Here is a 68021-nt window from a genome sequence, read left to right on the forward strand (position 1 = left end):
CTGGAGGACCTAGAAGTTCCTATAGTAAACACCTCTCTAGGCATTTGTAGGTACTCCATCATGACTCCCCCATCATCCAGGAGCTCTTGGCTACAAGGAACAGAGAACATATTAATCAAATCCGCAAATAATCAGGTCCGGAAACGTCAAAGCCGCAAATGTAGGGGTCAGCCGTAGACGAAGCCTTAATGGGGGAGTGCTGCTTTGCTTAGGCACATGCACCGCTACTCGATCCACCCTCTTTCTGCTCTCCCATTCTGTGACCCAGGCCGGAAGCACATGCGCCAGTCCACCACCGAACACACCCGCCAGACCTTTCTGCGCCTCCAGGAGCGCCAGGTGCAGTCGAAGCGCAAGAAGGGGGCCGGCCCCATCTACGAACGGCCCTTGACTCAGGAAGAGCTGCTGAAAGAGGCCAAGATCACAGAGGAGCTCAACCTGCACTCGCTGGGTGAGTCTGGGGGCTCAGCCTCCCCTCTCCTCTCTTTTCATCGGCAAATAGATACCTTTTTTATTTCTGACTGTAGCACAGCCATTCACTCAGGTTCATTTCTTTCCTGCAGAGACGTACGAGCGCTTAGAGGCGGACAAGAAAAGGCAAGTGCAGAAGAAGCGCAAGTGCGTGGGGCCGACCATCCGCTACTACTCTGGGACCATGCCCCTCATCACCGACCTTGGCTACAAGGAAGAGAATGTGGATGTCGAGGGGTAAGTCCCACCTGTCTTGCCACTGGATGAAAGTAACATGTGCAATCTGTGTGTTTTGCTAGACCACAAGGATTTATTACCATTTATGCTCGACTATAAGTCAACCTCATGTATAAGCCAAGGGCAGGTTTTGGTGCCAAAATTATAGGTTTTGATATGACCCGTGAATAAGCCGAGGGTAAAACCCAGCAGCACGTAACAAAGGACGTAAAGTCTGAAGTAAAGGAAAACAGTACTAAAGAAGTTTAAAAGTTATGGCAGGCATAACTGTTTGTGGTCACCCTAAAATGGATGACATAGTAAAAGGGGTTGATGCTTCTTTTAGGTGGTCCAAGAAGGGATTCAGCTCTCACCTATCAACAGGGGATGGTTCCTTTTTTGATAAGAGTTAAAGTACAGTATTTACATTGACCCCTGGATGCGTCAACCCAGGTTTTTTTGGGTCAGTTTATTGAGTAAAATTTCTAGATGTATACATGAGTATATACAGTAATATCCAATGGAAAGGTAACTGTCTGTTTTGAGCATGACTCAGTGAAGCGTGAGCTGTTTGGCAGTGATATATGGACTGACTCAGAGGGTGATGGATTCTTCCCCTTTGAGGGGTCTTTAAACAGAGGTTGAATGGGCATCACTCAGGCTTTAGTAGTAGATGCCTTCATGGCAGAATGGGGCTGGATTAGATGTCCCTTGGAATGCCTCCCAACTCTGATTCCTTCTTTGCGGCTGAATGTTCTTGTGGATGGGAATATATTTTAAGATGAGGGGAATAAAGTGGGGAGGGGGGTATAAATTGTGTTGTTGTTTTGTCTTGTCTTCCCCTTACCCATCCTCTGCCTCGTTCTCAGTTTGGACCAGGAGATGCAGCCACCCGCTGCTCCAGAGGCCTCTTCTGCCACTTCCGCTCCAGCCGCCAAGTGTTCCCGCACCTTCATCACCTTCAGCGACGATGAGACTTTTGATCGCTTCTTCCCAAAATCCCGGGCCCCCAAGCTGCCCGTGAAGGAGATCTGCCCTGTCACCCACAAGGCCGCCATCTACCGCGACCCCATCACCGACATCCCCTATTCCAACATCCGGGCCTTCAAGATCATCCGCGAGGCCTACAAGAAGTACATCACGGCCCATGGGTTGCCGAATGCCGCTGCTGCGGCCGCCTCAGCTGCTTTGGGCACCGGTTTGCCCACCGCTGACTCCGGCGTCCGAGCCACAAGGCAGAAGATCATCATCAAGCAGAGCATCCCGGCTACCTAGGGCCCACCTTGGCCCCGTACCTCTTGTGACTTTCCCCCCGTCGTGCTGCGTTGATAGCTCCTTTCTTTTAACATTTGTTTACCACAAAACAGAACTGTTTCTAGTTATCATAAGTATAGCTGAGAAATAATCAGGACTTTAAGAAGATAAATTAGATAGAAAACAACTCTGTTTGGTGTTAGAAGTGCTTCTTGATTTTCTGTATTGTCTGGTTTGCACAAATTCTGAGTCGCACAGTGGCTAAAAGTTTCAGGCACAAACATCGTCGGGGCCAGAATGTCGTTCCAATTGTCTATGAAAGGAATCTGCCGCGCGTGCAGAGTTCCAGATCTCGTTTCGTTGGAGCCAAAAGGCTGGGATGGGATTTTGCTCTTCTCTGGTTTTTACTGTCCAAGAGACGTAGAATGCAAATGAATGGATGGGGGAGCGTTCTGCTCCAAATCTTGTGACGGAGATGATCTTACATTTGGTTTTTAGTAAATAATTTGTAAATGAGCTACCTACTGTTGAGAATTTCTTAAACCAGTAGTGGGCTACTGCAGTCGACCACGCTTGGATTTCAGTGTGCTCCGAAGCGATTGAAAACCAGAGAGGGCTCCTGTCTATTTAATGGTTGTGCAGAAGAGGGACATTTTGGCAGTGGTTGGTGGTTAGCCTAAAATTACAAGAGTTGTCAGTCTGGCAGCTCTATGTCGACCACTGTATCCCTCAAAGGAAGGAGATGTTTTGTTTTGGATTGCAGTTCCCAGAATCCCCAAGCTTGTCATGTTGCAGTTGTCCCCCATCTGCCCACAGAAGTAACTTTTGCACGCTCTCTGTCCTCAAGGGCTGAGACTATGTGGCTTCATGGCCTTATTGCTTCTTCTGCCCAGAAGAGGGCAGGGTAGCATTGGGGAGAATGGTGGCCAAAAACGTCTGCGTGACTCATAAGTGGCCGTTAGTAGCCTCAGTGTTTTGGGGGAGTTCCTTGCCTTTGAGCCCCCAGAGCATGGACAGAGTGGTTTCTCCCTCTCACAGGAGAAATTGCAACAATGAGTTGCAAGATTCGCTTTGTTCACAGCCACTTAATGTAGTGCAAAAGATATACATCTGGGGTAGCCATGCTGGGCTATGAAACAAAATGTTTAAAGACACACACACATTGTGGTGATATTCACTTATATGCCCAACCAAAAGACTAAAAATGCCTGATGTGGGTTTTAGAAGCTCAAAAGTCATATTTTCTTGTAATTGCAATGTCCTGAATCCATCAAGCAGCATGCCCACTTTTGTGTGAATTGTAACCCACCCTTCAAGTCAATCTGTCCAAGCTCTGCCATTGCTCAAGGGCACACATAGTCTTCCTAAATTGCTCCCACAGTTAATGTGGCTTTTGTTTTGGCAATTTTGGTAGTCCTCTGTGGCCCCCAAAGGGTCCCTGCGCTGCAAAATTGGCCCGTGGGACCTGCTGCTGTTGCCAACACTTGCTCTAAACCGGTATCTTTGGCTTGAAGTCATCACAAAGCAAGAGGTGCCCCAGGACGATAAACCATGGTGCTTGGTCAGGCCAAAGGCCTGTATTGTTTGGGTTCCTCAATTGCTACTTCAGTATCCTAAAGAAAAACCCACACATATGCCATGGAGGCAACCACATCCTCCCATTGGGACACACCTTCCAAATACTCCATTTTGCCAGGGACAATCCCGATTAATCCTCTACTTTCCCACTTTTCCAGCTGCCTTGAAAGTGTCCTGGTTTCTCTGTCCTGTTCCCCTTTTGTCCTCAGCTCACTACAGTTGCTGCAAACTTGATTTGACGGTGCAAAAAGTCATTCTCACTCAACTTTCCCAAGCCTTGCCCTTCCCAGTCAGCTGAGGCAAAAGCAAATGGCTGCCTCTTCTCTTCTTCTTCTTTTCATCATTCTCGCCCTCTTAGCCACACATGTCCTGGTTTGTCTTTGAAACGTTGGAGGACACGCTTGTGTGTCTCCCCAAAAGTAATATAACTGCTTCGTATATATCACCAACACGATTAACAGCCACTGATAAGGCCCATCGTCCACAGATTTACCTAATCTCCTTCCAAGCTGGCTACACTTGGTCCATCTTGTGCCGTTGGAGCGGTGAACCTCCTCCAAACTCTCATCCAAAGACCTTCCTAAGGGATGAACCCCTATTCCTGGATAGCTTCAGCACTTTGGAAAGCCCCCTTTAAGGCAACCAAAAGTGGTCACCATCCAACTGATATGGGGTCCATGTGGCAGACCCCAGCATTTCAATGATGCCCTGCAAAAGCCGACCCTCTTTATCTGCCCTGCGTGCATTTCCTAGGCGAGACTTTGCACGAAGGTGAAGGTCGGGATTTGATTTGATTTGATTTGAAGAGCCGCATCCTCTTTAATAAACCTGGTCCTGTTTCTTTGGCAGTTCTCGTCTGCGGCCGCTGGAGGTCTGATGGAGTCTGTGGAGTGATTGATAAGGCAAGCTGTATATGTGATATCTCCCTCCCTCTCCGACTGTCTGCCCGGCTGGGAAGCTAAAATAATAAAATGCTGATCTCACACCCTTCTCTGCCTCGGCGTCCGCCCTGCCGCCCTCTGGGTCCACACTCCGCTGGAGGAGAGGCCAAAGGCACAGGCCGCCAAAGGTAAGCCACCCCAAATCCCTCTTCCCTGGCTGGGCCTGTCTTAACACCTTTTGCAGGGGGGTGAGTCTGGGTGAGATGGCAAAAAACTGGGGCTGGACCTGCAATCTGGACTTATGCACTTCTGTCCAGGCAGATTAGTCTTTGGAGGGGAGACCGCCAAAGGGTACCACAGTTACCTATTGACTTGGGGCAACCCCATGGATTTTATCATAGGGCATTCTTGGGCGAGGAATCCTCAGGTACAACATTTAAATGGACTCTGAAATAGGGACAGAACCACCTCTGAGGATTCCCTTGCCTAAGAAAACCCTATGCAATAATTCATGGAGTTGTCATAAGTCAATAGAAGAAGGCACAAAGCAAGGCACCAGATTCTGTTTGGTCTTGGAAGCTAAGCATGGCCAGACCTGGTTAGTCCTTTGATAGGTGACCGCCAACAAATACCAGACACTGGAGGCTCTACTTCAGAGGAAGGAACCTGCAAAATCATCTCTGAGAATTCCTTGCCTGAGAAAACACTATAATAAAATTCAAATCCATAAGTTGGCAGGAGATGGAGGCACATATACAGAGATGCAAAGAAGGTGGTGGCAATTGTTACTGAAGGGAAGCAGACAGCAGAGAGAGAGATCGATAGCTGGTAGCCATCCAGACCCCAATTTAGTCTTTATTATGGGAGGCAGTTGCAATGTACTGCTTCCGAAGGCATCTTTTGCTCCCTGTTCTGTTAAAAAGAAGTTTCCCTGCAAATTGCAAACCAGGAGCCTCCCAGCCGACCAATGCTTGTTGGGATCTCCTTGAAAGGATTTGGCTTCCTTTGAGGACACAGCTTGGAATCTAGTGGCTGGATCTCCTCCACTGAGAAGACCCACTGGATCAATGGGTTTTATGGCAATGTCCAACTATGATTCAGCAGTGCTTTCAGTGCAGAGAAACAATTGGATTTAGGCCACTGAAGGGTTGGGATTCTTCCTTGGAAAGGTTAGGAAGTGGCTTGGTCTCAAACCCTCCATTCAGACCAGGAGATCTGTGGCCAAAGCAACACCAGAGTGGGATCAAGACATCAAAAGTTATTAATGCAAAAGAGAAGACCAGCTAAGAGAGGCTTTTGCAGTTTGCTTTTGCCTGAACTGATTAAGAAGGGAAAGATTCTGCCTCCTTCTCATCTCCATCCTTAATGAAGTTAAGATCCTCATTTCTTCTAATCCAGACTAACAGGGCTGAAGTGCAAACAACGCAGACTGCTTCATAATTGCAGTAAACATCAATATGTAGAGAGATCTTGTAGCACTTTTGAGAGTACCTAAAAGAAAGAAGTTGCCAGCATGAGCTTTCCTAGACTTAAGTCTCCTTCCTCAGATTCATTTAGATCCATTAATAATAATACCAAGAGCAATGCTTCCTTGCGAGTGGGTTGAACCTTTAGGTCTCTTTCTTTTTTAAAATGTACCCACTTACTCATTGGGTTGGCAACATAAAAATATAGATGCATGCTAACGTTAAGGATTTCTGACCTTCCTAGCGCATCTGGAAAAATAAACCCATTGCAAGCTGGGCAGCCATTCATCCGGTGTAGCTTTCTCACCCTGGTTGAATTTCCAACCCATTGATGGTCGGATGGATGCACAAGAAGGAGGATTGTGTGGCTTTGGCACCAGCTTGGCTCATTTTGGAAGTTGCATTTTTCTCCCCTGACTTTTGCTCCTTCTCAAGAAAAGGTTTGGCTGCGATCCCGTCCCTTATCTCTGTTCTCGCAACCCTCCTTTTCTGTGGCGAAAGTCTCCTTTACCAGTCAAACAGATCTTTTTTATCCCAGGGAAGGACAGAAAATAGAGGAGAAGAGCTTAAGATGAAACCTTGCGCTCAGGAAGCATTTTATATGTCTGGGACAAGGGAATTAAGTGCAAGGGGAAACTCAGGTATTAAACTTATTCAAAAGTTTCTGAAAAGTTGGAGCTAATGGGTGCAGAGATGCGTTGGTGCATATGTTTATGTGCCTTCAGGTTGCCCATTGACTTGTGTGCATTCTTTCCAATGTTGCACAGATGAAAACTGGGCTGAACGGGGATTTGAACCCGGATCTTAGGAGTTGAAGTTCAATGCTCAAAGCACGCCACCATGCAGGGTCTCAGCTAGATGCTGTCTGCTTTTGGAAGCTAGTGTCTGACTTATGGAGACCCTAAATTGGGGTTTTGTTGGCATGATTTGTTCAGAGAGAGGTTGCTTTTGCACTTCACCTTAGTGAGCTAGGTTTCTCTCTGCAGGGAGCTTTGGATTTGGGGCGGTGGGTTCGAAAGGGATCTTGCAGTTCCTTAGTGGTTAGAAGGATCCTTAGATGGATGGAGTGATCCCTTTTAGACCCATAGTATGAGCCCTTGAGAATCAGGCCCCAGCAATGCGCTGACCATCTGTTTTGGGTCTCTCCATCAACACCGTCGCCTGTTCTTCCCCAACCCGACCGGCATAATATCAGGGCTGCCCTTTTATGTTTGCACCATGGAAAAAATTAAGAGCGCATTGAAACGCTGCGTCCATTTCCAGCCAGAGGGAGCGGCTCAGGCCAACCAAGCGGCCGGTCAGCGTTGGTCAGCTGCATACATTGACTGGTCAAGGAATCAATTTAATCTGCATTGGCTAAAGACAGATGGGCAGATTAATATGGCTCTGAAGTGGCCATACATGCCACCTCTGACACGACAAAAGGGGGGATGATGGGCATTGTAGTCCCACACATTGGCACAGCAGCATCTCAGGGAAGTCTAAATATTATCAGTTTTTAAAGGTGGCTCCTTTTTGGCATGGATTCACACACACATCTGGAGTTACTCTCTGCATCTCTGTCTCTCTCTTTCTTCCAGAACCATTTTCAGTCCCCTTGGCCTACACCGCAGGGGCGGCGTCTCCCTCCATCAGCCATGACGACTTCCTACCAGAAAGAGCTGGAGAAATATCGAGATATCGATGAAGACAAGATCCTGAAGGAGCTCTCCCCAGAGGAGCTGGCGCAACTGGATCTGGAGCTGCAGGAAATGGATCCTGAAGTGAGATCAACATCTGGAAGGGAAAAGGGGGACAGACAGACAGATAGGCATTAGGGGCGACATCCAAACAACATGTCCTATGAGGAACGACTTAGGGAGCTGGAGATGTTTAGCCTGGAGAAGAGAGGGTTAAGAGGTGACATGAGAGCCCTGTTTAAGTATTTGAAAGGATGTCATATTCAGGAGAGAGCAAGCTTGTTTTCTGCTGCTCCAGAAACTAGGACCCAGTGGAGCAACAGATGCAAGCTCCAGGAAAAGAGGTTCCACCTAAACATTAGGAGGAACTTCCTGAGACTAAGGGCTGTTCGACAGTGGAACAATCTCCCTCGGAGCGTAGTGGAGTCTCCTTCCTTGGAGGTCTTCAAACAGAGGCTGGATGGCCATCTGTCAGGGATGCCTTGATTGTGATTTCCTGCATGGCAGGGGTGTTGGATTGGATGACCCTTACGGTCTCTTCCAACTCTACGATTCTATGATTCTATGATGCTTTTATCTTCCATTATTGCTTAAGTCATCCTATCATCACCGTTCTTTACATTATAAAAGATTCACAGTGGATCTGCCTATTAAGAATTGCAAAAGTTCAATGGGGGAAAAATGTGATAACGAAAGAAACAGCAAATAGAGAGTAAGATATTGTTCTTATACCAAGTTTGAAGTCATCTTATATATGGCCGTTTCCCGTTTCATTGCAAAGCACTATACTGTCAAACTTTGCCAATTCTTATTCCAATATAAGGAGCCCTGGTGGTGCAGTGGTTAAATGCCTGTACTGCAGCCATTCACTCAAAACCACAAGGTTGCGAGTTCAAGACCAGCAAAAGGGCCCAAGCTCGACTCAGGCTTGCATCCTTCCGAGGTCGCTAAAATGAGTACCCAGACTGTTGGGGGCAAATTAGCTTACTTGCTAATTAGCTTACTTGCTGTTCACCGATATGATCTGTGGAATAGCGGTATATAAATAAAACATATTATTATTATTATTATTATTATTATTTTATCATAATGAAATATTTTTACAGGGGTAAAATGGAGGAAAACAAAACAAAGGGTTCTTGGAGCTTGGGAGGAAAAAAGGGAAGCATCCCATAGGACTTACAGGGGCAACGCTTTCGCATTGTCACGATGGATCCAGTCTTCTGGGACATTTGGGGTCCTAGCTTTGTATATCTAGAGGAACGATGGTTTGCAAGCCCTCCTTCATCCCTGTTTCTTGTTTCCTAGAACATAATGCTCCCGGCGGGACTCAGACAGCGAGACCAGACCAAGAAAAGCCCCACAGGGCCACTGGACCGCGATGCCCTGATGCAGCACCTGGAGAAGCAGGCCTTGGAGGTCAAGGAGAGGGAAGACCTGGTGCCCTTCACCGGGGAGAAGAAAGGTCAGTGGGGCACAAGGACTTGGGGCTACTTTCTGCCATTGCTGCAAGGCCATGACTTCCACAGAGCCGTTGTGGCGGTGGCACCAAATCTGCTCCGATTTGGGCGTGTCAAATGTTAAAGGCAGAAGAGCAATCTGGTGGGTTAAATATTTGCTCTGTTGGCACAGCCTTGGCCAACTCAGCTTGCAAGCCATGGTTTACGATCGGATCTCAGAAATCATGGTGTCTCCAAAGGTTTTTTCAGTGCTGGATGTTGATACATGTTACTGCCATAAAATAGGCTTTATCCGTAGTAAATAATACAGTAGATGGGACACAGCGGAGAAGCATCCCCGACTTTTTACTGACAGGGCCCACCGTCCCTTCGCTCCCCTTTGGGAATGAGCCAGGGTTGACATCCGATGCGATGTGATGCTGAATAGACAAACCATTGCTTTGGAAACCATGGTTCTAGTGTGTCTGCAAGCCGTCATTCATACTAACCAAGTTCTGCCGTGATGTTTCAGTTGACATGGTTCGCAACCAGTCCCTGAAACCATGGTGGGTCTGTAAACCATGAATTAATAATAATGACATTTTATTATATCTGAACAGACAAACCACATTTGTTAGGGAGCAAGGCTCTGCAATTCTGACATTGAATCTAGTGTGCAAACCCTGGTTGGCGCTAACCATAATTTGGTGGACTGAGAGACTGAAGCAACAACTGTGCTTCTCCCACTTCACAATGTTGGGGAAGTTGGATTTTGAAAAGTGGGCAAGAGATGTCGGAGGCATGTGCAGAGAGACACACACAATGCACATTGAAACACACTGGTGGGAGAGATTATATCTCATTGGTTGTGATGGGGGAAATGTGCCCCTTTGTGTTGCACATAGTCCCACTGTGCGTGCAGACCAGGAATCGGGGTGAGACAGAGAGGAAGGTTTATATTTAGCTTGGAGAATTCAAAACAGCCCTCTGCGTAGCTCAGATGTCCTGACTTGTGCCGGGGGTCAAGGTTTGCAGCGTCCCCTCCGAGCGCAGCTCACCTCCCTCTTCCACCATCGACTTCCAAATCCAGTTTGCAAACCGATGAGATGCAGAATCTAGCAGGACTTCTGCACAAGGGTCTGAATATTTGCACCCTCCAGTCCTTTGTCCCTTTGGCACAGCCAAGAGTGGACGACTGACCCAAGATGGAGTGCAGAGGACCCCAAAAGACTCAGCGTCACCTTGGAGTCTTTATCCTAAATATGCATTTTGGTGCTCTGCATTGATAGAAGCGAAAGGTGATCACAGCATCCTCTTGCACCTTTCTCCATTGGCATCTTTTGCTTCAAGCCCTGGGAGTTAAAGGTCATGGAAGACAATTGTTAGTGATGCCTCAAACTTGAATTTTGTATTTCAGCATCTTAGAATTGGAAGGCACTCCAAGGGCCAGTCCAACCTAAAGTGGGACCCAAGGTGGCTAACAACATATATAAAACACATTAAAACAACAATTAAAGTTGGGCCTGTCATGTCACCACTCAGTCTTCTCTTTTCCAAGCTAAACACCTCCATCATCCCTCATGTGGTTTCCAGGCCTTTGACCCTCTTGGTCACTCTTCTCCAAACACTTTCCACCTTGACCACATCCCTCTTGCATTGTGGCGCCCAGAACCAGACACAGGGTTATTCCAAATGAGGTCCAACCAATGCAAAATAGAGTGGCGCTACATCATTTCTTGATATGGACACTACACTCCTGTTGATGCAGCCTAGAATTGCATGGGCTCTTTTGGCCGCTGTCTCTCCCACAGCGCAAAAGGATCTTGCAGCAACCTTTGAGACTAATCGAGTGAAAGATGTTGTAGCACAAAATGTTATGGTTACTTCGAAGGGGAAGCTCAGGAAAATGCCGGGCTCCCTGCATCGCTCGCACCCGGAGCTGGGTGGCCGATCTCAGGTCGCCTGAAAGATTCCAGGCGGTTGTGATGATGATAAGGAGCAACAGGTGGAGGTGGCTGGCTGATGCAAAGACGGGCACCGTCTCGTGTTCGCCCTTTCACTCCTCCTCCTCACGGCCGGCGTTTCCCACGCTAATTTACTTCTCTCTCTGCTAGAACAAACCAGAGGCTGCCCTATTCTAAAAACTGCCAGCCTTTCTTCTACCTTTCCCTGCCTTATCAAGGAAAGGGACGCAGCACATGCCTTCCAACATTTTGCAGATGAAAACCTGGACCTGTGGGGCTGAGAACTGTAAGAGTGTAGTCAAGGTGGCAAAAGTTATGGATGAGGATGGATACACAAAGAGGGGAGTTATTTGTTGCGATTGTGTGTTGTGCAAAAGAGACTGTGATCCGTCATTATAACCGAGCTGAATTGTCACATCGTCACCTTGGCTCAGACCAGTGCATCACCTCTCTTCCTCTTCCTAGGGAGATTTAGCAATTATGGTTCCTATTCTCACCCTTGTTGTGGGAAAACAAACCCATCTCCATTTCTAATCTCCCTCCCTTCCTCTAGATTTTTGCGAAACCAAGCTCCGCTGTTTTCGTTGTCATAGATGACACCTCTTTCTCCTTCCATGCACCAAGCAAGAGCACACGCACAAAGGCATCTGGGCGCTATTAATAAACCGGTGTAACTTCCTCGCTGTCCCCATGCTGACCGCTATAAACTAAGGCCGTTTTGGGAAGGGGGAGACGTGATAGAAGGGTGAGAAGATGCTGGGTTTGGGGTCCCAAAAACACTGATGTCGGATTTTACAAGGAGAAGGAAACTGGGCAGATTTCTAGACCTAGATGTGTTGGTGATGTCCTTCGCCCCTCTGTCCATCCTCTCTTAAGCCATGAGAAAATGGCTACTTTGCCTTGAGAAAGATGGGGTCACTTCTTTAATGAAAAATGCAATATGAATATACAGTAGGTCCTTGTTATCTGCTGGGGTTTGGTTCCAGGATCCTCCATGGATAACAAAATCCGTGGATGCTCAAGTCCCATTATAACGGCACAACAAAATGGTGTCCCTTATATAAAATAGAAAACCAAGGTTTGCGATTTGGAATGCATACTTTTTTGGAATATTTTCAAGCTGTGGATATTTAAATCCATGGATAAGGAGGGCCGACTGTACTCCTGTTAGCAAAGTCAAAGTTTTTCTGGGCATGACGTCTTCAACAGAAACTTTGGTACCCAAAGTGCAAATAACGTGGGACGAAGAGGGATAAGTTTCTGTTTTTGTCATTGTTGTTGTGTGCCTTCAAATCGTTTCCGACTTATGGTGGACCTAAGGTGAACCTATCCTGGGGTTTTCTTGGCAAAGTTTATTCAGAGGAGGCTTGCCTCAAAGCCTTGCATAAGTCGAAAAATGAGTGTGCGCCTTTTCTGGAGATTAGTTGAGTCCTTCTTCCATAATGCATCCAGGGATGTTTTTTTATTATTATTTTCACCACTTTTCTTATGATTTCCATTATGTATAGGGCTATGTCGTTACAAGGAGAGGTGTAGCTAGAGGAGATTCCCTGTTTCTTCCCCAGCTCAAATATTATTGTGTTGTTTACTGCTGCAAACCAACATGGAAAGTCTGTGTTTCTCCATCCCTCCTTCACCATTCTGGTCATGCTGATGCTACTAAAAAAAGGTTTCCAGCTAGACAAAGAGGAAAGTGCAGGTGGGAAGGAGACATAAAAAGGTCTTTGTCCTAGGCTTTTTTAATCCAATGTTCATTCTGTTTTTCTTTCTGCCTCAACCCCATCATGCCAGGGAAGCCTTTTATCCCAAAGAACCCCAAAAGAGAAATCCCCAAGGAGGAGCAGATCACGCTAGAACCCGAACTGGAAGAAGCCCTCAAAAATGCCACTGACGCCGAAATGTGCGACATTGCAGGTAAAAAGGGGAGTTTGGGAGACAGAGGAGTTGGGAGGAGATTTGGGAATATGGGCAATAATAGGGTACAACAGAGGAAGACATCTTTTGGAGATGGGGCTGGAAAAGCTTTGCCTTTTGATGCTTTTTATGAGCTTGTGCAACTCCCTCCAACAAGATGCAGTGATGGGCACTGGCTTGAGCAGAGGTCCTCCTTCCCAAAGGGCAGCCTTTCTTTTCCTCTTTCCAAATCTCTTGGCCCTCCCTCCCTCCCTCCCTCCCTCTTTCATTTCCCCTTCTCCTTATTCCTTTCTTCTTTCCAAATCTCTCAGCCCTTCCTTCCTTCTTTCTCTCTTAATCTCTCTCTCCTTCCTTCCTTCCTTCCTTCCTTCCTTCCTTCCTTCCTTCCGTCCGTCCGTCCGTCTGTCCGTCCTTCCTTCCTTCCTTTTTGCAAACCATTCATACAGTAAGCAAGCAAATTCAACAAATATAAGAGAAATGGTGACAGGAAAATGATATACTTGGCTATATCCGTGTAACCCTTTGCCGGTCAGTGGGGTCACACAGACCCCGGTGGTGGAAAGGGTCCTGGATGCCACGCCTTGCCCTGCCCTGCCCTTCTCCCTGCCCCCATAGATGCCCCACACATTTTTATTGCCTTGGCAGCTCCCTGGCAGGTGTAAGGCGATAGGGCCAACCGGCCTGAGGGTTTCTGATTTTAGTCTTTGCCTGGCACCAGGCCAGAGGGCCGCCGTCTCCGCGAGGTGCTGAGCTTTGGGAATTGGAGCTGAAGGTGGCACAGAGAGGCCGAGAGTAGAAAAGGATCACTTCCATCTTCCCCTCCAGCCAATGGCAGAATTGGGCCGGCCGAAAAACTAGCCCTGCAGATCAAGAGGGTCTTCTTTGAATAATTGTTAAAAGGCTAGAATGCTTTCTGACACACTACATTTCTACAGGCAAGGAATGGTTTTGCACTGAGGGCTGGAAAGCTCTGTGAGTTAGGGACAGGATCTTTGTTGTTCTGCACAAAACAAGAATGAAGAAACCAGATTAAAGAATATTGCAGACAAAGAAACAGAGCCTGGGTTGTTGTTGTTGTTGTTGCTTCATTCTCCCCATCTGTCTTGCCTTGCAGCCATCTTAGGCATGTACACCCTCATGAGCAACAAGCAGTACTACGATGCCATCTGCAGCGGCAACATCACGAACACAGAAGGCATAAACAGTGAGTGAGCTCCAGCCTGAGTTGCAAGGAGCATGGGAGGCAAGGACCAGAGGCGTCCCTTTTTCTCTTCCATTAATGTTTCATCATTCTGGCTCTCATGACTCTTGGGATCCTGGAGATGGAAGGGCCATCCTCCTGCTTAGTGCAGAAATCCAGAGCTAAAGCACTCCTGAGAGATGCCCACCCATCCTCTGTTTAAAGAAGGAGGGTCCACCATCCTCCAAGACAGTCCATATTCCGCTGTCAGACAATTTGTACACTAAAATCATTCCTCGCAAGGTTTACTGACATATCCATACTGCAGAAATAAAGCAGTTTGACACCACTTTAAGTGCCATGACTCTATCCTACAGGTTGCTGGGATTTGCGTTTGGCATATCACTTTCAGTCTTCTCATCTCCGAGCAAAGCATCCCCAGCTCCCTCAGCCATTCTTCCTAAGGCTTGGCTTCCAGACCTTTGACCAAATTGGTTGCTCTTTTCTGGGCATCATCCAGATTGTCCATGCCCTTCTTGAATGGTGCTGCCCAGAACTGGACACAGGATTCCTCCTGGTGAAGTCCAGCCAGGCAGAATAGAGGGTCACTACATCTTCCTTGATCAAATGCCACCAGACATGGAGAACCTCCCATGTTAACTAACTTGAGAGATTACAAGAGAGTGGCCCAAGGACTAGAGGCATCCAGGTTTCTCTTCTGCAAAACCCCTTTCCAGGTTTCTAGCTTTCATGATTCCGGTAGGGACACATTAGGAACCTGTTCAACCCCCTTCCATGAGCAAACTCTTTGTCTTCCTCATGGTTTTGTCTTCCAGGTGTAGTGCAGCCGGATAAATACAAGCCCGTCCCAGATGAGCCCCCGAACCCCACCAACGTGGAAGAGACCCTGGGCAAAATCCAAAGCAACGACAAAGATCTCGAGGAGGTGAACCTTAATAACATTAAGGTCAGTGCGCTAAGTCTCCAAAAGGAGGCAAAGGAATGGATCAACCTGGCTTCTGCATTTTGAACTAATTGAACTTTCTGAACTTGGTACGACTGTGTCTTTCTGACTTATGTTCTCTTCCTTTTGGTAGGACATTCCCATTCAAACGCTGAAAGAAATTTGTGAAGCCATGAAAGCCAACACTCATGTAAAGAGACTCAGCTTGGTGGCAACTCGGAGTAATGACCCGGTGGCACACGTAAGTTTTGGGGCTATGGGGCCAGATAAGGAAGTCCTATTGAACCTTGGTAAGGAGATATGCTGGGTAATAATAATAATAACGTTTATTGATAATGCCCTTTTTGCCGAAAGGCAGACAATACAGGTGAAGACCGATTTTAGGAAGATCCTCATAGTTATAGCTGTCTGCGATTGATGTGGAACGTTTTGGGTGAGGGTTAAATTTGAGTAGGGATGCAATTCTTCACTTCCTACCCACAATGGTTTCCCTGTTTTGATGTGTTTATCTCCAGGCTGTGGCTGAGATGCTGAAGGAGAACAAGACCCTCCAGACCCTCAACATCGAATCCAACTTCATCACCAGTGCAGGAATGATGGAAGTGATCAAAGCCATGAAGAATAACACCACGCTGTCTGAGCTTAAGGTGGACAACCAGGTGAGATGGCCACCATTTTGTTTATATGATCATGGTGTCTCCCCTGACAGGTAAGTAAACTTGTTGTTGTTGCTATTTATGTTGGCTGTTTGTGACGATATCCAGTGGCGTCACACTGCAAACACCAATTTAAGAGACCCACCGAAGAACCTGCGCAGCTTAGGTTTCATCACTGCAGACACTAGTCTAAGAGAGTTACCATTAGGAACCTGTGCAGCTTAGAACCTGCTCTTATTACACTCTCCATAATTGTTAACCCTCTTCCTTTCTCTTTCTCCTGACAGTGCCAGCGGTTAGGGGACTCCGTGGAGATGGAAATGGCTGCCATGTTGGAAAACTGTCCCTCCATTATCCGGTTCGGGTATCACTTCACGCAGCAGGGACCAAGGGCCAGAGCTTCCATTGCCATCACCAAGAACAACGAACTACGTGAGTATCATGTCACATGGACAGCCATTTTGTAGAGGCAAATGTACTAAAAGGATTGTTCTAAGGAATTTTGGAAGGAAATCAAAATGGCAGCTGAGTTGCAAGATGATGATGATGATGATGATGGCAATGAACAGTTTGCATTATACTGTTCGATTGTATAATGAATGTGTTTTTGCTTATGAGTCTATCTATGTTTTGAGATGCTCGGTGGAGGCTCTTCCTCATGGGTGCATCTGGTGGAAACATGGAAGATGGGACCTTTTCGCTGTTGGATCCATCTTCCAAATTCCCTTCCCAGCAATGTTAGTGTCTCCTTCCATGGTGTCCTTGCAGAGGCAAAGACCATATTCTTCCCCATATGAGCCTTCCCATGTTTTGAGATGTTCTGAGGAATCAGTTCTCTCCATCCCAACATACTCAAAGTCCAGGGAACATGGGAGATGGAGTCTTCTCAGTGGTCTCTCCTAGTATCTGGAATGCCTTCCCTAGAGAGACCATACACCTTGTTATCCCTCCGTCGACAAGTGAAGACCATCTTGTTTTGCTAAGTCTTTGGCTTCTTCTGACACCTTTCCCTTTTATCCTTACAGGTCGCAAGCAGAAGAAGACATAATGGTGTCTCTCCCACAACCGCATCCAAAACGCCCTTCGCTCCCCCGGCGTGCCTAAGAAACCATCCCTTGATCTTCCAAAGTTGGAGCCAGGAACAGCCGGGATCTTTTTAATTTTTAAAAGGATCTCTCCAAGGGAATCCCCTCGCTGTTGTCCTCTCCGACTGATGCTCTCGTCTCTCTGTTGCAATCTCAGGTTCTTCCTTCCTTCCTCCGAATTTAAGTGCCCCCCATCTTTCGATTTACCTCTGTAAATAAAGAGAAATCTCGGAGGAACCCTGCTCCCCTTTCCAGGGCCGAACTGGCTTTGTTCTTCGCGATGGACCAAAGGCAGTTGCAGTCGTCCCATCTTTTCCTAGATAAGCTATTATTGTTATATTGTTAGGCACTTGACTCCTTCAAATATATATATATTTCTTGAAATTTCTGGAAGAAATGTTCTGGCAGCCTGGTATTTTCCTATCTGTCCAGAAAGGTGTCAGTTGTTTCCCGACTCCCTGCAACTATAAATTCACCTAATTATTTTTTTCCAGACCTGAACTCATTACTATTAATATCATTAATATTAATATTCCTTAGCATCTTTAGAACATTCTTGGTGGACTTTAATTTCTCAGGAATGCTTACAACAACCCTGTAAAGTAGGTCGGTGCAATGCCCAATTTCCAAAGGGAGAAACTGAGGCAAAAAGCCAATGACTACTTTCAGGTTTCGAAGCTGATTGTAGCTCATTGTCTTAGTCATTTATCCTAGCTGTTAATTGCAATTAAAATGGAGCCGATCCCCTGCCATGCAATCCTCATGTTGGTATAATTGTTTTATTTATTTTAAAGCAGCAAAATTAAAAAGAGAAAAGAACAAAACGTGACTCCATGTTGAACCATAGCTTCTGTATTTGTGGCTGCCATCTTGAATAACTTGTTTCCTCAATAACTGCATGTGGACAATGACACCTCAGTGTTGAAGATGAGGCCTTGTCCTCAACTCTTTCCATCATAGTTTTTTGTGGGTTTTTCGGGCTATGTGGCCATGTTCTATAAGAGTTTATTCCTGACATTTTGCCAGTATCTGTGGCTGGCATCATCCTTGCAGTTTTTGGTACAGCCCAAAATGGCCGCCAGTCCCTTTGGGCGGCCGTTTTGCCTTCTTGACTCTTTAATGCTCACAGTCTCATAAACAAAATGGCAGCCATGTTTGCCTTTATATATTGCTACTCAAATAATTCTGGCCTAGAAGCACCAGAATGTTCTGGAAAGATAAACAGACAGTATTATCTGAGGCGTTGTTTCCTAATGGAAATATTTCTATCCCATCTTTTATCATGGGATCTTAGGATGCCATACCATATAAAACGCTTCCAGATTAAAAAGGCTTATTTAATCAATAAATATATATTTTAAAAAAGATTAAAACAAAAGAACAGGTGCTACAACTTTGAAAGCTACAACAATTTAAAGCCATGGATGTGTACACTTTGAAGTAAACTACATTAATCAAAAGCCATATTTTTGGATTGGTACCCAGAGAAAAAGTAAAGAATTCGCACCCTTGTCCCCCAAATGGAGATCTTCCATGAAAAATGGAGACTCAAGCCCTGGAATTGGGCAGCTCTTATGTTTTCTTGGACGCCATGTTTGGTGGAGAAACCAACTGGGAGACGCATCATCTCCTTTCTCCAAAATGTCATTGAAGATATTGGACACTGGGCAAAGCATTTTGTTGTTGTTGTTGGTCTCTTGTGTAAACAAACAAACCCAAAGTGCCAGAAAGGACTGGATTGAAATCTTTCCCCCTCACGGTTTTGTGTGGCATACGCATGAGGAGAAATATGGAAGATGAGGGAACCATTTTGGTTCTCAAGAGTCAACAAACATTCTTATTTTGACAACAAGTTGGCTCCTTCCCAGAGACTGTGACCGTATTATTTTTTATGGGTGTGGAGATGTGAGCCAGAAAGATATTTATTAGCGCCTCAGGGGGTCATAAACACGGTCTGTGAGGGGACAAGGCCTAACGCCGCGCAACAGAAAATGTTGCCTTGGCGACAGCCACCATCTTGGCGAGGAAGCCATTGTCCGTTTTCATGGTGGCAGTCTACAAAGAGCCCTGTTTTATTATTATAGGTTGATTATCCCTTATCTGAAAATCCAAAACTTGGCTGAGAGAGTGGCGCCTTTGCTCTCTGACAGAAATACTTTATAGGATTCCCTTCAGGCTATGTCTATATAAGAAACATTAATTAAATGTTGTGTTGAGACTTGGGTCCCATCTCTGAGGTACTTCGGATATGCAAATATTCCACAATCTGGAAATATCCAAAATCCCAAACACTTCTGTCCCCGAGCGCTTCAGATAAAGGTTACTCAACTTGTGTTTATTGCTTTTTGTTTACCATATTTTTCCATGTTTTAAAGAAAAGATGGTTGGCAAAAGGTTATTTGTTGCCCGCAGGCAAAAATAGTAACACAATCTAGTGAGAGATGAATGATAAAATACTGTGGGAATGACTAACGCAGGAACAAGCAGTATGAAACTAGCTCAGGGCTTGGAAATAATTTTTGGACTACAATTCCCAGAATCCCCCACCCAGCCTGGTCAAAGGGGATTCTGGGAAATCTAGTCACCCCTCCAAAAAAATTACTCCAAACAATAACTTTACACCACTGTAACAGCCATGGCTCCATCCTACACAATCCTGGGAATTACAGTTTTGTCAGACATCAGAACTGTTTGGCAGAGAAGGTGAGAAATTTTGTCAAAACTACAAATCCCAGGATTCCAGAGGAAGCTGCTACGGCACTTAAAGTGGTGTCAAACTGCATCATTCCTAGAGTGTAGATGCACCCTTAAATTTAGAAACTGGTTTAGCAGAAATAACATGCAAACCTAGCAGATGCAACATTGGCACCCTTCATTCTCACATTATTTTATTATTAATTTTATTTATCCAGCTTTTATTCATCCAGCTTGCCCCCAGAAAACATCAATTTGGGGTCTCTATCTATTTATTGATCGGTCTTTATTTACAAATGGGTTTGAGAGCGTTCCATCTTAGGAACCAGGAGTAGAAGGAGAGTCACAGAATAGGCTCTCCCTTGTAGGAACCTCATAAGGAGCTGCCACAGTGGAGAATTATTTAAGCAGGTGGTGCAAATGGTGGACATGCTCCTGATGTATTTATACCCCCTGCGGGGATCAGCAGACGACATGGAGACCACGGGGCTCAGGTTGCACGAAACCTTGGACTGCGTCCCATAAGGAGGGGGACAGAGAGAGCGAAAGAGTCGGAGAAGGGAGCCATAATTTTAAATGCAACACTTCCCCTCTGTGCCTCTTTTCCTTTGCTTTCTCCCCCTTTATGGCGCAGGGCCAAAGGTGCAACGTTTGTCCCGCTCTCATATCGCTATACGGATCCGGACGTAGGTGCCAGGTGACGCGGCATTGCTGGTTACTAGCCATGTTTGACAGCAACAGGTGGGGAAGAGGTGGAGGGAAAACAAAAATAAGAGAGGAAACGTCACGAGGAGTTAAGTTCACGCAAAAGACACGGAATGGCGTTGGTGGCGTTCGGCCAAGGAAGAAGCGTGCCTCTGATGCCACCCTCACGGATGCGCCTTAAGGGCGTCTCCATGCTTTGACATGGCACCAAGTGGGTTTCTCTACCTAGAAATGTACAAAATGATAGTATGTGGGGGAAAAAGGACAAGTTGGCGCATGAGCGGGCCAGAGTTGGGAAACATTACTTGGTCCCAGTTTGCCTTCGCTTCCTCATGCACACCATCTTTTCCATGGAAAGATCTATGAAGGAAGTCAGTGTGGGGCAAAGCTCTGAAACAGGGGCATCATGACCCCTTTTGCAGCCCTGCCCTGGTTGGCAATGGGAAATAGTGGTAATGGGGTTTAAGATGGATGGCAAGTGATTGCTCCATTGGATATTCACCCTCCTCTGGGTTTCCACCTGGTTGGTTCATCCTCTTCAATGACACTTGCTTAAGGTCCCTTCCAACTCTATGATTATAAGAAATAATGCCGGGCTCTGCAAAACCAGCCCATTTTCCTATTTCTTTAATAAGCTATTGCCATCCGTAGTAAAATCCTGTGAAAGGAAAAAAGGCTTTTTTGTGCCCAGCTGACATCTTTCTATAAAGACGTGGTTCTGGGGAGAGTCAGCAATTGCACAGTCACAATGGAGTCAGCAGCGGGGGTTCCTCTTCGTCCGAGTCAAATTCGGCGTTCTCATCTTTTACCCATTTTCCGGAACCGTCCTGGATCCAACCAGAGCTGCCAAAGGTCAAGAGGGAAAGAAAAGCCACTAAAAAGAGAGCATGTCATACAAAGTAGAGTATTAACTTGCACTGGAATATCCCAAAGCTGGAAAACAACAACAACAACAACAACAGGGGCATCTCTTAAGAATTAACAGAATCCAACCATTTGAAAAAGGTTTTGTCTAGATGCCCGCGGGAAAATTAAGAAGCAAGGGTTCCAGATTTAAAAGCAACCTTGGTCCTGGATGGATTTTGATTCCTACCTTTGGAACCCAGTTATCATTATTTAAGAAGACCCTTGGCTAATGCATTTGCGGCGTTATGTGCTGTCCTACCTTTTTAGCTTCAGATAATGTTCCAACGTGCGCCGTTTCTCTGGGGTGAGTTCCGTGGATTTGGTAGAGGATGTCCCAAGAGAAGAGGCCTTCTCTTCATGGCTGCCCTCCTTTCCTAGAGGAGGATCTTTCGGTGAATCTGGAATCAAGAAAGAATAACAGGTATAACAACCAGTTCCATGCCCACAGACAACAACTCGGCTAAAGCGAAATGGCATCACATGGATAAGAGAATCAATCCTCTGGTCACTGTTAACTGTTCTACCAATTTAATATGGGTTGAGTCTCATTTGTCCGGAATTCCAAAATCCAAAATACTCCACAAGGAAGAAAGGAAGGAAGGAGGAAGGGAAGGAAATAAAGAGGAAAATTACCTGTCCTCTTGATTCCAGATCCAGGCAGGTGAACTGTCTGGGTGGTTTCCAGTCCAGCGGGTACATTGTTCCCCTTCATTGGCACATTTTTGGCTTTCAACATGGCATCTCTCTCGGTGGACTGAGAGGACGCACCCATCCTTGAAGTACTGGGTTCGACTCCAACCTCCCTGTTCCAAATAAAATAACAATTTCATCAGTGTAATGCTTTCCAAAAAGCAGCTTCCACACAGAAAAAGAGACTGCACGGGTGTGCATTTCCGCAAAACAGACGCCCCGTTTTCCACAGATGCTCTTGTCACCTGTTGCGCCGACAGCAGCTGTTATACGGGGCAGCTTTCAGCAAAGCGTTCTGGGTAATTTTCCTGGTGGCGGCAAGTAATGGAGCAGGGCCCGGCGTTGCCTAGAGAAGAAGAAAACATGGGAGTTATAGTGCAATGTCGAAGGCTGAAATTCAGTAGGGCTAAAGGTGGTAAATTTTATAGCGGAGATCATGGCTATATTTCCCCATGTTTTAAAGAAAAGATGGTAGGGAAAAGTCCAAAGAACGGGTGCTCTCTAGTGGGCAAAACGCAGCCCTTTCAGTTGCGGCTGAGTTGCAAGACCCAGCATCCACCGGCCATTGTGGCCAACAGTGAGCATTGCAGTCTGAATTTTGGAAATTTTGGACATTCAATACATTGGGGGGGGGGGAGTTCTTCCTGCCCCAAAGCTGCCCAGATTTACCTGTGTTCCCGATCCTTCTGCTTCTAGGTATGCCTGGTGTTGGCGCTTCTCAACTTCGCTCTCAAGGGAACGTTTCTTCCCATAAAACTTCTGCAAACCTTGTTATAAAGACAAGGAGAGAATTAAAAAGTTCAAGTCTTTGGCTGGCTTTGGCATGCTCCAGCCAGCTTTGAGAAGATAGATAGATAGATAGATAGATAGATAGATAGATAGATAGTCTCCATCTTCTTCATCTGCAAAATGAGTCCATCTTACTTTTGGGTTATGAGAGCAAACAAAACCATTTTGCTTTTCCAAAAAGCCTTATCTAGTTTCAGCAATTGAAAGATTGGGGAATTTATTGTTTTGGACTCCAGCTTCCAAATGCTGGGCTGGATTACAACTCCCATCGCCCCCAGAAGACATATATTTGGGAACAGACGCCCTTGTACAAAATGGAAGTTTCAACCCAAACCTTGACCAACTTACTCATGAGATGTTTCTTTCCAGAACGGTGGACCGTGAGCATGTCAAGAGTGTCGAAGACCGGCCTGTGGAAGCACACGGTGCAAGCGTATCTGCGAAAGAGTTGGAAGGAACAAAAGGCGTCGAGATTAGAACTCAGCACCCGGTTGGGAAGATGGAATATTTCTCTGCATTGCTATGGTACAGTCTTGCCATTTTTTATCAGGATCCCAACGCTGTTTGAGATGATGGGAGTTGGAGTCCTACACACCTGGAGTGTGGCTTTGGGCTTCCCCAGAAAAAGGCAGAAAAGAGAGGTTAAATTCTGGTAAATAAATAATGAGAATGATAATATAAATAGCCCCAATTGCATTAGCAGCAAGGATTGTTAATCATATCATCCACAGTAATTACTGTTTGTAATTTCATGTATTAGGAATAAATCACTTTTGGATGCAAAAATGGGTTCTTAAAAGAATAAATGAATATTGCATATCAAGATAGACAAGTGAAGTGGAACACTTTTGGGACAATGATGTTGCAATGATGATGACAATGGTATCCATCTATCCCTGGGTCCTTCTGCACTACACAATTATAGCACAACCTTTATATATTATAATAAATATAATACATATCAATATAAATATATGAATATAGCAGTGCGGACAGTCCATTTGTGTTAGCAGCCATGCAATTTGTCTCTGACCTGCCATCCCTCAGGAGCAAGGCTTCGTCTTCGGGAATATAATGCGCCAAAAGATCCGCAACTCTTCTTTTCTGGGGCAGGAAAAGAGAAGGAAGGAGCGAAATAATAAAATAAGTGGATTTAATTTAATTTAATTAAGTGGAAGGGAAAATAATAAAAACACAGGATATCTTTGCTCAAGCATTGAGAGTCAGCCTTTCTTAAGCATCCAATGATGATAATGATAATAATAATTTTATTTATTTGCACCTCGGTTTCACCCCAAAATTGGGTTTAAAAAGTGGCTTACGGTCTAAAAGCCCAGTGCAATTAAAAACCGACAAAAGTGGCAATGAAAATGGGATTAAAATTAGATATATTGGTCCTTGTTTGCATCACTTGGTTCAATAATGTGAGTTTTGTGAAACTGCAAACCTGGCACACTTCGGTGGCATTTATTTTAGCCTTAACAACACTTGTTCTCCTATTGGTATATGGTTTAATTTATATACAGGTTGAGAGTCTCCCTTATTATCCTAAATCCTTGGGACCAGAAGTCTTTTGGGTTTTATAATAATTGCAATGTGCATCATGAGAAATCTTGGAGACAGGATGCAAAATCTAAGCATGAAATTCATATATTTTGTGCACGAAACAAATAATTTTGTGCACAAAACAAAGTCTGGGTGGACATAACTTGAAGGTAATGTTATATAATAATAATAATAATAATAATAATAATAATAATAAATTATTTATATCTGGCCTTTCCATCAGGATTGAGGCGGTGTACAATAGTAGTAAAAATACAAACAGTAAAAATAAATCCCAATTAAAATCCCTTATAACAGCAAAAAATAACATCTTATTATTAAAACAATCAAATGACACAAAGAGACGGAGACATAAACTATTCTATATATATATGGCATTTGTCAATAGCTTTTGTGCATGAAACATTATTTGTGTGCATTGAACCACCAGAAAGCAAAAAATGTCACTTCAAGGGGGACCATTTTTGGCTCTAGCATGGGCAGCATTTGCAGGAAGGAGCATGGGCATGATGCTCAGGGAGGAGAGCATGTGCAGAGTGCCTTGCTTTGTGTGCCAAAGGGACAAAAGGGGGAGCAAGGCTTGCATTTTGGGGGTGCAACATGCATCTCTGCAAAGGAAGGGACCCCCATGCAATGGGATAATGCATCTGATGGGGCTGGGGACCCCCCCAAAATGAGCCCCCCACTTTCCCACTGACCTTCAAGACATTGAGTTGACTGGGGTCGTCTCCTTCCCTCTTGAAAGACATCCTCCAAGACCCCCAAAATCCCAAATACTGCAAAAACAGGGGACACTTAATGCTTCCCCTTTGGCATTGCAAAATAAAAATCCCAGGACTGCAATTCCCAGCATGCACCCTGCACCCAGGCCCTGCCCCAAATTCAAGCCTCCGCTTCCCAACAAGCTTTGCAAGGACTACAATTCCCCAAATGCATTTGTTGCAAGGACTACATTGCCCAAACTGAACATTGAACATTGCAAATTAATCAACATTGCAAAAAAAATAATAATTACATTGCAAAATGATAATAATAATAATAATTCAAGGCTGTGTGCTGAGCTTCCCTTGCAAAACCTGCTGGGGCTGGTTTGCAAGCATTATTGTTGCAGATAAACTACAGTTCCCAGGAGTCTTTGCGCGGCCGGGAGGGCGGGGCTGGAGGCGGTTAAAGGCTGGATTCGGTTAAACTGCCCCTGAAAGAACAGATTCTGAGGCTGTTGCTCTGCCTTTTCTTGGCCAGGTCAATAGGGGGCTTTGGGAAGCAATTGGCATTTGCAATTAGCAATATATATATATATATATATATATATATATATATATATATATCCCTGGATCCAAGGAGGGAGAAGCCCAAGGAACCAGAAGGCATTTAGAAGGGGGGGGGGAGGAGAAGAAGAAAGGTGGGGTGTCAGATTTTGGGGTCATAGGTTTTTAGAGTCCCCCTAAAAGAGCAGGTTTTGCAATGGGGGATTTTGCATGAATTGGGGTGACAGGTGTTTGGGGGGCTGGAGGTCAAAGCTGGAGGGGGCAAAGGAGGTTGCATCTTGGTTTGCAAGGTTTGCAAGGGGCTAGATCTTTTTGGAGGGGTGGGATGGGGGTGTCAGCCCTTTGAAATGGACTCTACTTAATTGCAAAGATTGGGGGCAAGAAGTGGGATCAACATTAGTGGAAGCAGTGAGGTCACAGTAGCAGCCTTTCTAGTGGGACATATGGGGGGATTTGGGGTGACTTTTTAAGGGGTGGTAGTCTTTATTTTGGGGGGCTCTTAATATTGCCCCTCCATGATTGCAAAGATTGGTGGCAAGAAGTAGGATCTCAATAGCAGCGTTCCTTGTAGCTAAGTTCTTTGGGATGACTCTTTTGGGGTGGTGGTCTTTGTTGGGGTTAATGGCCCTCACTTGATTGCAAAGATTGGGACCAAGAAGTGGGATCCCAATAAGTGGCAGACGTGGGATCCCAATAGCAGCCTTCCTTTGGGGTGAATTTTTGGGGTAGTGGTCTTTTGGGGGGGGGGATTGTGGAAGGGATGTCTTCTCCTTCCAAGCAAGGGTCCCCTGGTGGGGCCGGCTTGCTACAAGGAAGCCGGAACCGATCCTATGGCAGCCTGGTGACGACGGTGAGCTCGCCGGTGCGGGAGAGACGCATAGAGCACCGCCTCGAACCCGGGGACACCCTCCAAGGGCTGGCGGTCAAGTACGGGGTCACGGTGAGTCTGTGTCCATGGGGGGCATTGGGTACATTCCTGGTTCGTTATTCTAAAATCATATTTTGGTCTGTGAAATGATGGGATCTGTAGACAAGCAGCTTATGGAGGGCCACAAATGGCCCACTCCAATCAAAGAGATGGGACTAGGCCACGACTGTCATCCATGTGGTCCTCCAGAAGTGTGTCGGACTGCAGCTCCCATTAGTCCCAGACACCATTGCCCATGTGAAGGACTTTCACTGTGGTCCTGAGCCCCTAACCCCAGCAAATATGGTACTATATGGTACTAGAATCACACTGATGCAACACTTCTTGCCCCAATTTCCGCTGATCCTCCCCACTTTTGTGCAGCTTTCCCTCCATGATTTGTCCAATGAATATGACTTTTTGGAATAAAATCGTTAAGACCCTGGGAGATTGCTTAACCACCTTTCCGATCCCCTTCCAGACCGAGCAGATCAAGAGGGCCAACCGGCTCTACACCAACGACTCCATTTTCCTGAAGAAGACGCTCTACATCCCGGTGCCGGTTGAACCCGCAACCTTGTCGAACGGGTTGAACCTGGACGAGGAAGAGGACGAGAAAGAGGGAGAAGAGATGGCAGTGATGGGTGCGAAAGTGGAAGAGGAGGCCATTTTCAGCCACCCTGAGACCACCAAGAAGCAGAAGCATCCGCGGAAAAACGGGGCCTCGGGCGGCGTCCCCAAACACGACCTCTCGGCCACGGACTTCCTCTTCAAGTTGGACTCTGAGATCCGCCGGTCGAAGCAGGCCGCCACCAAGAAGCTGCGGGAAGGGGAGGCCACGTGAGTGTCCCTCATTTCGCCCCACCATCCCTGCTTGCAAATCCCCACTTACAGTCGGAGGGGTTCTTGTGGTGATGCTGCCCAGGTTTAGGTGGCTCAGGCCAAGTAGCCAAGCTGCGTAAGGGGAACAAATTAATAAGAGTTGACCCTCCACATTTGTGGCTTTGACTATTCATGGTTTTGACTGATATGTTCGCTCTAGGAATCTCTAGGCCCTCCGGCACAAATTTGCCCGAAGTTGACCATAGATTCATGCTGGGGAACCTAGACATTCCTAGAGAAAACACTTCTCTAGTCATTTATAAGTCCTTTGACATGACTTTATGGTTGCTGGTTATTGACCATAGAGTTGCACTGGGGTCCTAGAGATTCCTAGAGAAAACACTTCTCTAGACATTTATAAGTCCTTTGACATGACTTTATGGTTAACATGTGCTGGTTATTGACCATAGAGTTGCACTGGGGTCCTAGAGATTCCTAGAGAAAACACTTCTCTAGACATTTGTAGGTCTTTGGCATGATTCTATGTTCAATGCCTGCTGGTTATTGACCACAGAGTTGCACTGGAGGTCTTAGAGACTCCTAGAGAAAACACTCCTCTAGGCATTTGTAGGCGGATGGGAGCCATAGTCCCTCCTGCATCCACTCCTGAATTGGAATGCTGAATTTAGTTTTTTTCCCTGTGCTTGGAGATGGAATTTAGCAGCCAGTTAGACAAATGATATAAAATAAAAGCACTTTGTGCATGCTCATATGTTGCTGGTTTACAAGGTTGTAGGTTTCAGCCTAGGAAATCACAGCTCCTGCAATCCTTGGATACTTCTGTACCCTCTTTTTTAAAAAATAAAATATATATCTAAAGAGGTTTTTTAAAACGCTGAGGGAGGATGTCTTGCAGTTTCATATCGCAGCCACCAGAGGACGGCGCGGCCACAACATCGCCCTATCGACTCACAAACCCAAAAACTTTATTTCCTGTCTGTGGTCCGAAGTTCCTTCTGCTTTTGGCAAATTTCGACAGAAGGCCTGCATGGCATTGGTGCACATATATTTAGCAAGTGTCTGGGTTTCAAAATAATTGCCCTTGAAGGGTTGACCTGTTGGGGGAACCTGCCGCAACCCTTCCTGGGTTTACTCTCTTTCTGGCTTTTATATGCAGCTTAGCTGACTTGTCTGACCTCAGAAAAGTGATTTTTGGGGACAGTGGTAGTTATCCCCCCCCCAAAAAAAAGTTACTAAAATAGACGATTATTTTGGAATTCCTCCTAGACAGGAGGTTGAAATGTCCTGGAAAAGGACGATGCTTGGTCACCATGAAACTTTGGGCTGACCTGTCTTGGAAACAGGAAACTGGCCTACATGGAAACTAGGTTATGTTTTCCCAAAGCCAGGCTGCTAGGATTAAGGGCCGGTTCCCAGATACCCAAAACCTGACCTTTGCCTCTTTTCCTCTTCCTCCATTTCAGGACTTCTGGGGACGATCCGGAACGGCGTCGCGACACGCTGCCCTCTTCCTCCTATCAGAACGAGCCTTCTCCACGCACCCAGCTAAGGGCCACCCTGGGCCCCGTCCCGCTCACCAAAATCGCCCGCGCGGACGCCATCCGCGACCAAGAGGACGAGATCTTCAAGCTCTGAGGGGACTTTCTCCGCCGTCCAGCCATCCCACCCGCTGGTTATTCCCTCTTCTCCCTCTCTGGGACTTCTTTCGGTTAAAGTCTGACTGCTGTTTTTGAGGGTTCTTCCTCTTTGGACCCCCAGCTCCCCTCCCCAAGGAGTAGGTGTCCTTCTGCAAGAAATGTGGCAATGGCGCAGGATGTTACCTTTTCCCATAAAGAGGACACTGCAGAAGATAACACTGTGTCAGAAATATCAGGGTCCAGCTGACCATAACGGCTTGGACCCCCAGTTGGGAAAAACCCCTTCCATGCGTATTTTGAGAGACTTCTTTTGTTCGGCTCTTACGTCCCTTGGTTTCTGTCCCAGTTTCCCCCCGTCCCCTAATATTTATATTTATTGCCTTAAGTGCTTTCTTTCCCATCTCGTTTTGTGTCTCTTTTCCCCTTCCGCATTGCACAATTATAGTGCCATGATCCCACTGCAACTGTACAGTCCTGGAGTTTGCAGTTTGGCAAGTTGTTAGAGGATTTTAAGTACTCCTCCTTACACTGCAAATCCCAGGGTTGCAGAAAAAGGGAAATATGGAAGCGGAAGCAGAATCGTAGCGCTATAACTGCGCAATACGGAAGGGTCCCTTGTCTGTCTGTCTCCCCAAAAAGCTGAAAAGAAACTTCCTGCAACCCCGAAATAAATCTTTTTTGAGTGTGGAAGCCCCAGGAGGGGGAAAGGCTTACATTAAACTGATAAAAATGGGATCTTTTTTTAACCTTCCGCTTTCAAAGCCTTTTTTTTTCAGCAGGTCAGGGAAGAATGGGAGAAAATGTGAGTTGGTACAACTTCTGTGTATATCCTCCTGGCCTGATCTGATCCCTTTCTGATCTTCTTGTTCCGGATCCTCCGGCGCTGCTTATACTTCCCAAAAACTGTGATTAAAACAAGGCGTTCCATCAACACTTGCCTCCGTGTGTATGTGTGTCTTTGCCTCTTCGTCTCCTGACGGTGAGAACATTTATTACTGTGTGTACAAGTCTAGAAATTTTGGTCAAAAAATTGACCCCCAAAATCTAAATTGACTTATACATGGGTCAGTGTCAATACTATACTTTAACTCTTATTAAAAATGAGTGAAAGGCAAAAGTGCATTCTGTCCTGGAAGCACTGGCCTCCCTCTACTCTCTCTTCCATCCATCTTTTAGCGTGAGCCAAAAGAGTTATGCCTGCCATAATTTTGTAGGGTCTTTGGCATTGTTTTCCTTTGCTTTATCATTTAGAGCCTTTGTCACATGTACCCCAAGTTTTACCCTCGACTTATCCAAGGGTCATATAAAAATCCATAATTTTGCCCCCCAAAACCTGCCCTAGACTTATACGAGAGGTTGACTTATAGTCGAATGTATATGGTGTGTTGAGGCTGAAAGGCTGTGGTAGCCAAGGGTGCATTGCGCATGGCATGGATTCAAGTCCTGCCAATCTCATCCTCATACCGTTTTATATTTATTTATATGCCTCCCGCCATTGTTGGATTTCTCAACAACTTTACTGGGCTCCAAAAGAGTGAGGAAGAATATGTGTTAGTGAAAATACTTTTATTTTCAGTCTCTTCATTCATTCCCTGAGTCTCAAAGCTCACAGGAGCAGAAGCGAGTCCTCTCCAATTCCCTGAGATGGTTAGTGACATATTTTATTTTATTCTTTTGGGATTGTCCTGCCTTTTTTGTTCTTGCAAAATGTTTTTGTTGTTTTTCTAGTTCTTGGATGGGAGAGAGAGATGGGAACGGACACGATGGGATGCTTTTATCCACGACTTTGGGGGCCATGCTTGGAGTAAGGACACCCTTCTCTGCCTTTTCTTCACTGTTACAAAACAAGAGAGCAGAGCTCAAAAATAGTAAGTACAGTCATCCCTCCATATTTGCGGCTTTGATATTTGCAGATTTGATTATTCACGAATTTCATTAATATGTTCTCTCTAGGACTGTGTGGGTCCTCCAGTGCAACTCTATGGTTAACTTTAACTAAAAGTTGTACTGAAAGACCATTTGTAGCTACTCCAGTGCTATTCTATGGTCAGTGTAGGTTGGACATTGACCACAGAGTTGCACTGGAGGACCTAGAGATTCCTAGAGAGGTGTCCTCTCAGGTAAAAACAGTGTTTTTGTTATTTGCGGTTTTTCCATATTCACGGGGGTCTTGTTCCCCTAACCCTAGCGAATATGGAGGGACAACTGTAATTGAGTTTTCTTTGGGCTCCTTCAAGGGAATGGGTGAAAGCGTGTCAGATGACAGAGAAAGCGATGGCAGACATTGGGAAAAGTCCCCTCTTTGGACTACAACTCCCAGAATCCCCTGAGAAATCTCATCCAAAGAAGGAGTTCTTCTCAAGCTCTGGGTTTTGGAGAGTTTACTTACATTCCTTCCTTCCTTTTGGAGCTAGACTTGTTTGTCTGGCCAGGGATTGCCCAATGTGACAGCAAGAGAAAAACGAGTATTAAACACGTGACAAAGTAAATATTATCTGCAAACAATACAGCAGGATTGCTTTTGTGTTCTCCTGCGGAGGTGACAACCCACAGTTGCACACTCAGTTCACACATTTTGGGACTCTTATCTGAGCTTTCATTAGTCTTGTCCAGCAATGTTGTTTCTAGTCCTTGCAGACTGGAGTGTTAATTCGTAGGAACGAGGTTGGGATTTGTGTTTAGTTTCGATGGATCGAGGCTTGTGCTCCTATTGGAGCTGCACACCTGAATCCCCCCAAATTTTTTGGGTGCCAGGTTCGGTGGTCCTCTGAATGGTGGTTACAAAGAGGATGTAGCTATGTAGAAGCCACTATCCCTCCTGTCATCCTTTTGCTAAACAGAGGAACAAATTGTCAGAGTGTATGGGTTAACGGTGTCCACCGCATACAGTTGACATTTTCTTCCTGTCGGTTTCTCTGCCATCCTTCTGTCTATGGATGGTCCTCCTCACAACCTCCCTTCGTCGATGAGCCGGTTCATCCCCTCACAAATCTTCTTCAAGCGCGGCTGGTAGGGCTCCCCGGGACTGTATACCTGAGTGAGGAGCTCCGTGTTGGCGAAATGGTCGAAGACGTGTCGGATGCGCCCGTGGGACTTGGCGGTTAGGTGCTTCTCCACCAGCTTGAGCAGCAGGTCCCGGCATTCGTGGAGGATGTCGGCCAGGACGCCCTTCTCGAAGGTGAAGTCCACCTCGTGGAAGCTGATGGCCGTCATGGCGCCCAGGTGGAGCTTGCGCTTGAACTCCTCAGCCCAGGCCAGCTCCTCATCGCTGAAGCAATTGTTGCGGTAGAGGACCGAGATCTTGACGGCCACCTTGATCAGGTTCTTGATGACCTTCTGGGACTCGGCCCGGTTCTGGGTGTACTCCTTGGAGATCCGGTAGAGTTCGTCCAGGATCTCGCTGCTGGTGTCGTCTATGAACATGTTGGCCATGGACTTGCTGGCCATCCGGCTGAGGATTTTCTTCTCCGCTTGGAGGGCCAGGTTGCGGGAGCTGAACGTCTCCATCTTACCTGCGTTGGGAGAAACATATGTTAGCGTCCCTCCTTAATTTATTAATAAATATTATTCTTGGGTACCTTCAAGTCATTTCTGACTTATGGCGACTCCAAAGCCAGCCTATCATAAGGTTTACAGATTCTTTATCCATGGATTCGACCATCCATGGCTAGAAAATATGTCTTACAAAAAACCAAAAAGGACACCATTTTACTATGCCATTGTATTTCATGGATTTCGGTATCCTGGAAAAGGCAAAGTTAGGGACTTGAAGGCACACAACGGCAAGATATCTATCTTACATTTCCAAAAGCTTCCTAGAAGCAGAACAGATTAGCAGAGTGCCTTTTGAATCAGGGATTTAAAAACAGCGACGAGGTTTGAGAAGACTATTTTGTTGTTACAAAAAGAAGCTGCCGTTTCCTCCCTTTGCACTCCTTGCTTGCCACAGATGTGCGTTTGGGGTTTCCTGTTTTTATCCTTCGGCGACATAAATCAGCGACAACCTCATTTCTTTCTGAATTAAGGTTTGGGAGGAGGAAACTATGTGGACTGCTTCGATGTTTCGTCCAAACCCTCCATTGGGTCAGTCTCAAACTGCAAAAGCAACCAAACTACCTAAGGATTAAAAACCATAAACACAAACTATTAATAACACCAAAAATCCCATTGGCTATATGGCCAACGTGGCTGTTGTCTTCTGCATTAAAAACAAGGCATTATAAAAACCCAGCTCTATGCCCTCCAGTCTTGCTTCCCCCTAAAAAAGTCAATTTCCAAATGCTGAAATAAGAAGATCTTATTTAGGGCAATTGTAAACTAGTCTAGGCTATAATAATAATAGTAAAATAATAATAAAATTATATTTATACCCCGCCTCTCCAATTAGATCAAGGCGGCGGACAACATTAAAAGAACATTAAAATACAATAAAACACACAATATCCCACAAAGCCACCCGCCTCCAATGAAAACAATGCAATTAAATGATTAAAGCAAAGCAGGCAGTCGATGGGAGGCGACTTCGATGCTAGGAAGGGATTTCCAGAGGTTGCATGCTTTTGGACGCAAAGCAAAGGTCCTTGTTTCTGCACATTACCTCCTCGCGCGTCTTGCATCCCGCGTCTCTTTTAACGCTTGCTCTGGCGCAGCAGCAGCAGGGAAGGTTGCAATTGGTTTCCTTGCGCAATTTTTAATGGCTTCCTGGCCTGTAAGTCAGATTCCTGATGAAAGCAGTAATGAAGGCATGCACCTTAATTGCAGGGAAGAGAAGGATGCAAACAAAAATTAGAGGCAGGATGGTGTGTCAGATATTCCCAAAGTGCGGAAGGCATAGCTTTCCATCAAATCATTTCCTGGCCATTTGCTACCTTTCCTGAAGGTCTTTGCTGAGATTTCACCGCACAAAACTGGGATAGGTGTCACCAAGCAATGCCAGAGTATGCGGCCAAGATGGCAAAAGCGGAAAAGCAGAGATTCTGCAGCAATTGGCTTTTGCCTAAGACGACTGGGAAAGGAAAGGCTCTGAGTCAATGGAGCGCAAACAACCTTTTGCACGTTTGGACTCAGTTTGCAGCATGTGAAGCTGGCTGAGGAGTAAGGAGGAGAAGGAAACTGGGAAATTTCAAAAACAATTGGAAAAGTGGGATGGCAGAGGATTAATTGGTATTCTTCCTACTAAATTGGGATAAATGGAGGGTAGGCATCTCCTTGGGAGGAGGATGCATCAGGTAGAGGTTCAACAGGTTTTTAGGGTGATACTGTCTTTCCCTTCCATGCTATGCATCATTGGCATTGTATCATAGAGCCAGTGCTGTTTTTGTGTGCCATTAGGTTGTTTATGATTTACGGTGACCCTAAGGCAACCCTATCATGGGGGTTTCTTGCCAAGGTTTGAGGCTGAGAGAGTGTGACTTACTTAAGGCCACCTAATGGGTTTCCATAGCCAAGCCAGGACTCCGGTCGTAGTCCAAACACTCAAAGCACACAGGAAGGAAAGGGAAGAACGACCACAATTTGGACCAAAAGCTTGGAGCAGCCACCCTTTTATATTGCTAAAATAATGCAAACCCTATCAAAACTAGGGGTGGTTGTTTTTTTTTGGGGGGGGGGATGACTCCCAGCATCCTCCCAATGAACTATCTGGGCATTCTGGGAGTTGTAGTCCAAACAAAGGAAGGGAGGATTGCTCCAAGATTTGGTTCGCACCGATAAGCAGTATAGAAATGTACTTGCTACTGCTATTGCTATTCCGATTTGTGGTGGTTCTTCTTTGCAGTGTCTTGGACCACATGCAAAGTGTGTGTGTGTCTGTTGTGTGTTGTGTGTGTCTTTCTCTCTCTCTCTCTCTCTCTTTTTTTTTTTTTTTTTGCACACTTCTGGCATTTCCAGCAGAATAGGGAAGTCAAAAGATAGCCGAGGAGGAGGAAATGCGATAGAAACTGATGAAATCGCAATTGTGGTGGAGGCAGAGAGAGCAAGAAGGGCTGGGGAGGGGAATTCACAAAACCAACCACAAATTAGGCACAAATCATACTCTCTAAAGTTTTGCATACATCCAGGGAGTAGCCACACAAAGGTATAGGGGACAGTCTACTTTTGCAATATTGGACTGACTGTGCAGCAAGAACTAAGGCCTGGCTTGTGGGTTTTCTTGGAAATCCCTTTGGAAACTGTGAACCCAAAGCTTATCTGTTGTGATAAGATGTGATTTAAATGCTCTCGTCACATCCCCGATCATCTTTAAAGCCCCCGGGTGACACCTTGGTCTGCTTTTGAACTCGCCACCCTTCCGGCACCGTTTGCGTTTGTGACAAACAAGGTGACTTGGGCCTTAAAGTCGCATCTGTCCCTTCTCTCGTCTTTAAGACTTTGCCTCCTTGGGATTTGAGGTGGAAAGAGCAAACCAAAACCCACATGCGTTTTACACATGCCCAGAGGCGCTCTTGCTGGGCTTTGTGGGTTGGAGGAACGTTTAAAAAGAAAGAACCAAAGAGCCGGAGCGATTTAACCAAAAGCAAAACCCCTGTTTTGTTTTGAACCAACCCCAGTGACTCAGCCCTGAGACTTTGTCCCAACAAGTTTCAAGAGAAAATGATTAATATATATACCTATAGATTGTTTTTGCTTGCCTTCAAGTCACTTCTGACTTATGGCAACCTTAAGGCGAATGGTTTTCTTGGCAATGTTTGTTCCGATGTGGTTTGCCCTTGCCTCAAACCACTATGCCATGCTATCTCTCCCTAATGTGTGTGTGTGTGTGTGTGTGTGTGTGTGCGCGTGCGTGCGCGTGCGTGCAATTTTGTTGCTGTAGTGCCAAAGAGTTGGATTAGATGGTCCTTGGTGACCCCCCTCAGTATATACTTCTTTCTTTCTTTCTTTCTTTCTTTCTTTCTTTCTTCTTTCTCTCTCTTTTCTTTCTCTCTCTCTTGTCCCTTCCTTCCTTCCTTCCTTCCTTTCACACAAACACTCACACACACACAAACACACACACATATATAGAGCATGCTAAGGAAAACAAAACCCCAGACACCTAGCAAAAGCTGTCCTGCCCCCTGTCCCTTTTTGTGTCCCTCCCCATAGACTCCATAGACATAGGAGGGTTGGAAGGGTCCCCCGGATGGAGGCTGAGGGCAGGGACTCCATCCAGAGCCTCCTCCTGAGCCGCCGGTTACTGCCCATCTTCTTCTGAAAGAGGGCTCCCAGAGAAGGAGACTCCACCGCTTTCTTGGCTCATGGCTGGCATTGCTATCCAGAAGGTCCTCCTCGTGGTCCATTGAAGCCTAATCTCCTGGGACTTCAAAGCCTGAGTCCTGGTCTCCCAGGGAACAGATCTGTCTTGCTCCTCTTTGGGGCAGCCTTTGACCGATTGAAAGAGAGCCATGGGGTCACTCACCGTGGCGTTCAGTATGTCCTGGCCTCATGCGCTCTGAGGAAGATGTACCATCATCGAGGCAGGAAAGCAGAAGCAGAGAAGAGGCATCAAGACAGAGAGAGATGGAGCAAGAGATAGACTTCCTTGAGCTGAGGCCCGCCCCGTCCGAGTGACGAAGACTCCAGTTCATTCTTTGCAAACACGCAAACACATAAGCACACAACATCACAAAGCACCGAGAGGGAATCCTGGACCCGTCCGGCCACCTGGGCCGCCTGCATATTTGCAGTGTAACTCAATGGCCTTGTTTGTCTCTCGGTTCTGCCCTCCGGGTGTTTTTCCCCTTCCTTTCAGTTCGCTTGCAAACTTGTCCAGACAAGGTTTGAGACCAAGAGCCCAAAATGATTTCCCTTTCCTTTCTTTGCGCGTCGCAGGAGGCCTGGGGCAGGAAACAGGTCGTCATTTTGGGATGCTTCGGCACAGCAGGAATAGTTCAGTTTGGCATCGCTTTAAACTGCCACGGTTCAACGCTATGATGTTACTATGCTGGCTATTTGCCGTAATAAATGTAATGCAATGCTATGGCATTCTGGGGATTGGAGTTGGCTCTGGGAACTATACAGTACTTTGTTGTGGTGCCATGGCTCTCTGACCGGGAAGGCTCCCAAAACTATGGTTCTCAGAATTGCATAACATTAACCATGATAGTTAAAGCGGTATGAAACTGAGTTATTTCTGCAGTGTGCATGCAGCCTTGGAGATGAAGCGTTAAGAGCCACGTGGCTCAAAGACCTAATTCTTCATGGGCCACATGCGTCTCCTTTAACTGCTTCAACAGAGGGTGTGTCTACACTGGAAATAATGCGGTTTGACACCGCTTTAAGTGCTGTCGCTCCATCCTATTTGGAATCTTGGGATTTGTAGTTCTGACGCGTTCGCCTTGGGCCTTCTCTGCCAAAAGAGGCTGCAAAACCTTGCAAAGCTGCCGTGGCAGTTAAAGGGGTATCAAACTGGATTGCAAAAAGGACTCACAATCCTTTGACCAGTTTCCCCAAGGAAGTGAAAACTGAGTAGCGGCCGCCCCAGAATTCGAAATCTGGCTCTTTCTGTCCGAAATTCCCTCGGTAGCCCTGCCAATAATCCTGGTTGCCCATCTTGACCAACTTTGCCGATTTCGCCATCGGAGGAGACACTTTATTTAGAAAGCCGGAAGGGGAAACCAAAGAGAGGAGGAACTGACTGAGCCAAACCACAGCTTGCAGAGAGAGGAAAGAGGCACAGTGTGCTGGGTGCGGGAGACGCTTCATCGCCCACAAAATGGGTGGCCTAGTTTGTTTCCTGATTTGCTTTTCTTGGACGGGTGCTTTCCAACAGCCGGAAACCCGAAAGCATCTCAATCCTAGCATAGTTAGTGCTAGAAGCCAATGCCTTTGCTAGACATCTTCCAGCAAAATTGGCTTGGCCATGCAATGGAGGGCGAGGTTTTACATCCTCCTCTTCATCCCCAAACTCCTTTTTTGCACTATTTGAAATAAGCTGAGGACAAAAGCGGGAGGAAGGAATAAAAACCGGGACATTTTACAAGCAAAGGAGAGAGTTTGGGGTGCAACTATTATATTTTATTGATGCTTTTATTGTTAGCCGCTTCGATCTCTTTGGAGAAGTGGGATAATAATAATAATAATAATAATAATAATAACAACAACAACAACAAACTGGGGCAGCTGAGGATTAATCCAAATTCGTCCTTACCGAACCGGGACGTTCGGAGGGGCTGCCCACATTTTTAATGGACTTTAAAAGAGCGGAGCTTTTTAGGGTGTGCCGAACTTTACCAAGTTTGCTTTGAAGCACTTTGGAGAGTTTCTTTCAAGTTTGGACTTCGTCCCTGGAGCGGATCTACAAAACAGCAATAGCAACCAGTGTCAGGATGATGATGATGATGATGATGATGATGATGATGATGATGATGATGATGATGATGATGATGTTAGTGTTAGCCCTCCAAGGGACGCCTTGCCAGCTGTTCTTTTCCTTTCTTCCGGACGGATCTTGGAGGAAGAAGCAGACAGGAAAAAACAGGCCAAGGTTGATCAGGCCTCTCTTTCCTCCTGCAGATCCCTTTTCGGAAACTCAATTTCTTTTTTCCTGCGGGAACCTTGACATCCCCCTCCTCACTCCAAAGTCCTCTTAAGTCTCCCATCTTCCTCCATTGCAACCAGATGCAAAGGCCTCCTCCATTTCCTTCCATTTTCCAGACTCATCCCTTCCTTGCTTTTGCATTGAAAACTGCAATGCTCTTGCAGCCGGAGAAGTCCCATCATGGCTTGTGATAATGGGATTTTTCCCTCCATTTTCTGGGCGGCACAGGTAAAAAAGGATCAAATGATGTGAATAATAATAATAATAATAATAATAATTCCCCAATAATACCAATAATAAAAGAACATTCAATAATAAAATGATAAAACAATAGAGACAACAGCAAGGCGATGGGAATCCAAGGTATTCTCCATGTGAAGCCTCTCTCTTTTTCACATCTGTCTGCCTCCGCACCAGATGAGGAAAGTCTCCGCAGGAAAGCAAACCCAAAGTAACTTCTTAGTAAGGAAAAAAGGGGGTCGAATCGGAAAGCCAGCATGGTTTGACTATGGTTCTGGAGGCCTTTAAAGAATCCCACAAATAAAGCAAAAATGGCCAGTCATTGCGCAAAGGATTATCCCACGCAAAGTGATATCGGAAATGCATTGTCGCTGAAATCCCGAAAGTCAAAAGATGCGCATTAATGCTTCTTTGTGACGGGTTTTGTGTGACGTTGTGTGAAATCATTTTGCGTAATTACGCATTTTCCCCCCTGGATCTTCGTGGAATAAACTCCTGATCTCCTTCGTGTGATAAAACTCCATAGACAGAAATTCTCCCTTGTAAAAAGAGATGAGCAGCCGGCCGGAGAAGGAGGAGGCCAGAGAGGACTGGACACAGCCCAGCTTCCGGTTCCCACCAGCGATCAGCCACCTGTGTTTGTTTGTCTGTGCATAAAGACACCGCCGAGGACCAGATGTTTCCAAAAGGCGCATGAGCCGGAAGGAAATGCAACGTTTCTTTCTTTGGTCTTTCTCCAGTTCCCCCAGATTCAGACCTAGACTACTCCTGGATGGGGAAGCTCTCCAAATCACAGAAGCCTTTGGGTCACTCCGCTTGACGCTTTCCCTCTGTTTTCTGATCTGTATGAAATATTTTGGGCCGGAGGTTAGCTGGTCTGACAAGGGCTTAAAAGTATAATGCACTCCGGCTCATTTTCTATTTTGCATTATTTCTCCATGGTTAAATGACCCTTAGGGTCCTTTCCCACTATTAGGAACCTTTTAAGCTCAGAAAATGTGTGTGTGTGTGTGTGTGTGTGTGTGTGTGTGTGTATAATCGGAGAGTAAACCAGATTTGGACTGTTTCTGCTATAAAGGCACATTGTTTTTCCGCATTCGTTCTGCAATATAAACACTGCAGCATGAGATCAGTCTTTTTGCAGAAAGTTACAAGAAATAGGCGAAAGGATACGACCAACTCCCAGAATCCCCATGTCCATGCTGGCTGGGGATTCTGGGAGATGTAGTTCCCCTTTCCCCTGGCGTTACGCATCTACCTGGATTTATATTGTTTTCCCTGTCGACTCATGAACATGTTGAGAAATCCAAATGTCCCCATGCCCATGCTGGTTCGAACGCTCAAACCCCTGGAGCATGGATTGCTATGCTCTCCTGCATTGTTTATGCCGCTTTCGTATGGGGCTGTGTTTGTTGTTCCTCCAGAGAGGAGCTTTTAAGTCCTGAAAGACCAGTTAGAAATGTGCAAAGTGCATCATTAAGTTAAGTCAGTAAGTAAACAGAGATGCATATTTATTCCTCTGACTCATTTCTTCAAGGAAAAACCTCAGTCGATGGCCTGCATCCCCCTCCTGTGGTGAAACCAAGAAGCGGGTTGGGAAGGATGTGGTCCGTTTTGGGTCTTCGTCCAAATGCCTGAGCCGGAGAGATGTGCCTGCTTTGGATTCTAGTCCGAACTGCAGAAAGAGCTTTCTCCAAGGTACGCTATATTTCACTATATCTATATGAAAACTAACAAGGAGTCGCAAAAGGTGGCAACTCTGATTGAGCATCATAAACAATAGATTATTGAGAAGCATGTTTGGAAGAACTCCGCACACAAAGGTTGCATCTGCACTGTGGAATTAATCCGGTTTGACTCCGCTTTAACTCTCATAGCTCTGTCCTATTTTGGGAGGTATTTAGCCTTCTCTGGCTGCATTTGCACCATGGAACTAATGCAGTTTGAATCCATTTTATCTGCCGTGGCTCCATGCTGTGGGATGTGTGGCTTTGTGGGTCCGGCTGCATCTGCACTGCAGAAATAATTCAGTTTGACCCTGATTTTAGCCGGCATCCATGCTACGGGATCCTGGGATATGTAGTTTGTGGTGGCGCCAGAGACAGAGAAGGCTAAAATGCTCATGAAACCACAAAGTCCCCAACATAATGGCTGCGGTTGTGTGCCTTTAAGTCATTCAGATGGGGTTTTCTTGGCAAAATTTGTTCAGAGAAGGTTTGCCATGGCCTTCCTCTGAGGCTGAGAGAGTGTGACTTCTTGTCCAAGGTGGGTTCCCATGTTGTTGTTGTTGTTGTTGTTGTGTGCCTTCAAGTCATTTCCAACCTATGGCAACCCTAAGGCAACCGTATCTTGGGGTTTTCTTGGCCAGGTTTGCTCAGAAGGGGTCCATCTTTACCTCCCTTTGATGCAAACCCAAGGTTTCCATGGCTGAGCAGGGATTCGAACCCTGGTCCTCAGAGATGTAGCGGAGCACTCAAACTAGGGCGCCATGCTATTTATCTTATGTTGTTGTTGTCTTTTCCCAAGCTATGGCAACCCTAAGGCGAACCTATAACCCCTTGGCAAAGTTTGCTCAGAGGAGGTTGAGGCTGAGAGAGTGTGACTTGCTTCAGGCCTCCCAGTGGGCTTCATGGTTCAACTGGGAATCGAACACTGATCAGCCCTAAGTGGGGAAGGTCCATGAAGAGGAGAAGATGGCAGCTGTCCATGGTGCTCCCATGGAAGGAACTGACTCTGGTCCTGAAATGGCTGCCATGCTGGGAATGCTGAGGCTTTCCATGGAGAAAGTCAGGTTTTGATGGGATGCAGAGTCACTTTTTGCAGGTTTCCCACTGCATAGATAGCAAAGAAACCACCCAAAATGCAGGGCTGGTTTGGACAATAAGGATTTTAAGAATCAACACTGATATAGAAGATAGGAAACAAATTGGGTTGAGTGTTTTGGAAGCAGGCTTGCTGTGTGCCATTTCCCCCACCAGGTGGCACCCTTATCCTAAAACAGATATAGTAATAAATAGAAATAGTTATATTGGTCAAACTGGCAAAACACAGTGGGGATGATGGGGGTTCTAGTCCAACGTGGATCTGGGGGGCTTCGTGAGGTTGGTCAAGGCTTCTGCAAAGCATCCATGCCTATCCAAATGTCCAAATCTGCCCATCTCTGCCCATCGAAATGACAAATCCCAGCATCCCCTGGTTGAGTTGGCTAGCGGGATTCTGGGAGATGTAGTCCAAAGAACCAACTTCCCTGAGCTTTGGAGTCAACTTAGGTCGGGTGTTGAGAAATCGTGCAGAGAGTAAGTTGTTGTTGTTGTTGCTGTTGTTATTATTATTATTATGTGGCAGTGAGATTCTGAGAATTGCCATGCTAGAAAGGCTACTTGGTGTTGGCACTACATTTCCCAGTATCCACCAGCCAGCACTAACTGTGAATGCTGGGGAATGTGGCTGGAGATATAGTTCTAAAAAAGTCACTTGCCATGGGGAAGACATTTGGATGCTGGGGGTTATAGTCCCTTTTCCTTTTCACCATCCTCATTCTCCCCATTGGGAAAAGTAACTGGGGAGAACTCTCTTTGCTGGGGCTGCTGGGTCTTCCAATGGTCTCTCTCTCTCTCTCTCTCTCCATCCCTATTATAGCCAATAAATTGTTTGTTACTTAATAATTAATGATTAATGGTTGTTTTTAATCATTGATAATTGAATTGTTATTTTGTTATGATTGATGGGAGGGTTAGGGTTAGGGTTATAATGTGATTATGTTGTTCTTGTGTTCTATGGGTTTTAATGTAAGGCACTTCAATCGTTTGGAGGAGCAGGATAATAATAATAATAATAATAATAATAATAATAATAATTTATATCTCACTCCTCCAAACGATTGAAGCGTCTTACATTAAAATAAACTTATAAAACACACTAATAATAATAATAGTAATAACAATTGTTTTCAGCCATCCCAGTGTGGAGGTTTGGATGGCCAGGTGGAGGCCAGGAGTAGCCCAGGGCCCAAATGCCTGGGTCTGCCCCCCGTTAAGCCCATAATGAAAGGCCATGAAAGGCTCAGGGGCACATTCCTGGGAGTCCTGCCTTGCCCTCTTTGACCCCTGACCTGCCAGGTGTGCCCTTTCGGAGGGGGGCAAAAGGACCCTTCACTTTGATGGGGCACTTGGAGGGCAGGGCAGGGAACGGCAGGGAGGGAGATGGAGTTTGCTCCAGGTGGGGCCAACCCTCCATTTTCTTTCTCTCCCCCCAACAGAATCTCAAGCAGCTGGCAGCGCCTCTGCCTGAACCGGAATGATGTGTCCGCTTTGGGTTTTAGTCCGAACTGCAAAAGAGATGTCACCAAGGTATGTTGAACTCATCTATCTATCTAGAGCTATCTATGTAACTGCATGTATGTATATATAGCTATATCTGCAAGGTATGCTGAATTCCCCCCCCCATATATATCCAAGTTGTATGTGTGTGTATGTGTATATATGGGTATGCTGAACCCATATATAGATGTATATCTTTATGTTTGAGTGCGCGTGCGTGTGTGTGTGTGTGTATATATATATATATGTCTCCAAGGTATGCTGAACCCATATTTCTATACATGTATTTGTGCATATTTATATCTATATCTCCAAGGTACGCTGAATCCATGTGTGTGTGTGTGTGTGTGTATCTCCAAGTTGTATGTGTGTGTGTATATATATCTATGTATCTCTCTCTCTCCAAGGTATGCTAAACCCATATATATATATAAATACTTTGTGCATACACACACACTATACACACACACACACACACACACACACACACACACACATATATATATATATATACATATATATATAAATGTTCAGTTTTTACCTGAACATTAGGTAGAACCTCCTGGCATTTAAGGGATATTTGAGAGAGGCATCAATTGCCTGGGAAAGTAGTGGTCTCTCCTCCTTTGGAGGCCTTTAAACAGAGGTGGGATGGGACTGTTGGTTCAGCAACTGTCTGTCTGTCTGTCTGTCTGTCTATCTATTCTATGCCTTTCTCTCTCTTCTCCTCTTTTCTCTCTTACTCCCTCCTCCTCCTCCTCCTCCTCCTCCTCCTCCTCCTCCTCCTCCTCCTCTTTTTGGCTCTGGTTTCGTCCTCCTTTGACCAAGGCATGACCCCGTCTTTGGAGGCTTTCCCCCCAAGATCTGCCAAGGGTCACCATGGGTCACCCCTTTGGCCGGCAGGAGGCCTTTTTGGAAAGCAGATCGCCTGCCAGAAAGTATCAGAGTGGCAGGGGACACCCTTGACCCCCAGAGCCTTCTCTTGCTTGAAAGACACCCCCCCTCTTTCCCCCTTTTATTTGAATGGCTGCAGTGTTTGCTTTGCACCGAGGGACGGCAAGGGAAGGTCACCGGACGGTGAGGTCTGTCCAGGCCAATGTTCGTCAAGCCAGGGGTCAATGCCTTCCCCTCCTCCCCCAGTTTATTTTTTGGGAGGGCGGCTTTGGAAAGTCCCTCTTTGGGATTGCAACCACTCTACAAACCATCATCCCCTATTGCAACTTTGGAGTTGCAATAGCAAAATTCAGGGATAGATGCTTCACAAACACCTGGGCCACATTCGCACTTACAAATAAATCCCTTTGCGGTCCGAATCGACAGACCATATTTGCCATGATCGCATTTTCTTGCTACAAGATAAAATACAATGACCCACTTGCAGTTCACATTGACGAACGAATCAATCCAAAATGGAGCCACTCTGGCCGTCCGAAGGGTAAATTTAAACCAATTCCAATCTGTATCCGGTTCACACACTTGCACAAAATCGATTTATCCAAAAAGACACGGGGGAAAAATCGGCGTCGGAAAGACTTTGGGTTAAATGGGTCTGGTGTGTGCCCCCCCTCCTCTGAATTGCTTCAAGTGTGAACCGTGGTCATTTAAACCGCTTCAAACCGATTAGTGATCCAGTTTAAAGGGTAGTTTTACGCACGACGTTTTAAATAATTTTGTGCACGAGACAAAGCTTGTGTATGTCGAACCCTCCAGAAAGCAAAGGTGTCACAACGTCAGCCGCCTATGAGAAAAGTTTTGGAGAATATCGGGATTGCGGATCAAGGAGACGCAACCCGAACGGTTAAAACGATAAGCACTTGAACAATTGCAAACAGTCCGGCACCTTTATGGAAACCATGCCCTAAAAAAGACACTAGGCTTTGGGTGTTTCCATGGGTCCATCCTTGCCTTGGTTTTGCGCAATGACCCCCGTCCGCACCCCCTTGTCCTCCTCCTCTGTTCCCCACACGATCCTCTGGAAAAGAGCTTTTCCCTTGTTTGCTGGCACTCCAAACAAGAGCCTCCCTTGTCCGGCTGCCGTTCCCCATCAAAGGTCGCAACCTCCCTTGCCCTGGGCCTGACACGGCCGGTCATGCTTCGCATTCCAGCATCCCTCCAAAGGAGAGGCCTGTGGGGCGGACGCCTTCCCCCAGCATCCACCACCTCCCACCCCCAAGCCGGGCTTTGCTCTCCCCTCGCCTCCCTTCTCCAAAAACATCCAGCGCATGTTGCAGATGTGCGGAGAGATTTACTTGGAGGGGTGTGGTGGGGGTCTTTGCAGTGGGCATATTTGGGGCTGCCATTCAAGAACTCTGGCCCTATCGTCTCCAAAGGTTTACAGGAAGAACACAACTCCCTTGTGCAATGTTTCACTTGCCACCAGTCTGTTTCTGGGCACAAAAGGGTCAGTTCTGACCCTAATAAGGTTCAAGTCCATGCTATCTGAAAAACTTTATATCCCCACATGAGCCTAGTGGCCATGCTTTGGGATCTTCCGCAGATCTTCTCCATCCTAACCATCCTTGCAGGGACCTTTGGTGGGAATTCAGGAGATAACAAGGCCTTTTTGGTGGCTTATCTCCTGAATTCCACCAAAGGTACCTGCAATGTATTAATCCATCCACTTGACGCCAGGACTGGCTATAATTTTGGCCAGGCTTTGGTAGAAACTTTGGAGACTGGCAGCCTCCATACTCCCAGCAGGTGAAGATCTTTCGGTTTTTGCAAATTTTGCAGACTTTGGCCCAGTATAGAAGGGCCTTTTGGGTGCGGTTTTGGCCCAAAGTGCCGCAAACAGATTGTATGGGGAACACACAACAGACATTGTTTAGCTAATAGAGACAGTCCTTTAGATAGCCGAGACCTGAGCTGTTTAGGGCTTTTGTAGGTGACCAATAGTACTTTGAATTTGGAACTGATGGAGATGTTGCAACCAGAGAGTTGTGTATGTGTCTTCTACCCAACTGGGTTTGATGCTCCATCTGCAGCTCTTTGGACCAGATGAAGTTTCCAAATTTAAATAAATGTATTGGCTTTAGGGGCTGCGCTTAAGACGATAAACACTCAGTTGCAAAAGAAGACACTGAAATAGTTCAAGATTTTCCATCCCTTGAATCTGAAGACCCATCCCAAGGAATCAGGAGACAAGGAGGACTTGGAAAGGCACTGGACAAGATCCTCAAGTGCAAACATATATCACTGAATACAAAGGTTAGGATGGTCCACGCCATCGGATTTCCCTTTTCTATGTAGGGTTGTGAACGCTTAACGGTGGACAAAAATAGGAAGAATACAAACCCTTTGGAAACATGGAGGAGAGATCTGCGGATGCTGTGGACGGCCAAAAAGACAAAATAAATGGAATCAAATCAAGCTCAAATGGTCCCTGGAAGCCAAGATGACCAAACGGAGGCTGTCATATTTTGGTCATGAGAAGAAAGGACTCACTAGAAAAGACTGGTAAAGTGGAGGAGACTTTAAAGGGAAAACCGCATTGATGATGGAGAGACTTGAGTTTGCAAGACCTGAGTGGAGCAAAGGAGGACAGAGGGATTTATAGGCCTTTTGTCCATAGGGCCAACATGAGTCCAGCTGTGTCTGGATGGCTGGACGGTCCTCTCTGCCGACAGCAGCCGTTCTCAGGCCTCCCGTCTCCGGCCGGCCTAACCTTTGGGGACCCCCTTTTGGAGGGAAGGGAAGGGCTGGGGCCTGGGTTCAAATCGGGGTCTTCTGAAACAATACGGAGGGAAAAAGCAGATCCCCAGATACTCCCTTTGGGGCCCTGAGACGCGGGAAGGAAAGCGCAGGAGGTCAGCACAGGAACGTATCAATCTGTCCGTGTGACGCCAGGAGCGGCTATAATTCTGGCCGGGAAATGGACTCCTTCCCAGAGCGAGGAAACAGGAGGGTCGGGTGTCACAGGGACGATGGGTCGCATGGTTTTGGGGTCGAACAGGGCTGACGTTTCCCACCCTGACATCCTGGATTTCCCAGGCCAACTTTCCCACCTTCTCCATCCTTTTTTGTCTCTTCTTCCCTTTTTGGGATCCATTTTCAGTTGCTTTGGGGGGATATCAAAGGATTTGATATCCCCAGGGTACTTGGAGGACCGCCTCTCTCCATACAATCCGCCCCACACACTCAGATCTGCCAGGAAGCAATTGTTAAGGGTTCCAGAGGCTAGATGTCACCACCACACAGAGGGCCTTTTCTACCTCGGCCCCCAAGCTCTGGAACTCGCTTCCCGGCGAGCTCCGCTCGGCCGCCTCGCTGGAACAATTTAAAAAGGGGCTAAAAACACACCTATTCCAGCAGGCATATCCCTGACCCCTGATGACCCCTGATGTACCCCCTTCTTCTTCTCCCTCTTAGCAGCATTGTTGAGCTAGCGTGAGATTGTTTACTGTATGATTTGTTATGATGTTTTTAATGGTTTTTATTGTTGATATGTGCTATGTTGTGAAACCGCCTTGATCCTTGGAAAGGCGGTATATAAATAAAATTTTATTATTATATTATTATTATTATATTTTGGGAGGGTCGGAGGGATGCTCCTGGCCTGTCTGCACAGACCATGGAAGATGTCGGCCTAAGTTGAGGTCTTGCCATACAAAGGTTGGGCCTCCAGCTGTTTTGGACTTCAGATCCCAGTATCCCTAGTCAATGATCAGGGATTCTGAGGGTTGAAGTCCCCTTCTTGCCAAGGAAACTTTGTAAAAGCATCACCTTAGGCTGGCCATAAATTGGCAACAACTTGAAGGCACACGGCAGCAACAACAACAAGTTGTGGGTACCCAAATCCCAGGACTCTGTGCCCCGTTCCATGCCCATTTCTTCCTTTCTTACTCTTTCCCCTTCCCTCCTTCTTCTTCTTTGACCAAAATTGTCTTCCTTTTCGGGAGTCCTTAGAAAACGAATCCTTCCCTTTCCAAGTGTGAACTCCAAGTGTGCGATCTGGTTGTAAATTATGCCTCTTTTTTGAGCTTGACCGGAGGGCGACGCTTGCCCTGGTCTCACAAACACACCCACAAACATACAAAAACGTACAAACGCAGAGCCCAGGGAGGGATGCCAATGGAGTCTGGAGGGCCATCCATCCTCTCAAAGCATTCTTCTCCATCCTTTGTGAACTTTTATTCGGCAAAAACAGGATGATTTAAAGCCAGGACTTGCCCTCTGCCTTTTCCAAAGAGGAGGACATGTGCTGGCCTTTATTCTTGCCAAGGAAAGAGAAGTTGCTTTTGGGTTTTGGAGTTGGAGAGAAAGATGGATTATATATGAATAGAGTCTAGAGTTTCCAGGTTTGCAAAGCAACAGTCCCTTTAGGAAAAGGTACACTTTGTGGACTGCAACTCCCAGAAGTCTAGTGTTTCTAGGTTTGTAAAAATAAGTCACTTTGGAAAAAGGTACACTTTGTGGATTACAACTCCCAGAAGTCTGGTGCCTCCAGGTTTGCAAAAAAAAAGTCACTTTAGAAAAATGAAGGAACAGAGGAAAGAAAGAAAGAAAGAAAGAAAGAAAGAAAGAAAGAAGGGCAGGCTGAGTTTTAAAGAGAGAGAAGGTGAAGAAGAAAGGGAAGAAAGTGAACCAAGGGAAGGAAGGAAAAAGAAAAGCAGGATGAGAGAGGAGAGGGAAGAAGGAGAGAAAAATGTCTTTAAAAGGAAGGAAGGAAGGAAGGAAGGAAGGAAGGAAGGAAGGAAGGACTAGGGAAGGAAGGGAGAGAGGAAGGAAGAAAGAAGGGAAGGGAAGAAGGTGGGAGGAAAGAAAAAGGCAGATAAAGGAGAAAAGAGAGAGAAGGAGAAAGGGAAGAGAGGGGAAGAAGGGAAAGGGTAAGAGAAGGCAAGGAAGGAGGGATGGGCAGGGGAGGGGGACCCCTTTGGCTTTGCCTCCCCCACCCCTGCCCAGGCCACGCCCCCTTCACCCAGGGGGCCAATAGGATCCCTCCCTCCTCTGCCCCCCCTCCAACCCCCACGTGACCTCCACCCCCCTTTTTTTCTCTGCTTCTTTCTGTTCTTCTTCTTTCTTGGGAAAAAGTTTGGCGCATCCTTTGGCTCTCTTGGCCCAGCATCCCTTCGCCCTTTTCTCCTTCTCCTTCTCCTTTCCTTTGCAATCTCTCCTTCTTCTCCCCCCAAAGAGATGGAGACAGGACTCAGTCTGGAGTGAGAGAGCGCTTCCCAGACAAGGAAAAGAGAAAGAGAAAAAGAAGGAGAAAGAGAAAGAGAAGAAGCAAGAGAGAGAGAAGAAGAAGAGAAGGAGGAGGAGGAAGGGAAGGAGAAAGAGAAAAAGAAGGAGGAGGAGGAAGAGAAGAGGAAGGAGCAAGAGACAGAGAAAGAGAAAGAGGAGGAGGAAGAGAAGGAGAAAGAGTAAAAGAGAAGGAGTAGGTAAGACATTTATCTATCTATCATATCATTAATCTAGCTGTATATCTATCCATAATATTATCTATCTATCTATCTATCTATCTATCTATCTATCTATCTATCTATCTATCTATCTCTGTCCATAATGTCTGTCTGTCTGTCTGTCTATCTGTCTGTCTATCTATCTATCTATCTATCTATCTATCTATCTATCTATCTTACCATCTATCTATGCATCCATAATACTATCTATCTATATCTATATCTCTATCAGTCTATCTATCTATCTATCTATCTATCTATCTATCTGTCATATCATGTGTCTATCTATCTATTTCCATCTACCCATTGTATCATCTATCATCTATCTATCTATCTATCTATCTATCTATCTATCTATCTATCCATCTATCGGTCCAAAATATATGAGTGTGAATAGGTTCTCTTTTGGAATTTCTGAGCCCAAAATGTGGATTTGATTTAAACGGTCATGATTTGGTTACAAGGATGGCGTTAATACTTTTATAGTCTTGCATTTGAGGTGGTTTATAACAATAATTTAATTTAACTCCTTTTTTCGTTTTTGGAAAACTTGATTTTAATGTACATCGGGGCACAGAAACGCAATAGGAAGAACCAAGTCTGTAACTTCAGAAGCTATAAAATGCTGCTCACTAAAATACTTATTTCCTTTAGCAAGCAAATAAAATAAAACCAATCGGTCTTAATAAGAAAATAGCCTCTGGACAAATATCCGTTCAGCAATGCTGAACAGCAACAAGGTGGATATCTGCAAAAGAAAAATTGCCCCAGTTGCAATTAGCAGCAAGGATTGCGAATCATATCATCTCTAATTGTAATTTCATTTATTAGGAATAAATCCACTCTTGGTACAGTAGAGCAAGATAGGTATTAAAAGACACCATTTCTTCTCTTTAGATGTTGATAATTGTCATTAAAAGAATATTATTCTTCCAAAGGGAGAAAGGACAGACGCAGCTTATGGAGACGATCCTGGAATAAGATTTATTAGTAGGGTTATGAATGGGATTTATTACTTATCCAGAAAAGCTATTATTATTATTATTATTATTATTATTATTATATGCATTATTCACTCTTTCTCTTCTCCAAATGTTGCATTTTCACCCCAAAAATTCAATTTATCCTCTTGAAAGCCATTTCCAAAGAGATCGATGAGTATAAAACACAAATTCATCTTTTAAGATTCTCGGTTCTGATAGATTATATATATAATATGTAAGAGCAAAAAAGAATATGACTTTTCTCTCTTTTTTAGGACAAAGGTTCTCCTTCTGGGTAAGAAAGGAAAAAAACCCAAATACCTGTCGGTTCCAGACTTCAAGGGAGAAAGAAGTGGAGTTTGCCGGAGTTTGGAGGTTCGCCTCTTTCATTTGTTTGGAGACAGTTCACACAGGTCCGAACGTTTGGGAAATTTTGGGGGGACGTTCTCGACCCCGTCATCTGCGTCCCTCAAATTTCCAGCATCGCAACAACATGCAATTTTGAGTTGCGTTTTTGAGAAATGGGGTTTAGGCATCCCTAGAAAAGCATGACCAAAGGAATGCCAATGCAGCAAAGGATGGACTCAAAATCTGGAGTGTTTGAAAATTTGGAAAATGGAGATGATGATGATGATGATGATGATGATGATGATGATGATGATGATGATAATAATAATAATAATAGATTTTATTTATATCCTGCCTTTCCAGAAGGATCAAGCCAGGTAACAATAGAATACCTAAATAAATGCATAACACATACATAACTAAAGATGGCATATCCCTTTATCCCTTACCTTAAAACTAATTTTAAAATGCCAATGCAATTTTTTATTTGGAAGGGCAACACGTTCGTTCCTCTGTTCAAGGACTGTCTCTTCCCCCCCCCAAAAAAAAAAAAGCCCACCGAAAAGGGAGTTATAGTCAAATTTATCCCTCCTTGAAAACTCTGGACTCTTTTTGGGTCCGGCATTTGGAGGCATTTGGCCAAGAAAGAAAGAAAATAGACATTATGATCTCAAAGCCTAGTAGGTACTACCAGCTATTGAGTTTTGCAACACCAAGAGCTCCATCCAAGGATGCTAGGAAGCTGGGCATGCTGCAAATAACCATTTTTCAATTGCAAAATAATGACTCTGAATATATAAGGGTCGGGAATGAAGGCAATGTCTCTCCAAAGAAGATTTCTGATTTCCCTCCCATGAGATTTTATTCATTTCCCAAATTTCCAGCTTTGCAGAAACGCTCAAGGAAACACTCCCTTTCGCTACGTTTGCATTGCTTTCGTCAAGCTTTTCTTGGGACGCCTAAACTCCTATATTGTAAGAGCGCAACTCAAAGTATATGTTACCAATCAATCCATCCATCAATCAGATTGTTTATTTGATTGATTATTATTAAGCCAAACGCTTAAATTGTACATTACCACAATGCTAGAAATATGGGAAAATGCATGGAAATAGCACTGGGAGCGGGGCAATTCTTCTAATATTTTGGGGTGGGGATGATTCCCTTATTTTATCCTTTTCTCATTGCTATATTCTGATTCTTCATCCATTTGGGATGGCTTCCAAAACACCTTTTAATGGCTTCCAGAACCAATAATAGTAGTAGTAGTAATAATAATAATAATAATAATAATAATAATAATATATTTTTATTATTTGCTAATGGTGATGATAACGATGATGAATGAATTTTTATTTTTTATTATTGCTCCACCTCTCTCCCAGAAATGAGACTCAAAGGCAGCTTGCGAATTCATTTACATTCACCAAGCTGTCGTTTTAAAAAGCACCAACCGCCCTTAAAATTTAAAACAAGCCAATGAAGATAATAAGCAAACCCATTTCAAAATGACAACAGCAACACTGAAATTGAAAAAGGCCACTTAAAATAAGCAGCCCCCAGTTAAAATGGACAAGGAAGTTGAAGACGAATGGCTAGATAGATCAGTAAGGTTTCGCTTTTCCCGCTCTTCAGGTTATGTAATATACAGCTATATGTATATCATTATCTATATGTGTTTATAGCTATATATGGGCATGAATATATGTATTGTATGAATTGTATGTTGTGTAGTATTATACACAATTGTATAAAATTGGGGGGAGGACTCAATTTTTATAGGATCGGGAGCCAAACGTCTAATGTTGTTTGTTTTCCCTTCTTGCCCACCCCTTTCTCTTTTCTTTTCCTTTCTTTCTTTCTTTCTTTCTTTCTTTTTTTCTTTCTTTCTTTCCACTCCATCCTTTCTCCACCTTCCTCTCCTCCCTCCTTCTGCCAAACCAGGACTTTGAATGCTTTCTGGAGAAGACATTTCCCTCCTTGCGTTAGCATGGCTTGGCCCCATCGTTCCCTCTCCTTGGCGCCTTGTTGGCGGCTAGTGCCAGCTCCGAAGTGGCAACCTTTCTTGGCTCTTTGGCCACCAAGAAGCAGAGAGTGAGAGACTGAGAAAGAGAGAGAGAGAGAGACATAAACCATCCCCAGTTGACCTTCTTTGCTGGACTTCCACCAAACCAAGGCTCCTCTGGTTCGGAGTATTTCTCCTTTTTGGTTGCTTTTCTTTCCTCTTCTCTTTTTGGGAAGTAAAGAGAGAGAGACTATTGGCGAACGCCAAACTCAGCCAAGGATCATGGATGGGGCAGTGGTCAGCCGCTTCTTGTCCTGCGGGTGATTCTTCTCCTTCTGGGGATTTTGGAAGGATCACTCCTTCTTTGTTTCTGTTCAGTCTTGGAAAAGAGAAAGGAAGAAAGGAAGATAGAAGACAGCCACCACCCTGAATGTAAATGATGTAATCCTTGTAGGAAAGTGGCTGGGTTTCCCCTCCTGGCCCCCCACGTTCCTCATCCCTCTCTTCCTCCTCCTCTGACCCTTCTCCCACTCCTCCGCTTCTGCTCTCCTCCATTCTTCCCTTCCTTGGCTCCTCTCCTCCTGCCCCTGGTTGACCCTATCCCTCCTTCCCTCCCACGCTGCTTCCCAGCATCCCCTTCTGAGAGGGATCTGGTCCCCCTCCCAAAGCCCTCCTTCCTCCCCTCCTCCAGCACCCTTCCCTTCTTCCTTCTTTCCTTCCTCCCCTCTTCCTCCCGCCTTCCCTTCTGTCCCTGAATACTTCTCTCCCTTCTACTCCCAAGACAGCTCCCATTTTTGCTTCCACTCTTTCCCCCCACTCTGGTCTGCAACAGGGTTTTTCCTTTTCTCTTCTCTTCTCTTCTCTTCTCTTCTCTTTCTTTTTGTTTCTTTTCTTTTCCTTTCCCTTCCCTTCTCTTCCATTTCCTTTCCTTGTCTTGTCTTCTTTCCTCTCCTTTTCTCTTCTTTTCCCTTTCCTTTCCTTGTCTTGTCTTCTTTTTCCATCCCTTCCCTTCTCTCTCTTCTCTTCTCATCTTTTCTCATCTCTTCCCTTCTGTCTCCCTTTCTTTTCTTTTCTTCTCTTTTCTTCTCTTCTCATCTTGTCTCATCTCTTCCCTTCCCATCCATTTCCTTCTCATCTTGTGCCTTCCCTTCTCTTCTCTTCTCCCATCCCAAACCCTCCTCCATCCTTCCCTCCCTTTCTTCTCCTCCTCCTTCCATTTCAGCCTCTTAAATTCCCCTCCCCATCCTCTCTTCCTCCTCCTCTGCTCCTTCATCTCTCCTCCACTTTTCCTCCCTTCCATCCTTCTCTCCCCCACCCTCTCTTCTTCCTCTCTCTCTTCTCTCACACTTTTCATTCTTCCATCCTTCCCCTCCTGGCCCTCCCTTGTCTTTCCAGCAAAGTGCTCCCTTCCCTGCCCCTTTGAGCATGGCTTTGGTGGTGGCCCCTTGGCAGGAGGAGCTTTCTGGGGCTCCCCCGGGCATCCCTGCCCTCCCTGCCCCTCCTGGACCCCAAGAGACCCCCGGGGGGACCCACAGCGAAGGCAAAGGGGCTTCATCCTCATCCTCGGCGGCTGCTGTGGACTGCCTGGTGTGCGGGGACAAGGCCAGCGGGAAGCACTATGGCCAGTTCACCTGCGAGGGCTGCAAGAGCTTTTTCAAGCGCTCCGTCCGGCGCAACCTGAGCTACACGTGCCGCGCCAGCCGCCAGTGCCCCGTGGACCAGCACCACCGGAACCAGTGCCAGCACTGCCGCCTCACCAAGTGCCTCAAGGTCGGCATGCGCCGCGAAGGTGGGTCGCCCCGGGAGGGAAGGGGTCTTTCTTGGATGCCCTCCTCTTCCTCCTGCATCCCCTCTTCTTCCTAGCCTTCATCACCTTTTCTTGGCAAAGGAATTATGGGTCCTGTCCTCTACTTTGGCTTTTCCTTTTCCTCCTCTCTCTTGTCTGTTCTCCTTCCTTCCTTCCTTCCTTCCTTCCTTCCTTCCTTCCTTCCTATTTTCATTCATTCATTCATTCCGTCCCTCCTCCCCTCCCCTCCCCTTATGATTATTTAGGTTTAATTCCACTTATTGAAATATTTATGTCCCTCTGTCGTTCCAAGGACTGAAAGCTGGGATGCAGTAAAACCTATCTAAATGGTTGGGAGTGATTTCAAAGAGAAAGAATTATTGAAACAGACGACAAAGGGATCTTGTAGAACCTTTGAGACTTAACTGTTGCAGCCTAAGCTTTTGTAGAATTAAGTCTACTTCCTCAGACACAGACCGAAAGCATATTAAACCACAGGGGAGGTCGCAAGGAAACCGTTTGCAACCAGTTAGCCCAGTTTAAGGCCATTTAAAACCAAGCCTCTGTGTAGATTTGGGATGGAAATACCTGGGCTCTAGCTTTTTACTTGGCGTTGGAATGGTGCCATTGCAAGCACCAGGCATGGCCCTACTTAGCTTCTGAGATTTAGATGGGGCTCTGGCGATTTAATTCAGTCATGGATTGCGTTCAGGGGGTACCTTAACACTGTCTTTTGGATGCTGTAAAAGAAGCTGACTGACTTCTGGGCCTGTAGCATAAGCCACATGGGTTGGCTTGCCAGATCTTACGGCTTGGCCCAGAGTCTCCACTTTTCATGATCCATCTCCAAAATGTCTCAATCCTTCCTAAAATGAGGTCCTTAAAACTGAACGCAGTCTCCAGTTTCCATGGTCCATCTCCAAGATGTCTCTATCTTTCCTGAAACGAGGTGAACCCAGTCTCCAGTTTCTATGGTCCACCTCCAAGATACATCTCCATCCTTCCTAAAATGAGATGCCCAGAACTGACCTGACCAGAATAGACTTCCCTTGTCTTGAAAAGCAGGGCTTTGTTAATGCTCTCTCTCTATTCCTTCCCACAGCCGTGCAACGGGGGCGCATGGCCCATGCCCAGCCCAGCCCCGGACAATACCCGCTGGCCAACGGAGACCCCTACAACTGCCATGCCTACCTGACCGGCTTCATCTCCCTCCTTCTCCGGGCAGAGCCCTACCCGACCTCCCGCTATGGCGCCCAGTGCCTCCAGCCCAACAACATCATGGGCATCGAGAACATCTGCGAACTGGCTGCCCGGCTCCTCTTCAGCGCCATCGAATGGGCTAAAAACATCCCCTTCTTCCCGGACTTCCAGCTGGCTGACCAGGTCTGCTTGCTGCGCATGACCTGGAGCGAGCTTTTTGTCCTCAACGCGGCCCAGTGCGCCATGCCCCTCCACGTGGCGCCGCTCTTGGCCGCAGCCGGGCTCCACGCCTCGCCCATGTCGGCCGACCGGGTGGTAGCCTTCATGGACCACATCCGGGTCTTCCAGGAGCAAGTGGAGAAGCTGAAGGCCCTCCATGTCGACTCGGCCGAGTATTCCTGCCTCAAGGCCATCGCGCTTTTCACGCCGGGTGAGTACGCCAAAAATGCACACTAAAAAATGGTGTTAGTGTTTTGTCTGTGTGCAAGCCTGGACCTGCTGGACTAGGAATTGTGGAAAGTAGCCATGTAGTAGATGTAGCTTTATGTAGTGCATACACTCGTCCTTCCACATTTGTGGCTTTGACTTTTGCGGGTTTGATCATTCATGGATCTTATTAAATGTGTTCTCTCTAGGAATGTCTGGGTTTTCCAGCACAACTCTATGGCCAACCTTAACCAAAAGTCACACTGAAGGACCCAGAGATTCCTAGAGAGAACACTCCGGTAGGCATTTGTAGCTCCTCCGGCGCAAGTCTATGGTCAATGTTGACCACAGAGTTGCACTGGAGGACTTAGAGATTCCTAGAGAGGTGTTCTCTCAGGTAAAAACATAGTATTTTGGTTATTTGTGGTTTTTCCATGTTACAGGGGTCCTGTGCCCCTAACCCCAGCGAATGTGGAGGGAGTATATGCGTGTGTGTGGGGGGGGGGCGGTATATATGTTTATTGTTGTGTACCTTCAAGTCGTTTATGAATATGGTGACCCTAAGGCAACCCTACAATGGGATTTTATTGCCCAAGTTCACTCAGTGGGTTTCATGGCTGAACTGGGACTCGAACCCTGGTTTCCAGAGTCATAGTCCAAGACTCAAACCACTGCACAACGTTGGCTTTCTCTGACTACTTTCCTGAACTACAAAAACATACCACTAATTTCAATCTGGCAGACAACTAGGTTTCTCTGCAGAGATTTCTGAGACGCCAATTCCATGTCAGACTGAAAGAAAACTAAATTTGACTGGTTGAATTCTCAGCATGGAGGACAATGAGGACTAGGCTCTTAATGACTAGACGGACTCAAAAGCTGGCCAGCAAATCTTCCAAGTTAATCTGGAATTATATAGGGATCTAACATGGCACAGTGGTTTGAGTGCTGGACTATAACTCTGGAGACCAGGGTTCGAATCCCAGCTCAGCCATGAAACCCATTGTGTGGCTTTGGGCAGGTCACAGTCTCTCAGCCCCAGAGGAAGGCAATGGCAAACCTCCTCTGAACAAATCTTGCCTAGATTTGCCAAGAAAACTTGAAGGAACAACAAAAGAGTATTAACCCAACCACAGAAATGAATTAAATTTGGCAACGTGTTTCTGAATCACCTAAACCAAAGGTGGGTAACCTATGCTGTCTCTCTTGGAGGTGGTTGGACTACAACTCCCATCATCCTTCCCTTTGCCGGCAGACCCAGCAAATCTCCCAAATTAATCCTGGGAATTGTATAGTCTTGAAGAATTATATAGTTACAATATCTTTCCAAATGGCCTAAAACAGAGCTGGGTAACCTATGCAGGGGTTAGGACTGCTGTTCCCATCATTGAACCCTTTGCCAGTAGAGCCAAATTCTTTGCTGCCTGGTTTCGTAGGCAGAGACGAGATGGGCGAAATTCCGCCTCCTGCGTTTCCCGAATAATCTCTCTGCCCCCCGCTTGCTCCCTCGTAGACGCGGTGGGTCTGACGGATCTGTGCCACGTGGAGAGTGTCCAGGAGAAGTCGCAGTGTGCCTTGGAGGAGTATGTCCGGAACCAGTACCCCAGCCAGCCCAGCCGCTTCGGGCGCCTGCTCCTGCGCCTGCCTTCACTGCGCATCGTCTCGGCCCCCGTCATCGAGCAGCTCTTCTTCGTCCGACTGGTGGGCAAGACCCCCATCGAGACCCTCATCCGGGACATGCTTCTTTCCGGGTCCAGCTTCAACTGGCCCTACATCCCCATGCAGTGATGCGAGTGCGGGTCTCCTCCGCAACCGTGGCCCCAACGTCGGGTGAGCCGGACTTTACACTTGAGCCAACCTTGCGCTGTTGCTCCGACGGTTGGTCATCCGGGCATCATCCAGGTATCAGACTGTCCATGAAATGTGCTCAACATGGAATGATGGGAGTTGTAGTCCAACCACCTCCAGGTTACCCAGCGTTGCTTTAGGTGAATTGGAAGCACATTGCCAAGTTCCATATTTTTTTCATTTCATTTATCTCCCCGGAGATGCGTCTCTTCCACTTTTCGTTATTTATGCCGCCGCGAGCGAAACAGAGAAAAGCTTAAGACTTGGACAATTTTAAAAAAAAGAAAATTAAACCATGATTTATATTGCAAATATTAAGGACATTACGGATTCTAAAATCTCGGGCCCATAATATGTGTAACGGCGGTCTTGTATGGAATTCCTTTCGGGTGAATTTTTCTTTTAATATCTATATATAGATATAGATATATTTTGGATGGTGTGCCGACATCTGGCTCTGAAGGGAACATTGATGTGATGCGAGAGTTGTGGAAAGCTTTGTGACTTTCTGAGCCTCAATTGTGCAATGAGACCCTTATACACTTTCTCACCTTCTCTCTTTTGTGTTGGTGCATAAATCGTTTTTTTAAAAATATCAAATAAATAAAAAGGCAAAACTGGGGAGGAAGAGCGGTCGCAAAAAAGACTTTCCTCTGCAAGGCAAATTGGGGAAGAAGAAGAAAAAAGACTTGCCTCTTCAGCCCAACTTTGGGGGGGAAAAGACTAGCCTCTTCAGCCAAAATGGAAAAATACATACAACTCTTTGGGGCATTTGTCTGTATGCCTGGGAGTTACTTTTTCCAACAAAAGGGACCCAAATGTTGCATGTTTGTGATCTTTTTTGATGGGGACAAGGCAACGGTTCCCTAGGAATGAACAACAATAACGCAAAGAATCCCAACGTTGGAAGAAATGACTGTGAATAGCTTTCTCAGACCAGGGATTTGAGGGGCTGCGCAGTTTGTTTTTCCACAAAGAGGTTGAAATTAAAACATACTATTTATAAAATTAAAATAAACCCAGATTATATGCCACACTTGTTGCTTGCTGCGTATTGGCATCCAGCGTCCGTCTCAAAAATGTCATTTCCACGTTTTTATTTTTAAACAGAGTGCTTGGATTTGTAATGGAAAAGGAAAGAAGGTTTTAATGTCCGCTTGGTGGTAAGAAGAAATGAGAAAATGCAACATGCAAAGAATTGCAGTGATTCCCAATCTCTGGCCTTCCAGGTGTTTTTGGACTTCAGATCCCAGAATCCTAGGCCATTGATCAAGATGTCTGGGGCTTCTGGGAGCTGGAGTCCAAAACACCTGGAAGGACCAGAGTTTGGGAATCACTGGTTTCAAACGTTGGGTAGATTTGGCTTCGAGAAAACAAAACTAAACAAAGCCATTGTTAACTATCTGGCTGAAGATACCTATTGCATATACTTAATATACTTAATATCTTGGAGACGGGGCCCAGGTCAAAACGTCACAACGTTAATTTATGTTTCATATATACCTTATATACACATAGATGAAGGTAGTTTTATGAAACACAACATTCATTTATGCTTCATATATACCTTATATACACATAGCTGAAGGTAGTTTTATGCGCAATGTTTTTAATGATTTTGCGCATGAAATGAAAGTCTGCGAAGCATCGGAAAGCTGCCCCTGCAGACAATTTTGGAGCATTTTGGGTATACATATGTAATAATAACAATAATTAATAATATTTATTTGTACCCCGCTGCTCCAAAAAGGATCAAAGCGGCTGATGACAAAACATCCATAAAATACAATACGCATATGATAAATGCCGCATCGTCTACTGCATCCAAAATCCACCCAAATAAAAATATAATTAAATTATTAACAGTTGTTAAAACAATTAGTAATGTCTCATCGTCCATTGTATCCCCAAACCCTCCCATAATAAAGTGCAATTAAATTATTAACAGCTGTTAAAATGGTTAGTAAAAACAGGGCAGAGGCAGTGGGCGGTTATATGTATCTATGTATATATGTTTCAAGAATAGGAAAAAGTGGCAGGCAGGAAAGTGTGGGGGTAATATATATATTTTTTGCAAGGTTTTTGTGTGTGTGTGGTTTTGCTGTCATTTTGACGTGCGAACAGGAGGGAAACTGGTTCGAATCGCTCCCGACATACGGAGCAATATTTGCAGGGAGAAAACTGGCAACGCAAAACCTGAGCTGTTCGTTTTTTGAGGTGGCTTATCTTTTGAGGTGGCTAATCTTTTCGGAAAGATTTGGGCAAACTGGTCTCTTTCCAAAGATCTGAGTTGATCTCCAATCTCTCCATCCTCTTAGTTGGAAGTTTATTATAATTTTAAAAATTATAATAAAACAAAAAACTCAGAAACAGTCAGAAGAACTGACTCTAATGGCGAACTTATCCTGGGATTTCCTTGGTTTATGCTCTTTATTCCCACCATTGCACCATGTTGGCCTCTATAGGAACCCTCTCTTAGGGTTTTCTTGCAAGGGTTTCCAACAGATTTGACTGTCTTCTGAGGCTGAGAGAGTGTGACTTGGCCTAAATCTCCCCAGTTTTGGGCTTTTTGGGGCCATGTTGGCTCTAGGGTTTTCTTGGTCAGATTTGCCCTGGAGCACGGCTGTGGATGATGGGACCTGGAGGTAGGACAGACTCTGTCAAGCAAGCCCTGGTTGCTGTGGATGATGGGACCTGGACTCCATTGAGCCCTGAATTTGCAAGCCCATAAGTCAAAGTTGACTATGCAACAGCTAACAACGAAACCAACATTGTGTATTATTTTCGGCAGGAACGGAAGGCATGCTTTGCATTGCGGAGGTTCAGATCAATGGGTTTTTAACAAATGCAGGTCACAAGGGACCCACAACAAACATTGTACTAAAGTGTGTGTTGATGGGAATTAAATATATCTCTCCTCCACCAAAATAAAGCAGTTAGATAGTTAGACAGATAGAAGCCCCACGGAAACTCATTGCAAACCCCATCAGACACCAATCGGACCTAATTCTAGTTGCAGCTAAAGCCTGGGATGATGGGAACCAGCTCCTGAAAATCAATTCAATATGAATTAAGTTGGAAATCCGCCATCAAAAGGGGGCGACTTGAATACATTCGTTTGTATAAAAACGTCCTTAAATGACTGGCTTCAGTTGGGATTTCAGCACTGACATTTCGCCCGAGTCGCATCATTAATGAAGTTGTTAATCTGCAGATTTATATGATTCACTATAGTAAAGGAGCTGCAATTATATATATATATATATATATATATATATATACGAATTAATTCTTTTTTTACACAAAGCTTAATTCTCCTGGACATAAAAAACATCTGTGGAGCATTTCAAAAACCCAGTTTAAGTCCTCCAAACAAAGGAAGGGAGGCAAAGTGATTTGCAAAGAATGCGAAACCCGAAAATCGAAGAGTTCTAGGTCTGAAAGATTTTCAATGTTTCGCACTTTGCAAAGCTGGAAGTTTCAGAAATGGATGAATATTTCATTTCATTTCCCCCTGTAGTTTTAGTCTAAGAACTGGGATAGGTTTTTATTAGCGTGTCGTTGCAATTAGTTTTTCCCTGTATTTGGGCTGTGTCTCCGCTGCACAAATAACACGGTTTGACACCGCTTTAACCGCTGCAGCTCAATGCAACGAAATTCTGGGATTTGTAATCCGTCGCAGCATCCAAGAGAAGGCTAAATACCTTGCAAAACAACAAATTCCCAGGATTTTATTGCATGGAGCCAAAGCAGTCCCAAACTGGGTTAATCCTGCAGTGTGGATGCAGACTGTCAGGACTGGGACCTTTCTGCAAAATGGAAATCAACACAATGTCGAAAGATGATTGATGTGCTGCACCAAAGTTGCTATTCTAGAGAGAGAAAGCCTTGCGCATTGATCTGATACCTCTCAATTTTTGGACGTCAGTCATGCATTCAAAATGGTAGCTACCAACTGGCTCATAAACCAGTTCCAAAACTGGTTTTCCTGCCTTGATGAACACGGGTCGGACTGGATGACCCTTGGGGTGCCGTCTGCACTTCCATGGCCTCATTACCACTTGCAAAAAAAGCCGTTTGCGATCCGAATCGATGGATCGATTCGACATGGTTTCCACTCCATTTCGCCCCAATCGCATTTTCTTGCTGCAGAATAAAACAAAGTAAGCCACTTGCAATTCGCATTCACGAACTAATCAGTTCAAAACGGACCAACGGGCGGATTTAAATCGATCCTGATCCGCATCTGGTGTTCACACTTGCACGGAATTGATCTATCAAAAAGACGCGGCGGAAATCAGTGTCAAAAAGAGTGCGGGTTAAATGGGCCTGGCACGTGGCACCCCCTCTCCCCGAATCGCTTCGGCGAATCGATTCAAGTGGGGACTGGGGTCATTCGATCCGGTTTGCGATCTGGTTTAAAAGGCAATGGGAATGAAGGGTCATTTGGGTTCAAACCGATTTGTGATCCGGTTTAAAAGGCAGTGGGAATGAGGGCTACGATTCTGCAACCAAGCTGCATTGGGCAATGCATCATAGTCCTTTGCGGGAAGACGCTCCTCTCCTGCACCAAGCCCTGCACCAAAAACCCAAGGCCTCTAATGAGGATTTGCCAGGCGGGTTTGGTCCTCTTTGCCAGCAAGCCCCTCTCGATGGGGGTCCTGGGTGGGCGGCTTAGTCGGAGAGGGATTTTGCGCTCCCTAATGAGCCGGACGCAAGGGACGGCGTGGGGCGCCTCCGTAATGCGAGGGTAACTTTGCGGTCAGTAGCCAGACGCTATGCGGAAAAGGATGCCTTAACTCTTTGGGAGCCGAGGGGAAGGAAGAGAGGGACAGAGACCCTCCAGGAGCTGGGGTTGCAAAATGAAACCTCCCATTAAAATAAATGGATCTTTCATGGGTTAAAAAGGGAATTAAGTCAGAGATGCAATATTGCACCTAGATGGAGGAAAAACACAACAGGTTGCAATTCTGCACCAAAGAGGCGGACAATTTTGCAACCTCAGGAGCAGCATTCGGTGACTTTTTCCCCCAAGAGTCGTAATAGGGTTCAAATTAGGACCAATAATAATACTAATAAAAATTATTTATATTAATGTAATTATATATATATATATATATATATATATATATATATATATATAAAATTCCAAAATGCCTTGATTTTACCATTTTACAGTGCCATTATATTTAATGGGACTTGAGCATCTGCAGATTTTTTGAGGGCGGATGGGTTTTTAGGTTATAAGGTTTTTACGATGTTAATCCTTATTTGGGGTTTCAATGTATTTCAATGCTGTTTAATGTTGTAAGCCACCTCGATCCAATTGGAGAGGCGGGATATTATTATTATCATTATCCTTATCGACAGTGGGTCCTGGAAACAAACCTCGGATAATTCAGTTGTTTCCAGGACCCACCGCCGATAAGGATAATCATCATATTTCTTTATAACCTGCCTCTCCAGTTGGATCGAGGCAGCTTATGACATTAGACAGCATTAAAATACATTGAAATGCACCATGTCCAAACGCCATGCAACCAAAGGAAAGGATAGCTTTTTCTGTTGGATTAAAAGCTCCTTGGCGGAAGGGAGGGAGGACGAATCTTTCGTCCGTCTCCGTCTCCAAATGAATCTTTCAGCGACAGGAGGGTCATGTAAGGTGACCTCTCTCTCCGAAGAGCTAATTTGCAGTCCTGGCATTCAGAGAAACTGGTCTGAAAGTGAAAAAAGGGAAAAAAGGAGGGAGGGATGGAGGGAGGGAGGGAGGGAGGGGAAAAGAAAGAAAGAAAGAAAGAAAGAAAGAAAGAAAGAAAGAGAGAGAGAGAGAAATATATGTCTTTCCAAACCGTCTGTTCTGGAGGAGGGCTCAGATTTATCATGGAGGAAAGACAGAAAGAGAGAAGAAGGTGGAGGTGGAAAGAGAGGGATGGATGGATGGAGAGATGGAGGAGGTTGGCGTCAGACGAAGCGGACAAGGAAGGATTGGGGGGGTCACCCGCCGGCCTAACCCCGTTTTTAATTGGGTTCGCATTGAACAACAGCTTGGTCAATAGAAACAAGGCAGCTTAGAAACATCCTCTCCATTTGGAGTGCTTAGAGATAGGAAAAATCCAAACATCTTTCTTTTGGAGCCCCTCAGGACCCACTCTCCCTTCTGTCTCAGGCACCAAGGTGTTCAGGAAGGTGGCTTTCATTGGCATAGATTGCTGATCGATCGATTAAAACAGGTCTCCTTCTCCCAAGAGTGGTCAGGCTGGCCGATTTCACCCAGCCTTTGGAGATTAAAACAAGAAGCGCTTATGCTTTGCTTCTTAAAAAGAGGAGCTTGGACTGTTTACAATTGGTTTTTAGTGGCCCATTAAGTGTATGGAAGTGCTTTCGCTGATTGTGCATCACTTCGGCTGGAGATAAAAGCCTTGAATGAATTCGTAGACGGATCTGTCCTCCATGCAAGAAGGCAAAGATGCACAACAGGACACCAGCAAATGCACCCAATGCACATTGAGACCCATGTTTCTCAGTGTGCAATGTATGTCGGTGCATAATGTTTGTTGCTACACAACACTGCATGATGCACTTTGGGGCCTTGAGGCACATTCCACTTTACAATGCGTATCGATTTACAGTGTGTATCAGTGTGCAATGCACATCAATGCACCGAAGTGCATCATGCAGTGATGACTGTTTGTGTAGCAAGGAACATTATGCACCGACATGCATTGCACACTGAGAAACATTGGTCCCGATGTGCATTGGGCGCACTTGCTGGTGTCCTGTTAACGCATCTTTGCAATTCAGTGAAGACATTTCTTAGCATCTCTGTTACATAAGAAGGCTGCATCAAGTTATGTCCAGACAACTATTATAAAGCGTATAAAGCGGATGGAAGAAAGTTGGAGGTCTTTGCTTTGACTTCTAAAGTTGCCTCCAATTTCTGCGCCTTCTCTTCAGCGCCATAACCTTCTCTCTGTCTCCTATTTTTTGCCTTTGAATAATTGCTTGCAATTTCGCTTTTTCAAATATATATATCTCTATATATCTATATCTCCTGGCTCTTGGATGGGAAGATGAAAAGGGTAGGGATGGCACTATTAAGGGGTGATGGATGTCCCACTGTCGGGGCCTTTGGCATGGATGGGAGTTTATCCAGCCTCCGCCAGACAGAGGCGGCAGTGGCAGAAAAGGGGACATTTGGAGAGACTGGGCCAGGCATTAAAAAACAACCACCCTACAAGCGGTTGGAGAAATGTCAGACTTAAAAGCCAGGAAAGGAACAAGGCGGAGGAAGGGGGACCCCAGAAATAGAGATAGTTTTGAGGGACACCCTTTGAGCCCCCAATTGTAGCATGCAAGGGTTGGGTCAGCTTCTTGCTTTGCATGACCCAAGAGTTGGGGATTTCCCCTATTATTTTGGATGACAAGTCCCAGAATCCCCCACTTCTGATGCTCACCATACACTTCTGTTTTCCCTTCTGTTTAAATGTACTGAAAAGGGTGCAGATTTTCTCATTTTGCTCATCTCTGAAGGAGAAGACAAGAGGGATGGGTGCAAATCTCCAACTTGCTACAGAGTCCAAGGCTTAACTGATTTATTTCTGCAACCAATTCTAGATGATGATGATGATGATGATGATGATGATGATGATGATGATGATGATGATTTCTATCCCGCCTCTTCAACAAGATTGAGGCAGCTTACGTCAGTAAAAACCATATAATACAATAAAATAAATCCCACTATCCCCTCCCTCCCTTGATGGCAAAATGTCTGAAAGGGATCTAGGCCTCCTAGTAGACCACATGAGTCAAGAGTGTGATGCAGCAGCTAAGAAAGCCAATGCGATTCTACTCTGCATCGATAGAAGTATATTGTCTAGGTCGAGGACGGTCATAGTGCCACTCTATTCTGCTTTGGTCAGGCCTCACCTGGAATAATCCCGTGTCCAGTTCTGGGCACCACAAATTCAAGAAGGAGGTTGGAGCATGTCCAGAGGAGGGCGACCAAAATGGTGAAGGGTCTGGAAACCAAGAAGCCCTATGAGGAACGACTAAGGGAGCTGGGGATGTTCAGCCTGGAAAAGAGAAGGTTAAGAGGTGATATGATAGCCCTGTTTAAATACTTGAAGGGATGTCATATTGAGGAGGGAGCAAGCTTGTTTTCTGCTGCTCAAGAGAACAGGACCCCATGGAGCAATGGATGCAAGCTCCGGGAAAAGAGATTCCAGCTCAACATTAGGAGGAACTTCCTGACAGTAAGGGCTGTTTGATGGTGGAAGATGCTCCCTTGGAAAGTCTTCTTTGGAGGTTTTTAAACAGTGGCTGGATGTCTATATGTTGTCAGGAGGGCTTGGACGGTGCCTTCAGACTTTGCGCAGATCTGCACCTCTCCGTCCAGCTTCCCATTTTCGTCCCTTTCCTCTCTTCTTTTGTCCTGCTTGCCACCAGAAAGACACACACAGACACACTACACACACGCTATACACACATAGCACCCATCTCCCTTGGAGAAATGCCCACCTGCCATATTTCCAACCAGCCCCATCATGCATCCCTTCCTCGCTTGCTCCAAAACGTTATTCATCTTCTTGAAGGCCAGGAGAGAAAAGAAGCCGAAAGGAGGAGGAAGGGAGGGAGGCTTTCAAAACTCCCCACCCTTTGCACCCGCTCTTTTCGCTTTTCCCGTAAGCGGCCATTAATTAAACGCCAAAGCGTGGTTACAGGGAAATCAAATGACTTCACAGCGATTAACGCCTATTATGTGCCTCAGAGGAGAGCGGCTAATTTGTGGCTTATAGGAAACCGTGCGGCGGAGATGGAGGCGATGCCAGGTTGCGCGCTCCCAACGCCTTCGGCATCTTTCTCTCTGTCGTCCCTTCCTTTCCTCCTTTGGTAGACGCCCCATGCCAAGGGGATTGCGGCCTATGGCCCAACAAACCCCAGACCCCAACCTTACAATGTATTGCAAGGTATTGCAAGGTATTGCAAGGTATTGCAAGGTACTGCAAAGTACTGCAAGGTATTGGAATGTATTGCAAGGTACTGCAAGGTATTGCACCATATTGGGGTCTTCTCAGTGGCTGATCCCATATTGTGAAAATCTCCACTGAGGAGGTTTGGTTAGCCCCTTCCTCACTGCCTTTCCACCGACAAGCAAACCCCTTTTTATTTACAAGGCTTTTTGTTTCCAACTTGTCGCGGCCGATGGAGCTTTCGACGAGGCGCGTTGTGTCTGCGTTTTATTATGTTACAATTGCTAGAGCAATTCAAGCTGTGGATGCATATCTTAAACCAGAAGGACTTTGCTTGCAGAGTGTTGTGGGCAACACAGCCACCACCAAGAAGGCCCTGTCTGTCTGTTGTCCTCGCCAAACACACCTTGGGGTTATTTGAGATGCACATCTGTTTTGCAACACATGAAAGAATTAGCATTATTTTTTTGCATCCGTTTCTTTTCTTTCTGTTTTTGTTTTAATGTGTTTTATCACAACCTACCCAGAAATTTGGAAACACCCTCCCTGCTCTCCTCAAGACTCACGCATGGTGGATGCGTGCTTATGGTTTTTCTCCTTCTGTGCTGAAATGTGTGATGACAGAGTAGCAGAGATCTTCCAGCTCTCTCTTCCGCTCCTCCAGCTCCGTCTTCGGCGCGCACGGGTTGCCTTCCACCCAAGCGTCCATCTCTTCGCATATTTCCAGCACCCGCCTCTTGGCGCGGTCGTCCAGCGACGCCTCCTGGACCGCCACCCGCTTCAGCTGGAGAGTGCTGGACTCCAAGGAGTTCAGGGCCTCCAGTTTCTCCTGCTCGGCCTTCTCTTGCTTCCGGTACTCTTCCTCCTCGTGGATAATGCGCTCCATCTCTTCCCGGTCCAGCTGCCCACGGGTGTCCGTCACCTTGAGCTGGTTGGCATAGCCTGTGCTCTTTTCCGTGGCCGAGACGGTGAGGATGTTGTTCTGGTTGATATGGAAAGTGACCACGATGACCGGCACGCAACGGGGGGCCGGCTGGAGTCCATTCAACTCCAGTGTCCCCAGGAAACGGTTGTGCTTGGTCAAGGTCCGCTCGCCTTCATAGATCTTAAAGAAAATGCTGCTCTGGTTGTCCTCCGTGGTGGAGAAGATCCGGGTCTCCTTGGTAGGGATAGGGGAGTTGCGCTTGACCAAGACATCCATCACGCCCCCGACTGTCTCCAGGCCCAAGG

At 45.8% G+C, this 68021-nt stretch overlaps 7 protein-coding genes across 15 annotated transcripts in view; 4 read left to right on the top strand and 3 right to left on the bottom strand.

The window, feature by feature from the left end:
* The window catches only part of LOC149301777 (vacuolar protein sorting-associated protein 72 homolog), a 4792-nt gene extending 2335 nt beyond the window's left edge, over positions 1-2457 (top strand). The window contains exons 4-6 of the mRNA XM_089483806.1: positions 269-451; positions 564-708; positions 1557-2457. Of these exons, the coding sequence (XP_089339932.1) occupies positions 269-451; positions 564-708; positions 1557-1962 (734 nt within the window). The 3' untranslated portion in view covers positions 1963-2457. The remainder of the gene's footprint in view (positions 1-268; positions 452-563; positions 709-1556) is intronic.
* A 1941-nt stretch (positions 2458-4398) lies between these two features.
* Positions 4399-17576, top strand: LOC149301778 (tropomodulin-4-like). 2 transcript variants are annotated; one of them, XM_089483807.1, is made up of 10 exons: positions 4399-4588; positions 7447-7629; positions 8854-9010; positions 12740-12862; positions 13977-14066; positions 14879-15009; positions 15140-15247; positions 15522-15665; positions 15950-16094; positions 16688-17576. In XM_089483807.1, exons 2-10 carry the CDS (start codon positions 7504-7506, stop codon positions 16708-16710), a joined length of 1047 nt encoding a protein of 348 aa, XP_089339933.1. In that variant the 5' UTR covers positions 4399-4588; positions 7447-7503; the 3' UTR covers positions 16711-17576. The 2 variants fall into 2 exon arrangements, with proteins under 2 accessions (XP_089339933.1, XP_089339934.1); XM_089483808.1 differs by lacking the exon at positions 4399-4588 and adding an exon at positions 5750-5770.
* Positions 17577-18140: 564 nt separating this feature from the next.
* Positions 18141-25178, bottom strand: LOC149301779 (sodium channel modifier 1-like). The gene is made up of 8 exons (XM_089483809.1): positions 24796-25178; positions 23565-23635; positions 22880-22968; positions 22412-22509; positions 21988-22088; positions 21686-21855; positions 21312-21450; positions 18141-20989 (listed from the first exon to the last, which is right to left on the bottom strand). Exons 1-8 carry the CDS (start codon positions 25072-25074, stop codon positions 20890-20892), a joined length of 1047 nt encoding a protein of 348 aa, XP_089339935.1. The 5' UTR covers positions 25075-25178; the 3' UTR covers positions 18141-20889.
* A 329-nt stretch (positions 25179-25507) lies between these two features.
* LOC149301780 (lysM and putative peptidoglycan-binding domain-containing protein 1-like) lies at positions 25508-29683 on the top strand. Its single transcript, XM_089483810.1, has 3 exons — positions 25508-26305; positions 26754-27112; positions 28579-29683. The coding sequence occupies exons 1-3, from the start codon at positions 26126-26128 to the stop codon at positions 28748-28750; spliced, it is 711 nt and encodes a 236-aa protein (XP_089339936.1). The 5' UTR covers positions 25508-26125; the 3' UTR covers positions 28751-29683.
* Positions 29684-29766: 83 nt separating this feature from the next.
* Positions 29767-58884, top strand: LOC149301781 (nuclear receptor subfamily 2 group F member 1-A-like). Of its 7 annotated transcripts, none has more exons than XM_089483800.1 (7): positions 29767-30620; positions 40044-40204; positions 42765-42855; positions 48956-49202; positions 50482-50581; positions 55448-55975; positions 57485-58881. In XM_089483800.1, exons 6-7 carry the CDS (start codon positions 55465-55467, stop codon positions 57757-57759), a joined length of 786 nt encoding a protein of 261 aa, XP_089339926.1. In that variant the 5' UTR covers positions 29767-30620; positions 40044-40204; positions 42765-42855; positions 48956-49202; positions 50482-50581; positions 55448-55464; the 3' UTR covers positions 57760-58881. The 7 variants fall into 7 exon arrangements, with proteins under 7 accessions (XP_089339926.1, XP_089339928.1, XP_089339929.1 ...); XM_089483802.1 differs by having other exon boundaries at positions 48956-49198; XM_089483803.1 differs by lacking the exon at positions 48956-49202.
* On the bottom strand, positions 30613-36208 carry LOC149301782 (tumor necrosis factor alpha-induced protein 8-like protein 2). Of its 2 annotated transcripts, none has more exons than XM_089483811.1 (3): positions 36146-36208; positions 33350-33502; positions 30613-32264 (listed from the first exon to the last, which is right to left on the bottom strand). In XM_089483811.1, exons 2-3 carry the CDS (start codon positions 33366-33368, stop codon positions 31699-31701), a joined length of 585 nt encoding a protein of 194 aa, XP_089339937.1. In that variant the 5' UTR covers positions 33369-33502; positions 36146-36208; the 3' UTR covers positions 30613-31698. The 2 variants fall into 2 exon arrangements, with proteins under 2 accessions (XP_089339937.1, XP_089339939.1); XM_089483813.1 differs by having other exon boundaries at positions 33350-33473; positions 36146-36201.
* An 8490-nt stretch (positions 58885-67374) lies between the features above and the next one.
* Positions 67375-68021, bottom strand: part of LOC149301783 (heat shock 70 kDa protein 1B-like) — a 1956-nt gene continuing 1309 nt past the window's right edge. Inside the window, exon 1 of the mRNA XM_089483590.1 lies at positions 67375-68021. This exon is cut by the window's right edge and continues 1309 nt beyond it. Within this exon, the coding sequence (XP_089339716.1) occupies positions 67375-68021 (647 nt within the window).

Source organism: Sceloporus occidentalis, unplaced genomic scaffold (assembly GCF_023333645.1).
Source record: "Sceloporus occidentalis isolate IW3139 unplaced genomic scaffold, rSceOcc1.0.p SCAF_20, whole genome shotgun sequence".
NCBI classification, from domain to species: Eukaryota; Metazoa; Chordata; class Lepidosauria; order Squamata; family Phrynosomatidae; genus Sceloporus; species Sceloporus occidentalis.

Bases quoted from the DNA above. Each gene is read 5' to 3' on its own strand.
- LOC149301778 (XM_089483807.1), top strand. From the start codon at position 7,504: ATGACGACTTCCTACCAGAAAGAGCTGGAGAAATATCGAGATATCGAT. The intron at 12,863-13,976 runs GTAAAAAGGGGA...CTTGCCTTGCAG, and splicing joins CGAAATGTGCGACATTGCAG to CCATCTTAGGCATGTACACC. The intron at 14,067-14,878 runs GTGAGTGAGCTC...TTTGTCTTCCAG, and splicing joins GAACACAGAAGGCATAAACA to GTGTAGTGCAGCCGGATAAA.
- LOC149301779 (XM_089483809.1), bottom strand. From the start codon at position 25,074: ATGTTCAATGTTCAGTTTGGGCAATGTAGTCCTTGCAACAAATGCATT. The intron at 22,969-23,564 runs GTCAGAGACAAA...ACTCTTTCGCAG, and splicing joins TTGCTCCTGAGGGATGGCAG to ATACGCTTGCACCGTGTGCT. The intron at 20,990-21,311 runs GTAGGACAGCAC...GACCTTTGGCAG, and splicing joins CATTATCTGAAGCTAAAAAG to CTCTGGTTGGATCCAGGACG.
- LOC149301780 (XM_089483810.1), top strand. From the start codon at position 26,126: ATGTCTTCTCCTTCCAAGCAAGGGTCCCCTGGTGGGGCCGGCTTGCTA. The intron at 26,306-26,753 runs GTGAGTCTGTGT...ATCCCCTTCCAG, and splicing joins CGGTCAAGTACGGGGTCACG to ACCGAGCAGATCAAGAGGGC. The intron at 27,113-28,578 runs GTGAGTGTCCCT...CCTCCATTTCAG, and splicing joins CTGCGGGAAGGGGAGGCCAC to GACTTCTGGGGACGATCCGG.
- LOC149301781 (XM_089483799.1), top strand. From the start codon at position 53,985: ATGGCTTTGGTGGTGGCCCCTTGGCAGGAGGAGCTTTCTGGGGCTCCC. The intron at 54,349-55,447 runs GTGGGTCGCCCC...TCCTTCCCACAG, and splicing joins GGTCGGCATGCGCCGCGAAG to CCGTGCAACGGGGGCGCATG. The intron at 55,976-57,484 runs GTGAGTACGCCA...GCTCCCTCGTAG, and splicing joins CATCGCGCTTTTCACGCCGG to ACGCGGTGGGTCTGACGGAT.